At 41.3% G+C, this 72,089-nt stretch overlaps 2 protein-coding genes across 3 annotated transcripts; both read right to left on the bottom strand.

Moving 5' to 3' along the window:
* Positions 1-25,946: 25,946 nt before the first annotated feature.
* Positions 25,947-32,902, bottom strand: CHRNA9 (cholinergic receptor nicotinic alpha 9 subunit). Its single transcript, XM_042469095.1, has 5 exons — positions 32,539-32,902; positions 31,098-31,243; positions 29,060-29,214; positions 27,816-28,348; positions 25,947-26,769 (listed from the first exon to the last, which is right to left on the bottom strand). The coding sequence occupies exons 1-5, from the start codon at positions 32,597-32,599 to the stop codon at positions 26,201-26,203; spliced, it is 1,464 nt and encodes a 487-aa protein (XP_042325029.1). The 5' UTR covers positions 32,600-32,902; the 3' UTR covers positions 25,947-26,200.
* A 7,578-nt stretch (positions 32,903-40,480) lies between these two features.
* On the bottom strand, positions 40,481-67,404 carry RHOH (ras homolog family member H). Of its 2 annotated transcripts, XM_042466623.1 has the most exons (4): positions 67,124-67,404; positions 53,271-53,348; positions 46,291-46,346; positions 40,481-43,815 (listed from the first exon to the last, which is right to left on the bottom strand). In XM_042466623.1, the coding sequence occupies exon 4, from the start codon at positions 43,638-43,640 to the stop codon at positions 43,065-43,067; it is 576 nt and encodes a 191-aa protein (XP_042322557.1). In that variant the 5' UTR covers positions 43,641-43,815; positions 46,291-46,346; positions 53,271-53,348; positions 67,124-67,404; the 3' UTR covers positions 40,481-43,064. The 2 variants fall into 2 exon arrangements, with proteins under 2 accessions (XP_042322557.1, XP_042322558.1); XM_042466624.1 differs by lacking the exons at positions 53,271-53,348; positions 67,124-67,404 and adding an exon at positions 48,184-48,315.
* Positions 67,405-72,089: the final 4,685 nt, after the last annotated feature.

The raw sequence follows: 72,089 nt of genomic DNA, 5'->3' as shown, positions 1-72,089 counted from the left end.
AGATATGGCGGTAGGAGAGTGGATTCACGTTACAGGGGAAGGCGAGATCGATGCTTAATATCTATCTCTCCTTCCAGCCACTCTCCTAACCGAAGAGATCTGAGGGTCAATCCAACCGTACCACAAACCCTGTCTCTGCTCCTGTGCAATGCCAGGTCCATTAAAAACAAGACCCACATCATACACGACCTGCTGGAGGATAACAACTGTCACCTGGCTTGCATTACTGAGACCTGGCTTGGGCCTGAAGGGGAAGCTGTGTGGGCTCAGGCCCTCCCTGCCGGGTACTCAGTTAAGACCAGTCCAGGTTAGGTTATTGCCTTGATCCATAAGACCACCCTTTCCTTATCCAGGAACCATGTCCGGCAGACTACCTATATCGAGTGTATCTACCTGACCCTGAAGGCCAGAGACAGTCTGGGGATTCTGTTGGTTTATCGGCCACCCCGTGCGCTAACAGACTCTCTGGCCGAGCTGACACAGCTGGTCTCGGAGCTGATATTGGAGTCTCCCAGGCTTCTTGTCCTGGGGGACCTCAATGTCCCCTTCGTGACCAGCCAAATTCCAACAGGTGCGGCTCGTGAGTTCATGGATACCATGGCTGCCATGAGCCTGTCTCAATTAGTCACAGGGCCAATGCATTCTGCTGGTAATACGCTCGATATGGTTTTCTGCACGGACATGGAAAGTCCGTGGGCGGAGGTTACTAATATCTCTGCCTTGTCATGGACGGACCATTTCCTGGTAGAGGCGAAGATCAAGGTATCTACCCAACTCCCCCCCGGGGGTGGCGGATCTATTAGAATGGTCCACCCTCGAAGGCTGATGGAACCCATAAGGTTCCAGGAAGCCCTAGAGGGGTATATGGTTGGATGTGACAGTGATTCTGTTGATGCCCTGACAAACATCTGGGACACTGATCTCTCCAGGGCTATACACAGTATCGCTCCCAAGCGCCCTCTCAGGCCTGCTTCCAAAAAGAAGCCCTGGTATAGGGAAGATCTTCGGGCAAGGAAGCGGGCTCTGCGACGACTAGAGCGCAAATGGCGGAGACACCAGCGCTTAGCCGACAAGGCACTCCTAGCTTCCCTCTTGAAGGACTATGGAGTGGCGATAGACGCAACAAAGAACTCGTTCTATGCTGCGCGTATCGCGTCTGCGGAGTCGCGTCCAGCAGAGCTGTTCAGGGTAGTGAGGGAACTTACGCAGCTTCCCTCCTCCCTGAACCCTATTTTGGAACCATCCAAGGCCTGCTGTGACCAATTTAATAACTTCTTCGCGGATAAAACCTCTCGGATAAGGGCTGATCTCGACGCCATTGTTGGGTCAGAAACCAGTGTAGAGGTCTCCAGAGCTTCCGTGGACTCAATTAGACTGGATCACTTTGAGTCTGTAAGTACCGAGGATGTGGACAAGATCCTTAGAAGTGTTAGGAGGACGACCTGCTCTCTTGATTCCTGTCCCTCATGGCTAGCGGCTCAGGGGGGATCGGTGGTAACCACTTTGTTGCGCCGAATAATAAATACATCATTCAGGGATGGGCAATTTCCATCCAATTTGAAAACGGCTATTGTAAAACCATTATTAAAGAAGCCCTCCCTTGACCCTCTGATGCATAGTAATTATCGGCCGGTATCGCTACTGCCATTTTTAGGGAAGGTGATCGAGAGGGCAGTTGCCATCCAGCTTCAATTGATCTTGGATGATACTGATTTTCTGGACCCATTTCAAACTGGCTTCCGGGCGGGCTACGGGGTTGAGACTGCCATGGTCGCCTTGGTCGATGATCTCCGTCTGGGCATGGACAGGGGTAGCATGTCCCTGTTAGTGCTCTTAAACATCTCAGTGGTTTTCGATACCATTGACCATGGTATCCTTCTGGGACGCCTGAGAGAGCTGGGAATCGGGGGCACTGCGCTCCAGTGGTTCCGTTCCTACCTCTCGGGTTGGTCCCAGATGGTGCAGCTGGGGGATGTGTGCTCCGATAGGAGGGCACTTACATCTGGTGTCCCTCAGGGAGCCATTCTGTCCCCCATGCTATTTAACATTTACATGAAACCGCTGGGAGAGATCATCCGGAGACACGGGGCGCTGTGTTATCAGTACGCTGATGACACCCAGATAGTCTTCTCTGTGCCTCCGACTGTTGCAGTGACCAGGGATGGCATCTCTCCTCTGGATGCCTGTCTGGAGTCGGTAATGGGCTGGATGAGGGAAAACAGACTCAGTTTGAATCCAGAGAAAAGGGAAGTGCTCGTGATAGGCTCGCCTGGCCTGGGAATGGTTGTTTGTCCACCTCTCCTGAACAGGATCATGCTCCCCGTGAAGGACTCAGTTCACAGTCTGGGGGTGCTTCTGGACTCGTTGCTCCATCTTACATCTCAGGTGGATGCGACGGTCAGGAGCACTTGTTATCAGCTTAGGCTGATACGCCAGCTGCGACCCTACCTGGGCCGGGGGGACCATAAAACAGTGATACATGCTCTGGTAACCTCTCGTTTGGATTTCTGTAATGCGCTCTACATGGGACGACCCTTGTACCATACTTGGAAGCTTCAATTGGTTCAAAACATGGCAGCTAGACTGGTCACCGGCTTCTCCAGGACCAGTCACATAACACCTATTCTGAAAGATCTCCATTGGCTGCCTATTCGCTTCCGGGCACAACACAAGGTGTTGGTTATTACCTATAAAGCCCTATATGGCTTGGGCCCAGGGTACTTGGAGGACCGCCTCTCCCCATACATTCCGCCCCGCACACTCAGATCTGTTGGGAAGCAATTGTTACGAGTCCCAGAGGTAAGATATTCTACCACCACTCAGAGGGCCTTCTCTACCTCGGCCCCCAATCTCTGGAACTCGCTTCCGGACGAGCTCCGCTCGGCCACCTCCCTGAACCAGTTTAAAAAGGGGCTTAAAACCTTTCTGTTCCAGTGGGCCTACCCCTAACATTCCAATGTAACCCCCTTCTCTCTCCTCATTGTTTTTGTAAATCTGTGCTAGTTGGATAATTCTTACCTGTATTTAATAGTTCTTATACAGTATTTTGTAATTCTTGTATTTTTAATTTTATTGTTTATTGATTGTATTGTGCTTCTCACTGTTGTAACCCGCCTTGATCCCAGGAAAGGCGGGTTAAAAATAAAGTTTGTATTATTATTATTTTATTTCTCTAAAGTACACTCCAAGTCCAGTTCCCGAAATACATCACTGTAAAATGGGCTTAGAATTTCCCAGGTCTCTTATAATTACTTAGTATTATTTCCAATGTAATAATACTAAGTCTTTGTAATGTCACCCATGATCATTCTTTTTCTCAACACAACAAAACAAACACACCACTTGCTTACATAGTCGTCAGCAGTCAAAAGACACTGAGAAAAGAATCAAAATCACATGAAAGGTGTTTGTATTAATGAAGCCAGAAGGAAATAATAGGATATAAGGAAACTGGAAAAACCTGTAAGATGATTGTTTAACAAAGAAAAGTAACAATGGTCAGCTTTGTTGAGCCTGCGATTTCATTCTAGAAACCTAAGGAGCAGAGCACATAAGTATGGAGGACAAACTGAGTTTAACAGAAACCCAGGGAATTATCTCATCGTAAGAAAGGTCACATGAACACGACATGGAAACCAATATAATAAAGACATCTGGAATTCTGGGAAATGTAGTTCTAAGAGGGAGACTTGGAATCTCCCACAGACAATTCTCAGCAATTTTGCAAACTCTAATTCCCAAGATTATCTGGGGGAAATGGGGTTTAGTCTAAGCCTTTTTTTCCCTCCCTACTACACAAGAAGCCAGAGAGCTGGTACCAAGGAAATGCTTCTCCTCAATCCATCTGGCACCATATTTCATTTTGCATGTAGGATTTGGCAACACTGTAGTCCTGACTGTAAGAATAGGAGAAATTGGAGCTTTTCTGGCTCTAGCTTGTGTTGGAAAGAATCACCACTAGTCTGTGGTGAGGGCAAATGCTGATATTCATCGCTATATCGGCAACACCCAGAAAAGACCCAATTTACTATTCTTCCATGTAAGGATTTTTGCTGATGTACTTCTTATTCAGCTACTCGGTCGTCTCCCTTGCTGATCATAGAATCATAGAACTGGAAGAGACCACAAGGGCCATCCAGCCCAACCCCCTGCCATGCAGGAAATCTAAGTCAAAGCATCTCCGACAGATGGCCATCCAGCCTCTGTTTAAAGACCTCTAAGGAAGGAAGCTCCACTTCACTCCAAGGGAGTGTCGAACAGCCCTTACTGTCAGGAAGTTCCTCCTAATGTTGAGGTGGAATCTCTTTTGTAGCTTGCATCCATTGCTCTGGGTCCTAGTCTCTGGAGCAGCAGAAAACAAGCTAGCTCCCTCCTCAATATGACATCCAAGTATTTAAACAGGGCTATCATATCTCCCCTTAACCTTCTCTTCTCCAAGCTAAACATCCCCAGCTCCCTGAGGCATTCCTCATAGGACATGGTTTCCAGACCCTTCACCATTTTGGTCACTCTCCTAAACTGATCTTGGGCACTGGGATGGCACACATAGCAACATGCAACCTGAGACTATTTTGTCAGGAGAGGCTTAGGACTTAATTGTGGAGTATGACCATGGGACAGTGCCACCTGGTATCTGACCTCAGTCATGCCTCAGAGAACACTCTAGACCAAAGTGGGAAAATGTAGACACTAGGAGACTGCGGGACACGGTGCTCAGTGGTTAAGACACTGACTGACGATTGCATGATTGGCAGGTTGGCAGTTCGAGGTCCAAGCACCACATGATGGAGTCAGCTCTAGTCACTAGTCCCAGCTTCTGCCAGCCTAGCAGTTCAAATGCATGTAAAAGTGCAAGTAGATAAATAGGTACCACTTTGGTAGGAAGATAACAATGTTCTGTGCAGTCATGCTGGCCACATGATCACAGAGTCGTCTTTGACAATGCTGGCTCTTCGGCTTAGTAATGGAGATAATACTGCCCCCTCCAGTTAGACACAACTAGACAATCTTGTCAAGGGAAAACCTTTAGGAGGCTGAATTAGACCTCCAAGAGACCTTGGAGAGCCATACAGTATCTCCTGGCACATACCCCATAGGAAAGAAAGAAAGAAAGAAAGAAAGAAAGAAAGAAAGGGAATAAGTGAAGCAAATGGCCTTCAAACATCCTCTAGGACAGTGGTTCCCAACCTTTGTTGGGCCGTGACCCCCTTGCGGCCAGAAGTCCCGCACCTTCTTCCAGCTGATGGCCTCCCTGATTGGTTGGGACTACAACTCCCACAACTACACAGCTAGCATAGCAGGTGGTCATGCTGGCTGGGGGAATTCAATCCCAATATAAGAATTATATAGGGAACTAGCTAGAAATAAAAGCCTCTGGTGAGACAGGCCATATAACTATGTGGTTACATTACTTTTTGGGATCTACATCATCCAGAATCCACTTGACTCTTGTAGTCTCACTATTGTAGCCCACACAAAATAATTCAGTGGTCTGCTTCGGTATAAAGCAGCATCACAAAATCCTACCTAAATTAATTGCTGAGATTTAATCTTTGCAAAATTAACATAAGTAAATTCATTAAATGAGTTAATTCGTTTTCAGATTTAAAAATTAGAATTCATGAAGCCATTAAGTTCAGTGGGTTTAAGTGCTGGATTGTGGCCATAAGAGATTAACAAGTAGAGTTTTGTCAGGTTTATCACTAGGTGCCCTAGAGCTTTTCCACTTTTCCACCTTTCATTCATTTGCTTTTTTCCCTAAGCAATATCTTCTGAGAACAATTTTATCTACATAGAGCAAATTGCTTAATTGCATGTTATTAAAAGAAGATATTCTAGTTCTGGTACCAAGCAAAATGTTTCAAAGTTCACTGTAGAAAAAGTTTAAAATCTTATCTGTGATCTGTAGGACAATTTGAAGTATAGTTTCATTCCAATGCTTAATAGTTCATCAGATTTTGAAGTGTAGCAAAGAATCGGGTTTTAATATTTTCAGAACTACAAAGAACATTCCTTCCCTTAATACAACATAGGATCTGAAGAGCTACTTGTCATATAAGCCCAGCAGAATTTAGTTTCCCCATCCGTCCTCACATGCTACATCACAAACTGCTTTTTAAATCTATTTATTTGGCAGCTTAGAGAGCCAGCATGGCATAGTGGTTTGAGCGTTGGACTGCAACTCTAAAGACCAGGGTTCAATTCTCAGCTCAACCATGAAATCCCACTGGGTAACCTTAGGCAAATCACACTCTCTCAGCCTCAAGGGAAGGTAATGGCAAACCTCCTCTGAACTTATCTTGCCAAGAAAACTCCACAAGTCAGAAGCGACTTGAAGGCATACAATAACAACAACAAATTTGGAAGCACGCCTTAGGACTATTCAACTTTTTATAGTTTTACTATCCCTTTATTATCTATGATGGGATAGGGAAGCTATGGCCTTCCAGATATTGTTGGACTAGGGTGGACCATACCCTGCAATGTTTTACAGATGAAAACCAGGATCTGTGTTTCCAAACCACTGAGTGTGATCAAAATGACAAAAGTTATTGAGGAAGAACACACAACCTAGACGAGGGTGCAGCAGTTTACCTTTGGCAGAGTGTCATAAGAAGGGCAAAATTCTGTCCTCTCCTCTCCAACTTGCAAAGTTAATGAGTAAAAATTACTTTTGCACTTTGAACTCAGTTTGCAGCAACTGAAGTAAGCTGAGGACACAAAGGGGAAGTGGGAGGAGGAGGAGAGAAACTGGGACATTTCTGGGCAGCTGGAAACGTGGGATGACTGAGTATTTATGAACACTTTCTCGGCCAAATTGGGACACTTGGAGGGTATGGTGGCTATGGGGGGGGGGGGGGGGGGGGTGAGGCTCCTGTAGTTTTAACAGTAGTGGGGGAATTTCAACAGGTGAAACTTGTCACGCAAGTTTCTCTGGCTGAAATTCCCTCTTGCACACACTACTAAAGATACAGGGACGCTCCCTCTTTTTTTATACAGTCTTCCTAGATTCCGTCTCCTCTCATTTCTGCCCTTTGACCATGTTAGCTAGGGCTGATGGGATGTACAATCCAGCTATGTCTGTGGGGCCATGTTTCGTTCCCCAAATTTCTAGCATTAGAGTAACTTAAAGCTTTAGTTGAGCATTTAGAAATACAGTTTAGACATACAAGGAAAAATACATCTTCCCCCCTCCCTTTCTCTTCCTTTACCCTGAATTTACTTCAATGGTGCAAAATGAAATCAGAATGCTAAAGAAATAGGCATTCAGCTTAGTAAGGGGAAAGGAGAGAAGATGGTGGAACTCGGGAAAAAGCAAATGCAGTGGTACCCCGGGATACGAAATGACCGCGTTACGAAATTTCCGGGATACGAAAAAATTAGATAGGAAAAAACTGTTCCGGGTTACGTTTTTTTTTTCAGCTTACGAAAAAAATTTTGGTGCTTTTCGGCGCTTTTTCGCACGAAATCGCGGCTTTCCAGCGCTAGCGGCTATGGCTTTTTCGGGTTGCGAAATCTTTCGGGTTACGAACGGCGCCGCGGAACGAATTAAATTCGTAACCCGGGGTACCACTGCTGCAAGCTTTCCTATTGTATCTGTTCTTCCTCCTTATTAATGTTTGCCATCTTTGCCACACTCAAATGTTGTTTGGCCACACAGGTCCCATGAATAAAATGTTGGAAGGTTTTACCTTGTTGATGTGTGTGCCTTTAACTTGTTTCTGTTTTCTTGGCAAGATTTGTTCAGATGTTTGCCCACTGCATTCCCCTGAGGCTGAAAGAGTGTGACTTGCCCAAGGTCACCCAGTGGGTTTCACGGCTGAGTAGGGAATTAAACCTTGGTCTCCAGAGTCATAGTCCAACACTCAAACCACTATGCTCTGCTGGCTCTCTTAATTTATACTATACTGACTTGTAAACTGTTTCTAGAGGCTTAGAGTCTCTGCTCTAAATCCCATTGTTAGTCCCAACTGAAACAGATTTACTGATGTGTTGACTCACCGTTTTCCATGACAGATTAAATAGATCTGCATGTAAATCTTAGCTTGGTTCCTCCTCAAATTATCCAAAACAAAATTATCCTCAGTACATATTGGTGACATTGTTTTTCTATTGGTATCAGTTAAATTGCGACTATTTTCAAGACAAATTTTTGCACATTTTTGTAAATGTGCCAATTTTTAAATGCTAAGCATTGTCTTCATGGACTGTTAAAAAGACTTCAGAGGTATTCTAGTAAAAGCCTTTCAAGTGTATTTTGAATTTGTAGGCTCACTTTCCATTTATCGCAAGGCCTAAACGCCCTAAAGGCACCAGATCCCATCTGATCTTGGAAGCTAAGCTGGGTCAGACCTAGTTAGTACTTAAATGGGAGACTGCCTGGTGCTATAGGCTATATTTCAGAAGAAGGAAATGCCAAAATCACTTCTGAGTATCCCTTGCCTAAGAAAACCCTGTGAAAAATTCATGGGGTTGCCATAAATCAACAGGTGACTTGAAGACACATACAAACACACACATGCCTTTCCATATCAAAGAACTACCAGTACTGAGTGGCTTGGCCACTAAATACCAGAACTTAATTAAGTTACTTTTTGGGCTTCAATTTCCTGAACCTCTAGCCAGCATCAGCAGCTTTGCTGCTGCATGGATTTTTCTGGGATTTGTAGTCTCTGATTTAGTATAGAGGCAAATGCAGACACAATTAATATAACTTTAAAAGTACTGTACAGTACTACTAGACCTCTCACAATAGTGTGGAGGACTATGACTAAAGTTCATCTGCACTTCAGAAATAATGTTGTTTGATGCTGCTTTAACTGCCATGGTTCAGTGCTATGGGATTCTGGGATTTGTTGTTTTGTGAACTATTTAGCCTTCTCTGTCAGGGAGCCCTGGTGCCAAAACAAACAATGAATCCCAGCGTTCCATAGCACTGACACATGGCAGTTAAAGCAGAATGTTGAAGCAAACTGCATTATTTCTGCAGTGCAGATGCAGCTGAAGTGATTGGTCTGGATGAAACGTCCAGAAACTAAGTATTGATGGACAACTACAGGGATCTTGATCTGCACTTGGATTGGACACAGTCTTTCAAAGAGAGGACACATTTGAATAGAGAATTATCCTCTGTCAGGTAGGACACATGAACCTTCTGGGATTGAAGCCCTTTCACACAATGCAATTATAGCCCTGTGATTCCTCCTTAACTGTCATGGCTGCATCCTATGAAATCCTTGAGACTGTAGTTTGGTGAGGCATTGGAGCGCTCTGGCTGAAGATTCTCAATATCTCTTCCTAAAGTACAAATCCCAGGATTTCCTAGGAAGGTGGCAAATAATGGACTCATGGTGCTAAAACTGTGTAGTTTTAGGACCCGTGGTTTAGTAACTGTTTCCAAACATGAGGTTTGCTTGATGAGACAGTAAAACAAGAAACAGACCCAGTATCTACCTAATCAGTTGTGTAATGAGAAGGAAGGGAAATAAAAGAAGTGCATTATGCCAAGAAAAAAGTAGGGAGTAAGGAGTAGCCTGAGATTAGTATAATAATTGAATGCTTAGACAGAACTTCCCCTCTTCCAAGTACCTTACAACTATTTACATATTAAATGTAATGTGGTACTATCTTTATCACCTTATCTGTTTAACTTGTATGATGAATATATGATATGTAAAGCAGGATTAGCTCCAGAGGAAGGAGGCATGAAAACTGGAGGAAGAAACACAAACAATTTAGCATGGGCAGATGACACTATACTACTGGCAGAAAATAGCAAAGACTTGGAATGATGACTGAAGAAAGTCAAGGAAGAAATTGCAAAGGCAGGTTTACAGTTGAATATTATGAAAACACATATAATGACTACAGATGGTTTACATAGTTTTAAGGCAGATGATGAAGACACTGAAATAGTTCAAGATTTGTCATAACTTGGCTCAGTCATTAATCAGAATAGACTACAAGAAATCAGAAGAAAACTAGGGAGGGCAACTGTAAGAGAACCAAACAAGAACCTGATTGAGCCATGATAGTTACAGTGCCATGGAACTGCATAGTGTATATGTACTATGTCTTAGGCAAGACAATACATTCTAAAACCTTAGCTATGTCTCTGTAATTATTCCGCCCTATATTTTGTTTATATAGCCATATAGTTGTTCACTACTTCCAGTACCTTTCATAGTTCCTGAAAACAGGGAGAATGCTTTTAGCCTAGAACAGGGGTCATAATTTTGCAGCTCTCCAAATGTTATTGGAGTGCAACTCCCAGCATTCCTTACCATTGGTTATGCTAGCTAGGGATGCTGAGGTTGCAGTGGGGGTTGTGTGACTCTTACTCTCTACCAACCTTTCACCTGAATAGGGTACACAACTGTGTGTGAAAGGGGAAGGGTCTGTCCATAATGGCCTTTATGCCCCATACCATCCACTGTTGAAGAGGAATGTTTGCAGAGATTGGAATGGACCCCTTTGTACCTGCTGCAGGGCCCTGAGAAAGAAGAGCTCCCAGTGGCTGAGAGTGTTCAGGTGATCTTGTGTAGAAGAGGAAAAGGACAAAAGCACCAACTGATGGTTTGGTTAAGGACTCGGTGACTTCAAGTGGCCTTGGTCAAGTCCGTGTTGTCGGGGAAGTAGTCACAGCCCCAGCATCATTTGTTCCATGGAGGTATGTGGGAAAGAGAGCCTTGTTCCTCCAAATTGTTCTTCACTCCTAATCTAGGTCATAACCCAGGAGTGAAAACTGTGTGGTCCTGCAGATATTGTTGGACTGCATTTATCAGCAATATAACCAATGGGGAGGAATGCTACAAGCTGCCATCAAATAGCAACTGGAGGGCCATATAATTCTCATGGCTGCCATAGTCTCAAACAGTTTGAAGGATGCTTTGTTTTCAGTATATTACAGTTGCAATCCTGTAGACACATACTTGTGAATAAACCATATTGAATCTATTGAGACTTACCTCTAATGAAGAAAGTGCAAAGGCAGGTTTACTGCTGAACATAAAGGAAACAAACAAACAAGACCACGGAGGAGCTACCTAAATACAACCTAGGTAATGAAGAAATCAAAGTAGCTAATGACTTCCCATACCTTGGCTCAAACATTGAACAGAATGGAGGCTGCAGTCAAAAAATAAGAAGACTAGGAATGGAAAGGATAGCTGTGAAAGAACGATGCAAGATCCTAAAGTGGAAAGATATAAAATGAAGCACAAAAGTTTGAATTGCCCATCACCATATATGGACGTGATGGAACTGGGCAGTGAAGAAAGCTGATCGAAAGAAAATCAACTCATTTGAGATGTGGCACTGGAGACGAGTGTTGAGGATCCCATGGACAGCCAAAAGGACAAACAAAGGGGTCTGGACCAGATCAAGCCTGAACTCTCCCTAGAAGCAAAGATGATGAAACTGAGGCTGTTGTACTTTGGTCATATCATGAGATGGCATGACTGACTAGAAAAGACAATAATACTAGGGAAGGTAGAGGGGAGCAGAAAGGGAAGAAGACTGCATGCCAGATGGGTGGACTCAACCAGAGGGGTCATAGGCATAATTTTGCAGTACCTATGCAAAGCAGTGGATGATAGCAGGGCCTGGAGATGTCTCATCCACAGGGCTGCCATGAATTAAAACAGCAACAATAAATGTATAGGATAATTCTGCTAATTCTGAACTGGAGTATGGCCCTTGGATGACTGACTTTACATCTTTCCCTTAATCCATGAATTGTTTTTCTCTCCCTTTCTGCCTTTCTTCAGCCTTTGGCAACTGGTTAACCACTGAGCCAAGCTGAGGAATCTTTAGACTTTGGACTCTCAGGGCAATTTATTCTTGCTTCCTCTATTAAACCTCTACTTCATAATCAGCCTTAGACCTCTGGTGCCTTAGATCTGGGAATGTATCCATGTGCTTCTGAACTATATATTTTTTTCAAAGAGCAAAGCAGCCCTCTGGGATAATTTAGCTCAATGTAGACCTCTCACAGAATGCTTTAAAATGGCACATGGGAAACATGAATGCTAGACTGCATTACAGAAATACTAAATTCTTAAGAATATAATTCCGTTTTTGTATTTTTATGTTCCTTCTGGTACATACTTTCTGTTCACTCCTTCCATTGTTGTGGTATAACCATGCATTTGTATCTGCCACACCAACCACAGTTAGAAATATTGTAATTTATATATAAAGTCAATGTAACACAAAAAATGGGGTACATTACCTTTATGCAATGTCAGGGAGCAGTAAGAAGAGGTATTTGGACTTCTCAGCTAGAGAGATCCAGTGCCTCACCAATCTACAAAGTTCAGAATTCCACAGAATGCAACCAGGGCAGTTAAAATGAAATCATAGTACTATAACTCTGTGGTGTGAAAGGTTCCTCTGTCTTTGGAAGAATGAATGCAACAATAGTGCAATGAACAGTTAACTTTCTGCTGTCCTTTCTGCATCATCCAAGTCAGCTGCCTGAGGCATTTGTCTCACCCTGAATAATAGTTAGGCAGACCCACAGAGAATATTCTAGGAACTTGGTTCTTCGCTCTATTCTGTTGTTGTTGTGTGCCTTCAAGTCATTTCCGACTTATGGTGATCCTAAGGCAAAACTATCAAGTGGTTTTTTTGGCAGAATTTCTTCAAATGGCGGGGGGTTGCCTTTGCCTTTCTCTAAGGCTAAGAGAATGTAACTTGTCCAAGATCACCTAGGCGGGGTACAGACCGCCGCTTTGCAGCGGTCTGCCGCCGCCGCCGGTAGGTCCGCGGGGGAGCCGGAGCCTTCAGACGGCGCGGCTCCCGCGCGGACCGAAAAAGAAGCTCCAAAATGGAGCTTCTTTTTGAGTCGCGTTTGTGACGTAGCGAGGCGCCAGGGGCACACTTGCTACGTCATAAAGGCTGCGACACGTACGGACGCTCAGCGTCCGATACGTAAAGATGGCGGCGCCCGTATGAACAGGGCGCCGCCATCTTGTACGTATTCAATACGTACTAGGGTTAGGGGAGTGCGGAAGCACCGCCCCTTCCTAACCCTAGTACGTATTGTATACGTACTATTTGGCGGTCTGTAACCCGCCCTAGTGGCTTTCCATGGCCAGCTTTACAGACTGTTTTATACACTCCTCTGGGAAGGATGGAATATACCAAGAAGTAAAGATGAGGAAACAACCATTGCCTGACAGGTCTGTATCTTTAACAGTGACATGAGACCCAGAAACGTAATGGGTCAAACCTATCCTGACAGAAACATCTTATGTCTAACTGGAGGCTTTCATAAACACTATTTCTGAGCATAGAAAAGTTATTTTTGGATTATGGTTCCCCAAATCCCACAGCCAGCATGGTTATGGCCATGCTGCTGGGGATTCTGGGAAAATATAATCCAGAAAGTATCCTCCCCCACCTCTACAGATGTTTCCTTCTGCGCCTAAAAATGTGTCAAAACTATCTTGGAAAAGAAGCAGTGAGCCACAACAACACAAGCTTAGTGGAATAGCAATAGCAAGTACATTTCTATACCGCTTATCAGTGCACTTAAACACTCCCTAAGTGGTTTACAATGTGTAAGTTGATTGCCCCCAACAAGCTGGGTACAGTACTCATTTTAGTGACCTACGGAAGGATGCAAGCCTGAGTCGAGCCTGAGCCCTTCACTGGTATTGAACTCACAACCTTATGGTTTTTGAGTGAGTGGCTACAGTACAGGCATTTAACCAATACACCACCAGGAAATTAAAAACACAACAAAAACAACTCTTAACAGTATACAATTTCTTTAAAACATCACATTATTATTGTTATTGTTATTGTTATTATTGTGTGCCTTCAAGTTATTCCTGACTTATAGCTACCCTAGGTGTTTTCTGGGGCTAAGAGTGTGTTTCTATAGTGGGGTTTTCTGGGGCTGAGAGTGTGTGACTCACCCAAGGTCACTTGGTGGCTTTCCATGGTGAAGCTAGGAATCAAAAGCTGATCTCCAGAGTCATAGTCCAACGTTCAAACCACTACACCACGCTGGCTCTATTTTCTGTTTACTTTGATATAATTTCCCCTTTTTCCAAACAGCAATTTATCGGCACAATTAAGTGTTGCAAAGTCAACACAGAAACTTGTCATCAAGTTTGCCTTTCTGTTGACTTGGTTTCTTAGCAGTAGTACCACTTGATATGTTATGATATCATTTTAAGCAATGTTAAAATTAGCATTTTAAAAAAAGTATAACCCTCTTACTTTTATTTATACTTTTAACAGTTTCACCTTCTATCCCAGTACTGAGGAAAGGTACTTTCTTGGACTACAACTTCCAGAATTGCCTTATCAGCATAGCACTGGCATGGGTTTCTGTGAGTTGTGGTCCAAAACGTAATCTTTCCAAGCTCTGCATTGGGCACAGAAAAAAAGATTTAAAAAATTATAAGATTGCAGGGTTTGGTGTTTTTTTCTTTATGCCCACGTAGCAGGAGGAAGCATTTTCTATTGCAATCCCTAAACTCAGCTCCCCTCTTAGGACCTCATTCAATTTTACATGTTTCTAATATTTCCAAGGTGAAGGAGACCTGGTTTGATTCCATAAAGGAGGTTCTAGAAAGGCACATTTCTGCAAAAGAAACAGAACAAGTGCAAGGGCAGCCTGTTGTACGTTGTACAATGTTCTGTTTGTTTTGGCAGCCTTTTCTGTGTGGGGCTGACACTGGGCAGGGTTTTCACAGCCTTGATTCTAGCAACCGCAAGCAACCTGTTACCAAGTTCGCCTTTCTGCTGACGTGGTTTCTTGGCTTCTACTAGGCCGCGTGACTTACTCTGCGGTGTTTATCAGACGAGCTCTTAAAGAGGTACTATTCCAGTGTGACTCCTCTAGCTGCCTCCTGTTGCATGCTGGGATTGGCAGTTTTAAGGAGGGGTATTTAGAATTCTCAGGCAGAGAAGTTCAGCTCCTTAAAACTGCCAATCCCAGCATGCAACAGGAGGCTGCTAGAGGAGTCACACTGGAATAGTAGCTCTTTAAGAGCATAGTGTGATAAACATCTGCCTTTCCCCAATGCAGGAGGGGCTGTGCCTTCTCACCTGTGACTGGCAGAAGGATTTTAAAAAGTCCATCACCTACTGAAAGGATCAGTATGAAGCTGCTACTTCTTGGAACAAAAATACTTTGAGGTTGTGCATGTTTGGAGATTGTCACCATCACAATTAGGACAGGAAAACAACCTTCATGGTTCTTCTTCATTCCTCACCTGGAATTCTAAGACTTAGAATAGTTCTGATGTACTGGAAGAATTTTGTATAGCAGGAAGTGAAACTCACAATACAAAGTGGGTACAAGGAACTGGATCGTAACCAATTCAAACCTGCATTTTTATCCTGACATGGGTTTACTCTCATTTGTTAAGAGATCAAGGTGTGTCTCTGTGTCAGTTTATGGTTGTTTTGTGAGCAACTACAATTTACTAAATACCTCAAGGTACCAGATCCCCCTTTGATCTTGGAAGTTAAACAGGGTCAGCCCTGGTTAGTACTTGAATGGGAGACTGTTGCTGAATACCAGGTGCTATGGGCTATATTTCAGAGGAAGAAACTGGTAAAACCACTTCTGAGTATTCCTTGGCTAAAAAAAACCCTATGCAATTCATGGGGACACGATAGTCACCATGCGACTTGAAGACACAAACAATTCTGGCATATTTTTTGGCCAGCTGAGAAAAGTGAAAAGGCATTCATAAATAATTTTCAGATTCTTTTCCTCAACCAAATGCTCAGACAAAACAAGCATTATTTTAAAAATGTATTTGGCATCTTTATCCACTACCATACCTTTTTGCTATTTCAATTGGGCAGGGACAGTTCTGATCCTATCTTCCCATTTTTTCAACTGCTTTTAAAATGTCCCTGTTTCTCTCTCCTCCTCCCAGTTTCCTCCTTTGTCCTTTGCTTACTTTACTTGCTGCAAACTGAGTTCAAAGTACAAAAGTAATCTGAACTCAATTTAGTCCAGTCTGGGGAAGGGAAGGAATCATGTCCTTTCCAGGAGGTTCAGGAAAATGCAAACTGAAGCAGCATCTCCTGGCTTTGGGGTTCTTCCTTATTATTAAAGTTTGTAATCCCTACCACACTTTGATGTTGCCTTGCTACATTTCTCCCACTTTTCATCTCCTTTTCCCTCACTTTGATTTGATGTTCTTTTGTTGCCTGTTTTATTGAATCATTTCCTATATTGCTATGTATTTTATATGTATTATCCTACTAGAGAGGCCCCTTCCCTACCACCACTCCCTTCCCCTTTTGTGTCGTGTCTTTTTAGATTGTAAGCCTGAGGGCAGGGAACCGTCCAATTAAAAAGATTGCATGTACAGCGCTGTGTAAATTTACAGCGCTTTATAAATAAAGGTTAATAGTAATAATAATAATAATAACAACAACAACAACAACAACAACAACTTTTCAGGATACCAGTTTGGGAAAGGCTGCTTTAACAACTGAAAGGAGAAAAGGAGTTAATTGGGTTATGGGTTTGCTATACTATGAGTGGTTCCAAATGAGGCTATTATACCAGTCCCCTACCTTATTCATGGCATTTTATAGGGCATCAGGCCACATTGTCTGCCATACACAAGTTCCCTTGTTTTACCACTGCTTCCTCCATCTTTGTAACCATGGAAAATCCAGCAAGAAGACTAGACAAGTGCATCTACGCTATAGACCTGATGCAGTCTTACACCACTTTAATAGGCATGGCTTCATTTTACGGAATCCTGGGATTTATACTTTTTTGAGTCACCCACATATTTTGGCGGAGAGGTCTAAAGACCCTGTAAAACTACAACGTACAGGATTCCATAGGATGGTGCTACAGCACTAAAAGTGGTATCAAACTACATTATTTCTACAGTGCAGATGCACTCAAAGACAGTGCCTTTTGAAAGTTTATGTGAAGTCTTGGGTTGAGGTGGACTTCACATAACCTTATTAGCTCTTTAAAATACTGAAGGTTAATCTTTGCTTTAGCAAACCTGTGAGAGGAAAACATCCCAACATAGCATAAAAAGATCAAATTTACAAGAGCATCCAATGTAATAGAAGAAAGGATACCATCCAATCCAGAGAGGCCACAGAGAAACTGTAAAAGGCCAGAAGAACCCAGACAAGTGTCTGAAAATGATCCCAATATTTACCATTTAAAGCTGCCATGTTGCAGATAACAATGGAGTTTATCAGACAAGGGAAATTGGAAGCATAATCCAATGGCAATCTGAATGCAATCATGGGGTTTAACACTATTACGTGATAGACCACCACACACAAATTCGGGCAATGGGAAGTCAGTCCGAGCGCAATCATGGGGTTTCACGTTATTGTGTGATAAACTGCCACACACAAATTCGGGCAATGGCATGCTATTTTGGGGCAGTGGGGAGCCAGTTCGAATGCAATGAGCATTCAGTAATTTCACTAAACTAGCAACCTTACGTGAATGAGTTCTGGCCCCACTTCCTTTTCATTCGAAATTAAGAGAAATTCCTCACGTGTGATAAACTCAAATGACTGTTCTGCCCAGCTCCTGCAAACTCATATTCATTGTCTCTTTAATAGAGTCCATCTATTTAGCATATGGCTTTCCTCTCTTTCTACTTCCCTCCACCTTTCCTAGCAATATTGTCTTTTCCAATGATTCATGCCTTCTCATGATGTGTCCAAAGTATGACAGCCTCAGTTTTGCCATCTTGGCTTCCAGGGAGATTTCTGGCTTGATAGGGCCAATTTGTTTGTCTTTTGGGCTGTGCACAGGATCCTCAGCAGTCCTCTCCAGCATCACATCAAAAATGAATTGATTTTCCTCCTATCTTCTTTCTTAACTGTCCAGCTCTTACAACATAGATGGTAATAGCGAATACAATGGCCTGTATGACACTAACTTTTGTGCTGACTTGTACATCTTTGTGTTTTAGGATTATTATTATTATTATTAACCTTTATTTATAAAGCGCTGTAAATTTACACAGCGCTGTACATACAATCTTTTTAATTAGACGGTTCCCTGCCCTCAGGCTTACAATCTCTTCTCTAGTTTTTTCCTAGTTGCTCTTCCCATTCTGAATCATCTTATAATTTCCTGATTGAAGTCTCAATTCCTATCAGTGTTCGATCTCAGTTATGAGAACTCTTTTACTATTTTTATTTCCTCATTGTCTAGTTCAAATTTGTGTAAGTTCTCCATGGTCATCTTTTCTTTTCTTTTCTTTTCTTTATGCTCAACAGTAAGTCTGCCTTTGCACTTTCTTCTGTGATTTTCCTTAATAGTTGTAAGAGGTCTGTGAGGTTTTCTGCTAGTATTATGCTAGTATATCAACAATCAGATTGTTGATATTCCTACCTCCTGTTTTCATTCCTCATGCTTCTGTGTCCAAGCCTGCTTTTCTTACAATATGTTTTGCATATAAGTTGAACAATTAGGGCGATAAGATACAGTCTTATCTGATCCATTTGCCAACTAGGAACCATTCTGTTTCTCCATTTTCTATTCTGACAGTAGCCTCTTGTCCTGAATATTGGCCTGTTACAGGCTGCCAAAATAAAGCTGCTTCGGGCCTCTTTGGAGATGTGCTATTTAAATGATGCATGGGTCCTAAGAGTCCAGAGGTCGCACCAAAGCCACACTCCATTCCTAAGCATTGGAGTGCAGCTTTGGTGCAGCTTCCAGATTCTTAGGATGCATGCATCATTTAAACAGCATACCTCCAGAGAGACCCGAAGCAGCTTTATTTTGGCAGTCTGTAACATGCCATAGATTCCTCATCAGGACTATCAGATGTGTTGGCACTCCCAAGTCTTTAAGGGTGTTTCATAGCCTTTACATGATCCATGCAGTCAAAGGCTTTGCTGCTGTCTATAAAGCACATGCTAATTTTCTTTGGGAATTCCCTGGTGTGCTCCATTAGCCATTGTATGTTTGCAGTGTGCCTCTTCCTTTTCTGAACCCTGCTTGAACCTCTGGGATTTCTCTCTGCATGTATGACTGGAGTCTATGTTGCAGACTTTTTAGCATAATTTTGCTTGTGTGGGATATTAATGCTATGGTCTTTTGTGTTTCCTTTTTTTGTGGATGGGAATGTATATTGATCATTTCCAATCTGTTGGCCATCATTTTGTCTTCTCTATCTGTTGACATATATTGGTTAGCACTAAAGTTGGCTCTGTCAATATGGATTGCAGCAGTTCAACTGGAATATCATCTGTTCCTGGTGACCTGTTTTTGCTATTTCTCTTATTGCAGTTTCCACCTCACTTCTTAGAATTTTGGGTCCATTCTCATATGGCTCTTCATTCCTTGAGTCCTTCATTTTGTTATCTATTTTATATAACTCTTCCATGTATTGCATCCAACGTCTTTTTATTTCTTCCTGGTCTTGAATTATGTTGTTTTTGTTCTACTTATTTTTGTTGTTTTTTTGTTATTTTTGTTGTACTGATGTATAATCCACATTAATTCTAAATGAATGCAGTATCCCTTTTAGGAGAACATGGTGCACAATCGCCCCCTAGTGTTCACACATGATTGAAACATGCAAACCGTACACATTGGTTTTCATTCAGTTTTGCAGGAACTCTTTTTGCTATTGAAGCACATACAGTATGCTCCAACTAACAATATATAACTGCAACATTATCAGGTATTTTCTGAGTGATAAGCTCCACTGGGTTGGTAAGGGGGGGGGGGAAGAACCCAAGGTATCCTTTGCTCTTTTGTTTCCTTTGTGCCATAAAAGCTAAAACTTTAGAAAGAGTCAACACAGATCAGCCATGCAGAAAATGGTGTATGCATGTGTGTGTTGTGTGCCGTCAAGTTGTTTCGAATTTATGGCAATACTAAGGCAAACCAGTGATGGAGGTTTCTTGGCAAGATTTGTTCAGACGAGATTTGCCATTGCTTTCCGCTGAGGCTGAGTGAGTGTGACTTGGCCAATACTTTAAAAACCAGCATGGCATAGTGGTTTGAGTGTGGGGCCAGAGTTCGATTCCCAGCTTGGCCATGGAAACCCACTGGGTGACCTTGGGCAAGTCACACTATCTCAGCCTCAGAGGATGGCAATGGCAAGCTCTCTCTCTGAAGAAACATGCCAAGAAACCCCTATGAGAGGTTCGCCTGAGGGTCACCATAAGTCAGAAACAACTTAAAGGCACACTACAACAACAAAACAAGGCTTGTGTGGTTAAGCTGAAACCATGTAATTGTTGTTTGGTGAGATAACTATGTCGTAGGAGTACTTTGTGACATTTTACCCATGAAACTAGTAAGTGGGGTGACTATCTGCTATTCTTCTCCCCCAGATTTGAATTGCACAACAGAGCAAGAAGGTACTTGTTGAGAACCAAGCTTTATCACATTTTATAGTACTGGAGTGACCAAAAATCTGCCTGGAGAGTGCAATCAACAGAAGTATGTGAGCTGAGGCCTCCAAGTGCACAATGGCCAAGTGCCCCAGCATTTGCAGAAAGTGTGGGCAACATGGAAGCTATGGTGCTGGAATCCTCAAGGCTGGCCATCACGTTGATGCAAGCAAGCTGGGAACCTCTTCTAGCAGAATTGCAGAACTTGCCATCTTGGTTGGGGGATTCTGGGACTCATAATCCCAAATCCCAATCTATTTAGAACTGTAGCAGCGATGCAGTGGGCAAACCAAGGGAATGGAAATAGTCTGCAGAGGCACTAGTGCTCTCCGTCTAAGAATCCTAAATAATGCTCTTTAAACGTCAAATCCCAGGATTCCATAGTATGTTGCCATGGGAATTATGGTGGAATCATAGCACTTTAAGTGTGTAGTGTCAAAGAGCCCAAAGTAAAGCAAAAACTCTTCATTCTAATTTATGGTTTTAAACTTCTTGCCTGAAGGGGGAGCCATCTGTGTTCCTGAAAACCAGAACACCTGCTGAAGTAATAAGATGGAAGCACTGGGCTCTTCAGACATGTTAGGGGAATTTGCAGGTTCAAATATGTTGCTGTATCTCTTTATTAAACAATATTAGAGTTAAAGATGGCAGATGGAAAAGAACAGATGGCTTTCTGAAACACTACTACAAACGTACTGGCAAAATAATAACTAGTGTGCTTTAGAAGTTTCTCAAATTAGTATATAACAGGTTGGGACTCATGCTGCCAAGTTTGCTGCTTTTTAAGGTAGGACTCTACCATCTTCAATAGGTAGAAATTCAGTAGGTTCACTGCTTCCCACCATTGTAACTCCATGACAGGGACAGGTGTTCCCTCTTGAGCTTCAAGCATGTCACAAGTCCCACCCAAACATCATGAAAACCTGACTCATCAAACAGTCTGCATCTTTTATTTTCCACTGCAATTCTACTACATATGAACTAGGGAGTTTATCACACGTGGGGAATATCAGGGGTTTAAACAGTAATTTTCCTGGGAAAGTCGCATGTTTGTGGTGAAGATTTTCACACATTTTCACACATTAAATAACCAGCAACAAATCATTCACAGGATTTCCCCATGAATGATTCATTGCTGGTTACTCCCTGGTTGTTCCTGGGATAAGTCCTCTTTAATTGCAACATCATGTGAAAATCTTCACCACGATCATGCGGCGGGGAAAATAACTATTTAAATCCCCAATTTCCCCTTATTTTTCCCATGTGATAAAGTCCTAGGATTAGCACACTGGGTCTCAACAGAGGAAAAGAGGGGCAGTCGACAGGGAGGCTAGTTCACAGGACCAAGTAGAACTAGCATTTCTTTCCACCACCATCATGCACCTCTTTTTGCTATAAAGATTGGCCTGGTACCAGTGGCTTGTTATGCTGTTACAAGACCCTTTAGCACTACATAAACAAGTCACACTTTCTTAGCCCCAGAGGATAGCAATGGCAAACCCTCTCTGAAGAAACTTGCCAAGAAACCCCCAAGATAGGTTCACCTTAGGGTCACCATAAGTCAGAAATAACTTGAAGGCACACAACAGCAGCAGCAAACCACTTTAACCACCATGGCAACATCCAACGGAATCCTGGGACCTGTAGTTTGGTGAGACACTACAACTTTTTAGCTGAGAATTCTAAATGCCCCTCCCTAAATGGCAAACCCCAGGATTCTATAGGATGTAGCCATGGCAGTTAAAGTGGAATCATAACACTTTTGTTATGTTGTGTGGAAAAGCAAGCATATAGCTTGAGTATAAGCACTTTTAGTCAGATCACTTTTTATTCTGTTAGCATGTTGTTGTTGTTTGTCCCAAAAACAGACTATGGGTGGATTAATTCAATCAAAGGAGCCATTGATGCCCTGAGTTTGCAAGACCACAGCAAGGCAGTTGATGAGTCAGACATTTAGAAGTCTCTCATTCATAGAGTTACCATAACCCAAAGTGATAACTTTGGCTTAACAATGACAAATGTTTGTCTTGCTGTACTTGCAGTAGAAGAGACAGTGTGGTATAGTGATTTGGGTGTTGGACCACCACTGTGGGATACCAGGGTTCCAATCCCCACTAAACCATGGTAATCTCCTGGATGATCTTAGGCACATCACACATTCTGAGACTTGGAGATGGCTAATGAAAAAGCCCCTCTGAACAAATCTTGCTGAGGAAAAACTCTGTGATATGTTTTCCTTACAGTTGTTTTAAGTTGGAAATAACTCAGCCAGCATGGCATAGTGCTTTCAGTGTGGACTATAATGCTGGAGACCAGGGTTTGATTCCCCGCTGAGCCATGAAACCCACTCGGTGACCTTAGGAAAGTCACACTCTCTCAGCCTCAGAGGATGGCAATAGCAAAGCCCCTCTGAAGAAACGTGCCAAGAAAATCCCATGATAGGTTCATCTTAGGGTTGTCATAAGTTAGAAATGACTACAAACACAACTACAAACACAACAACATCTACAATAAAGGCAGTGGAAGTATACTTTTTCCACTTTACCAGTGTAGACTTTGGTATGAAAGGGTGGAGGTACTGATCCATTCTATCGATGTACAGAAACAACAATTGGCCATTCTTTCAGATTAACATAGAATAGATGGGTATATTGTAAAGAAGATGGCTTCAAAAGTATCAACGTGTTTTCTTTCTGCTCCCACTGCTGATATCACATACCGTTCATACTGTTGCAAGCTTTATGTTCCTTTGTAGATTTGCGAAGTGAACATTTTCCTCAACTCCTTGTAACTGATGAATTTGCACTCAAGGTGGCCCTCAGGTGTATGCTGCCTTAACATTAGACCTGGCCTTTGAAGCTTGCATTATATATGAGCATCCTGATAAGATTGCATCTTTAATTAGCCTACACAAAAGGCAAAACCTGCCATTAAGAATTCTATGTATCATTTATATGATCATCAAGATCACCTTCCTCCCATAAATTTTGTGGGGGAAGGAATAATCACATAGATATAGCTAATCCATGATGTCTTAAATTGCAGTTTCACCAGAGTGCTTCCCATTAGCTCTAACAATTATGAAAATGAGTTTTGTTCAGTGACCTTTTGACTGGGATCCCTTTTCGGTGTCGCCCTGCCTTTGTCTGTCTAGTGTATCAGGATTTCCAAAACAACCACTGGTACTTCTCTTGGCACAACTTAATGCTATTCATTTCCAAAAGCTTGGAAAATATACTGTTTACACTACAGCCTCCAGAATCCTGGATCCAGCATGGGCACTGTATATGCTGGGTGGGGGAATTCTGGAACTGTAGTCTTGAAATAATGGCTGGCATACTATATTGCAGTTACAGATTTATAACCTAGAGTTACAGATCCATAACTGCCCCACATTAAATGAGGCCATGTAGATATGACCATGGCACTATTGCCACAACTGTATTTCTCACCCACCCATCCACTTTAACAGCTAGCAGCCAGATTGCACTAAGGAGATCTGTTCAGCTGCCAAATGGGATGAAGTAGGGTGAGATTTCCTCACCAGTGAGTGAAGCTGTGACAATCTGAAACAGGACTCTTGTTGAAATTTCTTGGTGCAATCTCACTCCTGGGCAGGAAATGGCTGGAATTGTCATCCTCTTCTGTCACAATTGGCAACTGAATAACCCATGCATCTGAATCCAGTTACTATTCCACTATAACCTGCAAGTTCCAGCTTTGAGCCAGACAAATTGAACATAGCTCAGAGCCATGAACTGAATACAAAATAGATCAGAGGTAGACAGTCAGCCCTCTGTATCCACTTATTCCTTAGCCATGGATTCTACCATCCACAGTTTTAAAATATAATACAGGGAGACCTCAGCATCCGTGGACTTGCCATCTGTGGATTTTACCATCCATTGACGGCAAACCCGCATTGTCCCCAATGGCGGCACATGCACACAGCCATGCCACCACTGGGGACAACTGCACTGAAGCCCCCCCCCCCCCCCCCCCCCCTTTCATTCCTTCCTTCCTTCTGAGGCTTCTGCTCCAGGCTTGGTTTCAGGGATGCTTCAGAGGTGGAGGCTGGAACCCTGTCAACCAGAGGGAACCCTGTCAACCAGAGGGAGCCAGAGCTGGGCCCAGGTCTTGGGTCTCAAACCCGCCCCTCAGTCCCAACACCTGGGACGGAACCGCCAAGCTCTGAGACCTAAGACCCAGGCCCAGCTCCAGCTCCCTCTGGCTGACAGGGCTCCAACCTCTGCCTCTAAACCATCCCTATAAGCCAAGCTCAGGGCAGAAGCCTTGGAGAGGGAGAGAGGGAGGAATTCAGTGCATTTGTCCGTAATGGTAGTACAGCCATGTGGCTGCATTGCCATTAGGGACAATGGGACTTGAGCATCTGTGGATTTAGGTATCTGTGGGGGAGGTGGAGTCTGGAATGGATGCCTCATGGATAACAAGGGCTGACTGTGTGTATGTACACACACACACACACACACACACACACATGTATATATTCCAAAAAGTCTTGATTTTATCATTGTATATGAGAGACACTATTTCTATAACCTTGTATTTAATAGGACTTGAGCATCCACAGAATTTGGTATCCACAGGGAGTCCTGGAACCAAGCCGCAGCGGATACCAAGGGCCCACTGTATTATATCAATACATGAAAATGTTCTCAGCAAATTTGGCACTTCTGCCACCTCATTTGTTAGTACAAGTGAACACTGCCCATTTCTGGTGCACCCCTAATCCCAAACTAGAGCAATGTTGAATTCTATTCCAGCAGGTGAATTTTTTATTCCTAATGAGTTTTCCGTTTTAATGCTGTACATTTTTTTAATCTATGCTTTTAAATTAATGTTTTATATGGTTTTTAATTCTTTAGATGGTTTAATATTTTAATCTTAAACTTCTTTTGATGTTTTAGCTATCTGTGCATATCTCATTTTTCTGCAAGCCACCTTGAGTCCCAATCTTGGGGGAAATATGTGATATAAATAAAATGATTGATTGGTCGATTAATGTGGAGAAAAAAGGGAGAAAGCTAGAAGAAAAAAGGTGAAGAAAGGGGAGGAGGAAATGTGGAAAAGTGACAGAGAAAGCACATGCCAAAACTAATTAGGTAAACATTTTAAAAAGAGTCCCAATTTGTTCAGAAGGGTCCTTTTCACTTGGATACAGCCCTAAATGTGCACATTCAGATAGATTCAGCCCAAGACATTTTGCCACCTGAGGCAAGACAGCAGATAGTGCCTCCTCTCCTGCTCCAATCATGAAGCAGTTTCCAAAGCCATCCACTTTATTTTGTGACTTGCAATAGCACTTTGTCTTCCCCAATAAAAATACCAGCAATAAGAAACAAATTTCTGTCTTATCAGAGCACCCAAAATCTGCTGCTGTGAGCTTTTATTTTGCCTAACCAGAGGACTAGCCCTTCCTTAAAATGTAGAAACCTGACTCTTGAAGGCATCTTTGTATAGACCAAGCCCTGAATGTTCTCAAATGTGGCACCTTAAACATTAAGGAGATTTGGAAATCAAAAACAAAGCTGCTTAATAAAGGCGTCATTTATTGAGGAGAGTTAAAACATATATTTGAAAGCGTTTACAAAAGAGAAACACGACACTGATGAGAGAGAATGGAAATGCTATTTTTTGAACATCCAGGTCCCAGAATCTTCCCACCCAATGCGAGTTGCTAAACTGGTTGGGGGATTCTGGGAGCTGTAATCCCCTCAAAGTAATTTCCCCAAGCTCTCACTAAAGTTTGCAGTAAAACATTGGGCAGTCCAGTTAGAGCCCTGGTATATACGGCTCACTAATGAGCTTTGCCAATAACTAAAACACTCATGAAAAATACCATGATAAAAAAAATCCACATGAAGAATCGATCCATGACTTTGGCTACTTTTTTCCACTCCACTCCTTTTGCGTGATTTGCTTTGTGACGTCTCACACAGCTAGCAATGTACTCAATATTCTTAATCAGTATCCTGTAACAGGAACAGCAGCTCACAATATCCCTGGTATTTTCTCCTTGGGGTCCATAGCCATTGCTCATGTCTTCTGGAAACTTCTTTTTCAGGGTGCTCACGTGGTTTCTAATCTTAGTCAGTGGTTGCCTTGCCCCTTCATATTGTCTTGGCTCTTTGGGACAGGCATTGATTTTTTTCAAGCTTGAACCTTGCTCTTTCATACTCTGTGAACTTGTGCAACTTTCACCAACATCATACACAAAGAAGATCTTGGACATGTAGTCTAAAATCACTACCCTGGCCCACTGAGGGACAGGTTTGGCTCCTGATCCGCAGTAATGGATATTCATGATTATGATTGTCAGTGCTGTGGAGGCTGTGATCATTGTCATAGTAGCGATGTAATATTTACCTGCAATATTTTTTTTTAAAAAATCACAGTGATTCAAACAGAAGGTATATTAATCTGCAAAAGAAAAAAATCACATCACAACAGACATAAGCAAAAACAGGTAGGCCAGAATCCTTTGGGCAGTTAAAAATGCATAAGCAGATCAATGTCACAGCCTTTTTCTGCCAAAATGTAGGTGTTTGGGGAGCAGTGGTGTCACCCTCCTTTAGGGTGTCACTTGGTGCATTCTGCACCGCCTGTACCCTCCAGTGATGCCAATGATTAGGAACAGCTCCTGAAGTCCCATTGTCCCTAATGGTGGCACAGCCGCATGCATACACCAGCATTGGGAACAATGGGACTTGAGGTCATGCAGATTTTGGTACCCATGGGATGGGGGTCTGGAACAGATCCTTCAGGGATACCAAGGTCCCATTGTATATTCAGAAAAAGTTGACAAAGATAGTAAGATCCTGGAGACTATAGAATTATTGCACTTTGATTCCACTTCAGCTGCCATCACTACATCCTATGACATTCTGGGATCTGAAGGGTGGTGGAATCAGCTATGTTTATCCCAGAGAAAAGATATTTAAAGAGCCCTCAGATAGTACTCTTCAAAGAGCTCAAGAGCTATCATAGAGAAAGGAAGTGATTTTCTTTTCTGTTTATTCAAGAAGAAAGGACCCAAACCTGTGGATTCAAACAACTGGAAAGGGAATTTCAGTTAAATATCAGGGTGGAAATATGTTCATTATGTGTACTGTTTGATGATGAAATAGATTGCCTCAGAAGCTGGATGACTCTCTTTAATTTGAGGTTCGGAAACACAGGCTGCATGGCTCAAGGGACGCTGCAGCAGAGGCCTAGATGAGTTTGAGGTTCCTTCTAAATCTACAATGTTAACCAGCTTAAGTAATAAATAAATATATTTCTACCAAATTTGCCTTTGAATTATAACAAAGGAATTGCATTCCAGGATCTAGCTTCCTCCTTAGACTCCTCAAAAGCCTTCCTAGATCAATGCTGCTGTTTGTAAAACATTGTATAAGTGTGTGACTACTTACCGATCAAGGGTACATTTTCAGAAGGTGGCATGCTTTCAGCAACCATGAGCTGAAACACAGTTAGGGCCAGCAGAACAGTAACTCCGAGAGATACTTTTTCTCCAGAGTCAGCAGGAAGGTAGAATCCCAATGGAGCCAGAAAAGAGATCAACAGGCAAGGAAGCAGCAGGTTAAATATGTAGAAAGTTGACTTCCTTTTCAAAATCAGGGTGAATGTAACATCTGGATAAGGCTCTGAGCAACAGCCATAGGTTATCACATTCCTGACAGCTGGCATGCCATGAATCTCCCATTCCACATCTTCTATAAAGTCTGAGAGATCACCGCTGTCTAAAGAATTGAATATATCTACTTGATTACCATTGTAAGTCCAAGAACCAAAGGTAAGATTACACTGCTGGCTATCGAAGGGAAAGTAAGACACATCTACCACACATGAACTTTTGGTTATAGCTGGTGAATCCCAAGTAATTTTTCCATCATACCTCAAAACGATATTTGTATTCACTGGCTCAGAGAAGTCATCATCAGCCCTAAAAAGAAGAAAAAGAAACCATCCGCACAAGAAAACAAACTAGATAACCAAGGACTGAGGCATGCACCCTTTAAAAAGCTTTTGATAAATGGATTACATAACGCAAATGTAAAATCTTCATTGGTCAGAATTACAAATTACAGGATTACAAGTGTGCCACCTCCATCCTCTTCCATTTTGATAAGGCTCCAACATTAAAATGGAGATTTTCTTTATGTAAGACAAGGATGCAGAACATTTCACTTTTAATACTGGAACTTTGTCAAAACGGAAGAGGATGCAGGTGGCACCTTTGTAATTCTACCCAATTCTTCCCAATGTTTTGGACTCCCATCTTCTCCATCCAGCAGGTCCAGTGGTCAGGAATGATGAAAGTTAGAGTCCAACAACATCCAGAGGATCATAAGTTCCCATCTAAGAGGATTCACTCCTCCTTGGGCAGCATTTATGTTGCCATTTGTTTCCGTGCTGCAGTTAGTATTGATTAACTCTTCCAATATTCCCTTTCCTCCAAAGATTATGAAAGGTTCATGAAAATTAGTTGAGGGACGCCCATCAGTGTTATCCTAATTTCTTGCAGAGTTTAGAAAAACTACTTATTTAAAAAAAATAACTGGGATATTCTGGGAGTTATAGCCCAAATAGTAACCTTTCCAAGCTTGGATTTCTTGTCTGAACATTTGTCACTTTTTCTTGTCCTCAGACTTACTTGTTATAAAGAACAATATCTGGTCTCCACACAAGATTGCTGGGAATCCGAATAGAATCCAACCCATCATATTGGTCTTTGTCCCATTTCAGATAGGCATCATACCAAGTTTGTCGAATCCACAGGTAAGCTGTCAGAATTTGGTTTCTCTCATCCTGAGACATGACAAAAAGATAGTATAAACTTAGGTATAGAATTCTACCAACTTGGAGCCATGGTGCATCACATACCAACAGTGGCTTTTGCAATGTTTCAGACAAAGTCTTTTCCAGTTTACTGGAAGATTCAGGGGATTGAACCTGAGAATTTTTACACACCAAGCATGCGCATAACCATCCAGACATGGCCTTTTTTCATTAATGCATCTGTGATCAACAGAAGGAGCCTTTTACTATATATGGTGTAGACTGAAAAGTGAATTTCATGTTCTGGTACAGCATTCAGTGTTAATTCATAGAAAATCTGCCATGATTATCAGCTCTTTAATGTCATTGTGCAGATGTTTATTGTGAGTGTTGACCATTCAGTGGGCTTCCATGGCTTAGCAGGGATTTGAACCGTGGTGTCCAGAATCATAGTCTAATGCTCAAAGCACTAAACTATGCTGGGTTTCTGATATAGATCCGCAGGGTGAGGCAGGAAATACAAATAAATTATTGTTATTGTTATTATTATTATTATTATTATTATTATTATTATTATTATATACTATATATTGTTTAAATTAAGTGCTTCAGGACTTTTAATCAATTGTGATCTTGTTTTAAATGAGTTCTTGTCTTTTCTGTAACTTTGTAAACTGCCTTGATCCTTTGGAAAGGCGGTATATAAATAAAATTTATTATTATTATTACTATTATACAAACAGCAAAGAGTCTAATTAATTGATTATATTGTTTAATCTTTTAAGTTTATTATAATGTGAGCTTTCATAGATTTTAGTGCACTTCAAATGCATGAAGATTTATCCAGAATGTTAGGAATAAATGAAGAACACATGCCAGTTGACTCTTTCCCACTTCTAAGTATTAAAGTCAGGGGGGAATGAAATTTGGTAGGTACTGATGGTGAGACAATTGCTTGGATGGCATATTTACTGAGGAGTTGCAGCCATTCCTAGTTCTCTATAACTTGGACCCGCAATCAAGCATACATTTGCTAATGCATTTCTTATATGCTGAGATAACATTTTTGTGCGTTCCTTAAGACACATTAAGACACTTAGGGACATTAACTCAATAATAGTTTTTATATGTAAGCTTATGTTAACTGAACCTGACTTGGATAATTCAATTCAACACATTTTAGGCATGATTCAGTCCCTTCCTCCTTATACATACACTGTTTTTGAAGGTGCACTAGAGAGAAAGAGAATATCCAAATCTCAGAGACTGACATGAGAAGGAACCCCACAATCAGCCTCATTGATACAGTTTTACAAAGATTAGATTATTATTATTATTACAGCTCCTAGCATCCCTCCAATTCTGGAAGCTATAGTCTAAGACAGTGGTTCTCAACCTTCCTAATTCTTTGACCTTTAAATACAGTTCCTCATGTTGTGGTGACTCCCAACCGGTGTCTCGGTTCCTAAGACCATCAGAAATATGTGTTTTCTGAAGGTCTTTGGCAATCCCTGTGAAAGGATTGTTCGACCCCCAAAGGGGTAGTGACCCACAGGTTGAGAACCACTGGTCTAAGAAGTGGCATTTCTGAACTCTGGACTTGATATTTACACTTGTTCCAAATCACACCACAGGAGACACTGATACGTCTCTTTTACCTCTGTGTATCTGGCTGTGTGAAGGAGAGAGAAAGAGAGAATGAAAGGGGGAAACTGAGGAGCTGAAGCCTAATAGAATCAATATCATTGGCAAAATATATTAACTCAACAATTTCTTGTCTACATAAAAAAATAATTGTATAAAATGTCTATGTATCAATTGTGATTCAGATCTAGCAAACAAGATGGGAGTCTTCCTAGTTGTTAAAATATCTTTTCTGTACTTACAGGGAATATTATGCTTGTTACACTTACCATATCTTTTATTTGGGAAAGTGTGATCTGAAGGGTGACGTTCAGAACTGTGTCTGTATCTTCCACTGGTCTGAGAGCATTCGAATAGTCTTGAAAAAGTTCATTAAAGAGCAGTTGCGCATATTTGCCTTGTGCTGCATTAGCACCTATGCAAAACAAATTGATTTAGTTTTTATGTATTTCAAAAGGGTGAATTAATTGTATCTTTATTTAAATTTCTGTATTATTGCAAGAATATGATATTCAGTAGGCAAGCTGTTTTAGTCTTCTGCAGCATAAACAACAATACATATTAACAACAAAAAGGATATTTTAACTCCCTAAGGACAACACATTTATTAGGGAATAACCATCTTTTGCTGGAATTTACTTAGACACATTGGTACAAATATAAATACAAAGCCAAGCAGGAAAGAATGGTGAACTATGAAGTCAAACAACAACAAAATGCAGTTTAGTGAAAATTCAATTAAAGGTGGGGGGTTTTTGTGGGGGGGGGGGGGTGGGCTATGAGGCCGTGTTCTAGAAGAGTTTATTCCTGATGTTTTGCCAGCAGCTGTGACTGGCATCTTCAGAGATCTTCTCTGAAGATGCCAGCCACAGATGCTGGTGAAACATCAGGAATAAACTCTTCTAGAACACGGCCTCCTAGCCCGAAAAAAAACCTATGGATGCCGGCTGTGAAAGCATTCAACTTCACATTCAATTAAAGCTTAAATGGATGCAAAACAAGTATACTGACTATTCATAAAAGCAGTAAACAGTGATAACACAAACATGCTAGAATTGATAACTGAATAAATACATGGGCATCATTGTCCTTAACTGTGAGCAAATTAATAGGATCAGACTGTGTTAGTTCTAATTTGGATATTTTCCTTTAAAATTTCGCTGCAGAAAAATGTAGGAAAATGGCACGTTTCAGAAGCTTGCAACACTTACTGGTAATGTTTTGTAATTAAAAGATGTCTAGATGAACTGATTAAAATATTTGCAATAATAAAGGTCTTCAAAAAGACAGGATTGGATGAAATGCATTAAAGAGTATTAAGGAAGTCTGGGGTGACAGCTTATTAAGCACATAACTACATTACACATTGAAACCAATTTAAATCTCATTTCTCTCTTTATGATCCTAGACAACTGATCCTGAGAGCTCTTAGTGCATTTCCAAATATCAATATTCATTAAATAAAGAAACCATACTGATTAAACTGTCAGTGCTAACCTTCAGTACATAGAACATTGGTTTTGTGGAACTAGCACTCCCAGAATCCCTGGCTGAGGGATGCTGGGAGTGGTAGTTCTTAAAAGTCAACTTTCCCATGCTTGTTAAATTCTGTTCTAAGCCTATATCCTGTCTGGAAATTCCACAGCCATACATTTCTCCCCCTGAAGCCCACTTTCATATATCCTGCTATAGAGAAGGAAAGTATCTTACCAGAAAGCATTCCTACTGTGAAAATGAAGGTGAGATAGGAGATAGCTAAGCTTGTGTTCATTGTAGTGAAAGCTGTTCTCCTGGGTGTTGTGGGGAGGTGTTTAAACTGATCTGCGGAAGAAAATATTCATCTTCTTGCCAAGCCACGATGAATGAATGCAGCAAAGAGAATAAAAAAGAGAATAAATTGTGATCTCAGCTTTAGCTAGTCTCTCTTATCCTCCGGAGTGCCAGCTGTTCTCACCCACTCTCTGTGTTTTCTTCATCTATCTGGGCCCTTGCAGGTCTGGTAATCTGAGAAGTCTCTGCCTCAGTGAAGAGGTGAAGGGATGTCATGAGGAAACCATTCTTCTCAACTTCATTCAAGACCTCAATGATCATGTTTCCTCTCTCTGTGAATAGAATCAACAAGCTAGAATTAATTCCAAAGCGGCTCTCTTGTGTTTTCCTTCTGGCCCCATCCATTTATTGGAGGAATGAGATTGACTGATTCCTTCCCTGAAGCAAAAACAGTTGCAAGGGGAAATCAGTAGGGAAATGCCTGCTTATAGCTCAATATTTTGTTTCAGCCACCAGTACTTTTGTCCGCTCTTCCCACCCTTTGTGTCTTATCTTCTTCTCCCTTGGTAAACTTTAAATAAGTAGCTGATACAAAATTCCAGGCTAATATTGCAGTTTATTGGAGAAATGGTACTATTTACGATATCCTGTCCACACCCCTCAACTGTCCCAGTTGCACAGAGACAGTCCAGATTGTCTTTCATTCCACTTGTTTAGCTGCTTTTTAAAATGTCCCAGTTTCTCTCTTCGCCTCCCACTTTCCCACTTTGTTCTCAACTTCCTTCACTCTTTGCAAATTGAGTTTAAAGTGCAACAGTAGTTTGCACTTTGTTTCCTTGGTGGGGGGAGGAGGAGAGGAAGAGTAGAATCTTACCTTTCCCAGTAGGCTTTGGCAAAAGCAAACATCTCCAGCCTCTTCTGGCTTATGTGTTGTTCCTTACTAACACCTGACCTCTTATAGGAAATTTTAAGATAAAATCTACTCTGGTTATAACGATAAGTTTTTGGATGTTTCTGGTTGTTCAGATGATGTTTTAATTTAAAATTATATTGTTAGTGTTTTATTATCTGTATTTTTATACTTGTATTTTACTATTTTATTGATGTAATCCCGCCTCGATCTGCAAGGAGAGGTGGGAAATATAAATAAAAATTATAAAAATTATTAATTAATAACTTTTGCCATATTGACCCCATTCTGATATGTTTCCCAGTTTTCATTTGTGGCATATTGAAAGGTATGCAAAATAGCTGCGTATGCTAAAGAACAGTCACTGGAGATTATCGCACAGGGTAAAGGAGGGATGCCCACATCCTTATTCCATCCTAAAGGCATCCCTAAGGCCAATCGTGCAAAGATTATCATATGATGTCTGTCTTTATTCCATCCTTCTGTCATTCTTATTGCAATAAAATTATCAGATGACAGCACGCTTATGCCATCCTTCTCCCTTCACTGAAGAGGCATGGCCCTGTCAATTTGTATTAACAGAAACTCCCATTAATACAATGACAGGGCCACTGATGGGAGAAGGATGGAATAAGGGAAACATGATAAGGACAGGGTAACGATGGGACTGATCCCTCCTTTACCCTGTGTGATAATCTCCACTAAGAGGTCAATGCACAGGTTAGGGACTATGTAGGGGCCATGAAAGTCCACCAATCTCCACTTACCAGGAAGTAGCCACTGTGATTGATGGGGGTCAATGCTTCCCTGTCAATCAGAAAATAACTGGCTGACAGTCCCACCACCATTCCTTTATGTGAGAGATTTCTGGCACATGGGAGAATTGAAATAGGGGTCCCCCTTCTGCCTGTCACACCAGAAATCACTCACTAGAGGGAGTGTGAATGTCAATTGACAGAGGAAGGGACCTCTGCCAATTGCAGGGACTGCTTCTTGGTAAGTTGTGATGGGGGCCGGTTGGTATGTGATTCACTGTATAGCACCACATCTATGATGTTTATTCAGACATAAATCCCCAACAGGATTCTGGCCACACTTTAGATCTCAGGAGATCCAGCAATCAGACAAGGGATAAAAACAGGACTGTAGTGATAGGGGGTGGCAAACTGGGATATTACCACCACATAGGAATCCTCCCTCCCCAATAAAATTTTCCTACAAATGTCTAGCATTACAGTAGAGCATTTAGACATGCAAAGAAAAAGATGTCAAAGGCGGGATATAGACCGCCATATAGTACGTATTCTATACGTACTAGGGTTAGGAAGGGGCGGTGCTTCTGCACCCCCCTAACCCTAGTATGTATAGAATACGTACAACATGGTGGCGCCCCTTCCAGACGTGTCGCATAGCGTCCAGACGTGTCGCGACGCCTATGACGTCGCGAATGCGCCAGCGGCGCCTCGCAACGTCATGAAGGCGCCGTAAAAAGAAGCTCCAAAATGGAGCTTCTTTTTTGCTCCGCATGGGAGCCGCGCGGTTTGGCTGCTGCGGCTCCCACGCGGAGCAAATGGCGCCGGCGGGAGACCGCCTCAAAGCGGCGGTCTGTATCCCGCCAAAGAATCCTGCAAAAGAAACTCACTAAAAGTGTGGATGTGTACAAGGAAACCTTTCTATGCATGTACTTTGTATGTTGCAGGACTCATCTCTGGTGCATCTGCAGCTGTGTATGAAATTTTGTTTTAAATTTGGTCACATGCTGACACCATCCAGGTCTCCAGAGCTTCATCGCAGAAAAGCCAATTTAGTGGCTGGTTTCTGAAAGTAAGATATTTCAAGGCATTTCAAGTGGATGAGATATCTACAAGTTTGTAGAGGAATCACAGCTCATTAGACTTTATTCACATTTTAGATCATTATAGTGGGATGACTTGTACAATATACATACATTGATGTCTTAGTGGCTATTGTTTAATTTCCACAACTACTTTGCATGTGGAAAATATTATCTTTTAAATATATTTGCTTTTTTGGAAGTTTCATAACTTACTTTGTCATTAAAATGCCGTAAATGAGGATTGTCATTACCTACGAAACACAAACACCTCTTCTATAGTGAGTGACACCGAAACCCTTCTGTCCCCCCCCCCCAATTATTTTGTTGCACCTCAGAATAAAGGCCATATTCTTTATCTCTCTCTTTCTCTTTCATGCTGCGTACCTTCTCTTGTGCTCTAGGGCACCACCCGCCCCATATCTGAGCATTGTATAGGTATTGAAATAACAAACTACTTCTGTGCTGCAGAAAAGATTGCTTACATGTGTTTTTTCTTGGCTGAAATATTTCCATAGGAATAACTGGCTTTAATCAACCATCCCATTTCAATCTAAGTTAACAAGCAGTGGAGGAATGAGAATTTGTCTTTTCAACAAAATGTATCATGAAACCCTTTTAATTTTCTTCGGGTGGGCAGGTGTTTCCGGAATAAAAAGAAAAACATCTCCGTGGTTAGACTTCCTTCCGTTAGTGTATGCACCGTCACGTTCAGCAGACAGCTGCTGTTGCACTGAGACCGAACCACAACATTTAGGGCTTGTTTAAAAAATTCTGTGCAGGGAGTATGTGTAATATCATTATCCTAGATATCATTTCTAATCTTGTTAGGAAGTAATTAATGTCCCAAATAGATTGCCAGCAGCATGTCAAAGCACATTGTCCCATTTGCTCCTCTGGCTCTTCAGGCCTTTTTATCAGCTTGCAAAAATTCAGCAGTTCAAGTTCTCCTGGCATGGAGATAACAAGTCAGAAAAGGTACACATTTCTGCATGGCCATAATTAAAGACACATGATTAGCACAAATACTTAAAAAGGCAACTCTTGTTATATAAAAAAAGAGCTGATATTCAGTATTGCTGTTTCAGAGTTGTAACCTAGCAATGCAGACTTGTAACTGGCCTGCATTTAGAAAAGACTTTATCACACGAATCCTTTTCTCACCATGATTGTGGATTTGGGAGCAGTCCTTATCACTTGTGTAGTCAGTTGTGGGATTGGGGCTGTTGCAGTCATGGATGTTCCCATACTCCCTTTCTGAGACTCCTCCTTAACCTCGACTATTCCTATTCCTCTACACAACATGCCTTTTGCTTTTTTAATTTTACAGTAATTTCTTTTTGTTGACACAATTTAGCAATTAGGGCAATGTGATTTAGTAGGGAGGGGTGAAAAGGAAAGGAAAGAATGTGTAAATAGAAGAAAACCAGCTGGCTTCGGACTAGCAAGGAGAAGGGGGGGAGAGGGAGAGAGAAGACTGAAATCAAATGACTGCCCAGATCCATAATTGCACTGGGACCTTATTGCACAGGAGGTCTAATGCTGCAGCAGTACAACTGGTAGCTATTGCTTGGCTTTGGCCAACAATGAAAAGGTGTGCTACAGCCACAAGTGGACTAGAGACCAACTACAGGTCAGTCACAATCTTGTCTGATAAGGTTTAGCCATAGACACTACTATTCCACTTTTAAACCCTCATGCCAACAATTCTACTTTTCTACCCTCATGTGATAATCTGCTTTGACTACATAATCTTACTGCAAACCTACAGAAATACCACCCCAGTCCACCTTAAGAGCCAACCACAAAGTGGAAGGGGTCTATTTGGCTTCTAATCTAGCATCTGGCTGTTAAGAGAGGGCTGGGGCAGAGAGGATCGGGCCAGTCGATATTAGTTGTACAGTTGTAACTAAGGCCCCATTCCCACTTACAGATAAATCGGTATGCAGCATGGTTCCCACTACATTTGCCCTGATCGCATTTTTCTCCTCCAAAATAATCCACTTGTGGTTCACACTGGGGCATTAATTCAAAATGGATCTGCTCCAGCCAAATGAAGGGCAAATTTAAATTGATTCCAATCTGCATGTGGTTCACACTTGCGCAGATTCGAGTTATTGAAAAGAAGCAGAACAAAATCAGTGTCAAAAAGATGTGGATTGAATGGGTCTATCCCATGATGCCCCTCTCGGAATTGCTTCAGCAATTCGGATTAAGTGGGAACCAGGGTCGTTTGAACCTGTTCAAACCGATTCATGATCTGGTTTAAAAGGTAGTGGGAATGAGGCCTAGGTAGCCGATCTAGGATTCCACCAAACATTTGTACTCTGTCTTGGTATATGTAAGATTTCATGCTGTCCAACATTTCACAGATGAAAACTGGGATGCAGATAGGCTATGATAGGCCCCATACAGACTGCCAAAATAAAGCTGTTCGGGTCACTTTGGAGGTATGCTGTTTAAATGATGCACGTGTCCTAAGAGTCTGGAAGCTGCGCCAAAGCCACGATCCAGTCCTAAGGACTTGAGCACAGCTTTGGTACAGCTTCCAGACTCTTAGGACACGTGCATCATTTAAACAGCATACCTCCAAAGTGACTTGAAGTAGCTTTATTTTGGCCTGTCTGTATGAGGCCATAGTTTGCTTTTGCCTGAGTCAGAGAGAAGGGCCAGATTCTGCCCTTCCTTTCCTCTCCTCCCTGCCGAGTTGAGTGCAAACTGCTTATGCACTTTAAATTCAGTTTGCAGCAACTGAAGTAAGCCAAGGTCAAAGCGGGGAGGCGAGGGAAATGGGGACATTTTTAAAACAGTTGAAAAAGTATGAGGACAGTGGATTAATAGGGATCATACCTGTCAAATCAAGAGAACTGGAGCGTAGGGTGCCAGGTACTTGGAATATCTGACCATCCCTAAGCAAAGAAGGGCTTTCATGCTGGCAAGGTTAAATATCCTTCCATCTGTGGTTCTGGAAGAAAGATACAAAAAAGTACCTTACCATTGTCAGTTTTGTCCTTGTGGCCTTGAGGAAGTCGAATCAATCAGTCATGTCCATCTCTGTTGCCCCCTTTCTATAGAGACCCATGCTTTTTAGATAACTCCTATCATTAAACAACTACCTGGAAGAGAGAATAAATTCTATGTCGAATATCTTTTAGCAGACTGCAATGAATACGTAACCAGCAGAATTGCTAAATCCTTGCAGCTGCTATTACTCTCCATATAAGATATCTGAAACAGATACAGTAAACCTTGTAAAATTAACTACAGCTGCCATTATTACTGCAAATATTATGTGACTTGTATGGAATTTTATCTGTTTTTATAAATTGTTTGACGATGCCGTCTACATGAATATGGATGGGATATACCTTTTTATATTTTTTATTATTTTCTTGCTATTGACACTTAAATGACTATGCCAAAGAAACCCTTTTGTAATATTTCTATAAACCCTTTAAATTATATATATATATATACACACACACACATATTGTACACACACATATATACATACTTTATATAAGATTCCATTATATTCATCAGATGAAGGGAACTTTAATTTACAGCAGAATGTATTGTGAAAAATGTGCCAGCTTTGAAGATAGATAACAACTCCTTTTTGTTCAAAACAACATATTTACTCAAGTGATTGGGCTGAATTTGTCCTCATCTATGTAACACTCTGCATACCTTCAAGTTAATTCCCTTAATGTCAAGTATCAGCAATCAGACCAGCCTGGATAAAAGCAATTGGGAAGGGAATCATTACAAGGGAACGATCCATCCATGGGTTAGGTAAACCCAGTCGGACACATTTATCTCTGGGTCAAATAATACAATTCCAGTGCCTTTGTCTTGATGGGTGTTAACAGTCACTAACTCCAGCTTAATCCAATCTACATTTATTTGGAAGTAATGTCTGCTGTATAATTAGTTCAGCAGAAGAGGTCTGCCTTACTGTAATGCTTTTTGCTTGATTGTATTGTTTCATTATAATGATGCGTTTTGGTACTGAGAGCCAGTGTGGTGTAGTGGTTTGACTATGACTCTGGAGACCAGGGTGCAAATCCCTGCTCAGCCATGGAAACCCACTGGATGACTTGGGTAAGCCGCTCTCTCTCATCCTAAAGGAAGACAAATCTTGTCAAGAAAACCCAGTGATAGATTTGCCTTAGGGTCACCATAAATTGCAAGCGACTTGAAAGTACAGTGTAGATGCACCCTCAGTAAGTTTCATGGCAGAGAGGAGACATGAACCTACGTTACCCTGGTCCTACTCAGATACTAACTAACCACCACAACAGAACCAAGATATTCTGTGGTTTGGGGAGCCCAGTTCCAACCTAATCTCATTGCACCTCTGTATTTTCTAAGCAGAGGGGATAGATGAAGAAGCATAACCTCCATGTACCTTCTCTGCCCTTTAATCTGCTAAATCTTATGCTGGTTGTCATGCCTGACCAACCAGGAATGAGGCAAATAAATGCCCAGGAGAAAAAAGCGCTTCTTTCCTCCAAATATAACAATACAGAGAAAGCTTCCTGGAACTGCAAACCGGCAGCAATGCTTGTTTGCTGCTAAGTAAAGTAACATTTTAAAAGTCAGACACCTGATTGGTTGAATACAAGTCCTTGAGCCAGGCAATATTAACTCTGACCTCCAGCCATAATTTTTTACATATCAGCTTAATGTGTGTGTGTGAGCCTTCAAGTCACCTGTTATCTTATATACGACCTTAGCAGGATTTTCTTAGGCAAAGCTCCTGCACTGTTTACTGAATTGTTGGTAATGCTCATCTCCATTGTTGCTGTTGTGTGCCTTCAAGTTGTTTCCAACTTATAGCAACCTTAAGGAAAATTTATCATGGAGTTTTCTTGGCAAGATTTGTTCAGAGGAGTGCTTGCCTTTACCTCTCTCTGAGGCTGAGAGTGACTTGCCCAAGGCCAAGCAAGAATTTGAACCCTAATCTCAAGCTCTGTAGTCCAGTGCTCAGACCACTACCCCATTTTGAAAAGATACAAGATTGAGCCAAATCATTTTCCTCTTTGCCAGTTGGCAACCCTAGGCAACTCCTTAAGAAACAAAAAGAAGCCATTTACAACAAATAATCTTTATTATTAAAGAACAATTCCAAGGAAACTAGGGTTCAAAAACAATGGTGTACACACAATTTTAGTGCTAATTTTAAAATATCATTAATATTAACATTAAAATCAGAAGGCTGCGGTTCATAACCCTCCTATTCCCACTGAAATCATCAGCAATTTTATATGGTGTTTTAAAGCTCCCAGTTTGCACAGGAAATGACATTTATGAACATCTTTTTTTTTTTCATCTTTTCCACTAGGGTGCTTAATTTAATCATAGTCTTGACTGAACACGTCAAAGTAGGACACAGTTTCCATTCTGCCCCCTCAGAATTCTGTCCTTTTGGTATGACAGTCTTTATCTTCAAAACTGCAGATAGTTAATCTTGCGAGTACACCGGTCTTGTAATACACCGGTAGTTCAACCACCACCACTAACAAAAAAAACCACAATTTATGATAAGACACTGGAAGGGTTTCAGGATCTTCTGGTCACATGTCTAGATAGCAGCTTCCTGCCTTCTTTTTCTATCACTTGTGATACTAACCCAGATACAAAGGAAGACAACAGAGATCAGAGAAGATGTTTTGCACTCTCGGTGTAATGCCTGTGACAGATAGTACTGAACTGAGCTGAAAAACATCCAGGCTGACTACTATGCCTTGAACACCAGCAAAATAATTCATATTCAGTGCAAAGTATTTCGCCCAGATTTCACACTGTATAAGCCACAGTGGCTCATAAAAATCCAGACTCAGATTGTATTGATAGACACACATTTCCCCTGGCTAAATGCAAATTGGTACAAAAGGGCATTTCTTTCCATGTACTTTTTTCTTCTTCCCAGCATGCATCAACCAATAGCTTTCCTTATTTTTCTGTAAATCCTGCCCCATCCAATCCCCTTCATGCCCCAGTGAATAAGGGGCTGTACATAAGAAGCATGCCGTGGCCCCAATCTGGCCTTTCTAGGGAGTGAAAAGGAGCTGCAAAAAGCAGCTCCTTTTTTGCACCCTAATAAGGGCACAATAGTAGTGCCACCCTGGCTATACAACACTTCTTCTGCACTGCATTGTGCGGACGTAGCACTGGAGAAGTGCCATGACACCACACACCATGTGGAGCAGCGGATGGCATCATAGTGCCCTGGGGGCGGATTCGGGGCATGCGTCATGTGAATATGACACTCCATCTCCATTACCAGGCCGGCCTTAATGGCCAGTCTGAAGAGCCCCTAAGTAAGGGAACTTTAAATGCCTCTTGACATAAGCAGCTTATTTTTCCTTTCTTTTTCTTCTTTGGTTCTATGAACACTGATCTTATTTCGATTAAGGATTCAAAGTGGAAAGGAAAGAATTAAGATGGGTGTTTACAGAATAAACTCTCTTTTGTCAGTGTGACGTTTGACCTGAAGAAGCTTTATTTTGGCCCGTCTGTTTGGGTCCATAGTCAGTGACCAGAGATTAGGGAAACTGAAGTGTCAAAGCTTGAACCATTGGCAATGTTACTGAGGAAGTCATGGAGTTGAAATCTAAAGTTAATATTTCCAAGCTCTGGAATTATAGATATAAAGACATGCAACATAAGAAAAATTTGCTTTCAGCTTCATGGTTATGAGCTTCCAGAGGTATGATGGTGACCACTGCTGGAAACATATTCAGTTAGATGGATGAAATCTTGTCTGATTAGGGATGGGATGACTAATATATGGATTTTGGAAGTGTGAAGATAACAAATGGTTGTTTGGTGTGAACTGATTTCCATTCAGAACTGTTATCTAGTACACCTCTCTGTTATCTGTTGTACCTCTCTAATAAATTAGATGGAACATAAGAACTGGTAAAGACTTTAGCTATGAACAATTCCAGCTGTTAAACATCATGGATACATTTATTTGACTAGTCTACAGGGAAGCTAATGATTTTCCCAGTTATCCTTAAATCAAGAATTTCCATTAAGCGGAGTCAAATCTCACCACGGAAGCCTAAACAGCTTTTACAAATATAAATTACAACTACTCACTTTTAAATTCACACATCCAGGTTTTACATACAAGTTCAGTTTTCTTTTGACTCTGGCTTTGGACTCAGTATTCCTCTACAAAACCATGTATTTAACTATCATTTCCTCTCACCAGGGGGTTCTATGATCTTTGGAGGCTGTTGTCAATAACCACATTCTCAGCATTCTCAGCAAACCACAATTCTCATAATACTATGGGAGAAACCATGGCAGTTACACTGAAAAGAAACTGCTTTACATCTCTGAGATTATTTTATCAATTAGATGATAAAATCTTCTTAGATGGAGAAAGTAAACTTTGGTATTTCACTCAAAGCAACACAACTTCCATTATTAAATAAAAAAGCTCCAAAATTTTCCATCATAATAATCGTGACTATGCAGCCATTCTTAAATATTCAAGTTTGGTTTTCCATCGGTTTATACAACTGGGAGTAAAATGGCACCAGTGCCATTAGGTAGAGAGTTCCACTCAGATCCTCATGTAGAGAGGTTCTCATCCCAACAGGGAGTGGCCTGCACCCACTATGAATGTGATACTGTTTTTCATCTGCTGCACTAAAAGCATTTTGGCAAGGAATATCTCAGTTTTGTGTTGATGGATACGGAGACTTAAAATACTTTGCACTCATTAACAGAGAAAAACTTTCTCCTGGCTCGTTTTTTCGCTTGATTCACTGCAGTCCGGACAGCACACTCAAAAACCTGCTGCACTCCCCTGTTGTTGAGAGATGAGCACTCCACGTAGCCTTTGGCTCGAATGTCTTTGGCCAGTCGCTTGCCATGCACTGGACTGATACAGCCTGCACTATGAGGTCCCATTTCCCTCTGGTCAGTCTGGGTAGCCACCACTAAAATTGGGATTCGGGGCAAGTGGGTCCGGATCTCTGTGACCCATTTGTTTCTCAAGCTGAGGAAGGAATTGCGGTTGGCCACTGAGTAGCACATTAAGACTACATCTGCCTGTTGATAGGAAAGGGGGCGAATGCCTTTGAAGGAATCATTGCCAGCAGTGTCCCAAAGACCTAAGCTAATCTGGACGCCATCTAGGAAAACGTCGACCCCTGTGTTTTCATAAACTGTTGGCCGGTATGTCTCTGGAAAAGTCTCCGAGGTAAATCTTAGAAGCAGAGCTGTTTTCCCAACGGCAGCATCTCCGACCAAAACGCATTTGACTGAGTCCAACATTTTTTCTAAGTCTAAAATGGAGCCCGGAGGAACAGTCCCAGGAGGGCTATTATTGTTAACACCATTCAGTTGGGAGCCATAATGTTTTCTGTGGCATGTCTTGGTGCTGAACTCAAGGACTCAAAATTTCTTGCGCCCCACACTCTTCAGTGCTTCAATTAGTCCAGCTAGTTTCCTACAACAGTAAGAGAATAGATTTTAGTGGCAAGTAAAAAAGAAATTATTTCTTGTTATTACAGATCCTACTCTCTCCCTTCAAAATCCTCAGAAGAGCCTACATGGCTTTCCCTAGGTCCCATAGCTTTTTAATCCTTACAAAAAACCTTAGGACAAGAGGGACAAACATATGGCCTTCCACATGTTGGACTGCAACTACCATCAGCTGTAGCCAGCATAGCCAATGGTAAAAGATGATACAAACCTCAAGCCAACAACCTCCAGAGAGCATTAAGGTCCCCACTTTTGTTTTAGAAAATGCCACTTGTTTAAAACTGATTCTAAAACCCAAGAAGAATCAAATATTAATAAACCAATATTAGCCACCAACAGAAAAGCTTGAGCAACAAAATACACCTAGGAATTGCAGCATAGGAGAGATAACTCCAGGCTGGAGGGAGGAATATTTCACCTTCCAGCTGGTTTGAACATATTTCCCTCATTCCTCACTGCTGATTATGTTGGACAGGACTGGCAAGGAGTTACAGCTCAACAATATCTGAAAAGCTACATATCGCCCATCTAGTGAAAGTTATGCAGTAGTTTGGATCAGTGCTACACAAAATGGTGGTCCTTGAACCAGTGCTGATTCCTAAGCCATTGGCTGCTGGTTCCTAGTAAGTTACCAGGAAAGGAAGAAACAGTTGTACCCAATGGGCACAAATATAGGGTTGGTCCCTATCACACTGGGGGGAAATAGTTGCCGGTCCACCATATCAGGGAAGCACTGGTTTAGATTGTGAGGATGGTCTTGTTAAGCTTCGTGACTGCAAGCAATTTGAATCTGACTCTCTCTGATCTAAACCCAAAATTAACTATTATGCCACACCACCTTTCTAGATGTACTTTTGTGTAGTAGTTGCAAGTGTTTCCAATTCTTTTTCTTTAATTAGGATTACACTTCTAATGGGTGGGAGTGGGAATTCTGGCAGCATATACAGTATCAATGTATCAATGATATGTTCAATCAGTGAAATTAGTTACTACTAAGTTAGTTGTAACAACCTTCTTCAAACCCTGTATTCAAGGCCCTTATCAGATGAGTGTGGAACTGGGGGGTCTTCTGCACTGGGCGATTCGAATTCGCGTTATTTCGCAAAGTACTGTCATACCTGGGAGTCCTTCAGCATTGGCAGGATTCAAATTGGCCAATCTGCATTCGCGCGAAGTGCATTCAGTGCAGAATGTTTTGTCACACCGGTGCTCAACATGAGGATTGGCCGATTCGTATCGGCCGCCTCGCACATGCTCAGTGGTGCCCTGCATGGGTTGCGACCTTAAACGCTTCCGGGGTGAAAGGGGAGGTCCCGTCATGACAGCCCGGTAAACAGCTGGAGAGCCAGCTCATGCACATTAACAATTGCAATACAACGTGCCCATTACTGTTTCCTCTCTACATTCCTGCTTGGTTTTAATGTTACCATGACCTTCCCTTGCAACAAATTAGCAATGCCCGGTTCTACGTGTGTGTGTGTGAGTGTGTGAGTATGTATTCTGGGGGGGGAGGAGCAGTTCCAGCGGCTGTCAAAGAGGCTGGATGGCCATCTAAGTAAATGGGGATGCTTTGATTAAGAGTTCCTCCTCCTCCTCCCGGCTTGGGATCCAGCCTGGGCTGCATCCCAGGCAGGGAACAGGCGTGGGGCCGCTAGAATCGCGGCGATCGCCGCCGTTCCAACGGCCTCCTCCTCCTCCTCCCGGCTTGAGAGGCAGCAGTCAAACAGATCCCGTCATTATCCCATCATTAACCTGTCGTTAAAGTGACATTGGCCGGCATTTTGCATTAACGGAAGTATGTGTTAATGGAATGCTACTTTAATGACAGATTAATGGCAGGCTCAGCACTACGATTTGAAAGCTTTTCACATCATCACAGTCACGGATGAGTTAAGGACAGGGTAAGGATGGGGGAGCGATCCCATCTCTATCAAGTCCCTGTGTGAAAACCTCCACTGTTGTCATTGGTCATTCTAAAATTTGTAGTTTTGTGGGATATTTAGCCTTCTCTGTCAGAGAGCTATGGTACCACAACAAACTACAGATTCCAGGACTCTGTAGGATGGAGCCATGGCAATTAAAGCAGCATCTAACTGATTATTTTTGCAGTCAAGAGACGTAGATCCATCAAGTAGTACAACATGCAGGCTATGGAATATGAAACACTAGGAATTTATTTATCTGTGTGCCAAGCATGAGTGCATGCATGTGCACATGCCCGCACATCTGGGAAACAATTGCAAAGCATTTAGCAGCCATGGAATTTTCCATTTTCCTAGACTATGGGAAAAAAATACTTTTTTGGACTATAAGTCCCAGACTGACCATCATTCTGTAATCTGTAGCTAAAAAGAATTGACTTTCCCTAGATTTGTGTTTTTCCCTTGCCTTCAATAGGAGGACTGTACCTTTCATGTTCAGTGAAGAAGGTGAATCTTACCTCCTGGGTGTTTGCCTCCAACATAAATTTTGTTGCCTTCTGATGTGGAGATCAACCTGGGGACAAGAAGTAGAACACCTCAACCCAAAGTCATTTCATTTTCTCCATATGTCTGATGAAGAAAGCTATTGACAAAAGAACTTCTACTCATGTGTTGTTGCTAGAAATTAACCTAAATGATCCTGAGAAACAGATTTTTTGGATCTTATAAAGAGCTTCAATCTAATCCACCCTGGTGACTTTCATTCTGACTTCTTCTCAGCAGTACTTATAAGGCAGTTATTGCATGAGAAACCATTTCCTGGAAGACAATACTTGCAACATGAATGATGCAGAGTAGTCTGGAGAGAGAGTGAGAAAAAGACCTATCTTGGCCTTCAAGCGCTCCTGAAGGGCTTCCCCAAGTGACACTGATACTTCTCTAAATGTATGGCCTTTCACCATTGCATCAGAGCTAGAAAGGGCTTTATAGGCCAGGCACTTTAAAATATGGGCATCCTGGAACACATTATGGTTTCTTATGCATCCTTTTTTTGGTTGAGATTGCTGCAGGGTCAGTCCAATACATTTTACAGTTTGAGGCAACAGCCAAGATGGCACCCCTTCTTTTTCATATTCAGAAGCCAACTGGATTGGTTGAACTTGGTTCAACAGAAGCAATGGAATAGGGTCCTTTAATTAAATGTGCCAGACTAGCTTACAAGTGGAGGACAGACCTAAAGAGAGGGAAAAGGCAAGTCAGGCTTGGGAGGAATAGATGAAGGGCCGCCACTGTTGTTCTCAGCTTCTGCCATAGCTCAAATGATTGCTGTATATACTCATATATAAGCCTACAAATTTTATTCAAAAAATCAGCCCCAAAAACCTGGGTCGGCATATCCATGGATCAACATAAGTACTGTACCTAAACTTTTATGAAAAAAGGAACCATCCTTTTCTGTAAGTGGCAAAAGGTAAGAACGTAGTCCATCCTAGGAGAACCTAAAAGAAGCACTGGCCTGCTCTATTCTGCTGCAGCACCACTTCTGACCTTTTTGAATGCTGGGGGGGGGGGTGGAATGGTGGAGATGTTTCTCCTCAAAGAAGCCCTAAGAAAGTAAAGAGGGTCAGTGTTTCTTTTAGGTTCTCCCAGGATGGACTAAACTCTCACCTTTCTCCATTCTACTCAAAGAGAGTGGTTCCTTTTTTGACATGAGTTAGCACTGCACCTTAAACCTAGCCTTTACATCGTTTCTGACATGTGCGCATTTTACTAGTTCTGCCAGCACCTGATTGCCTTCCCTACATTTCACACAGCCATTATTTACTGTACTTCCCTCTTTATCCATCCAGCCTTTAGGGTGAGAACAAACAGTTATCCATGCTGGAATTTTGTACATTCGTTGGCATTGTTTTCCTTTCCTTCATCCTTTATCCCTTTGTTACATGCCTCTACGTTTTGCCCTTGCCTTATCCACAGGTCATATCAAAACCCATAATTTTGGCTCCAAAACCTGCCTTTGACTTCTATACATGGTCAACTTATACACAAGTATATCTATGTTGCTATGCCACCTGATAGAGAGCAGGCTTTAAGGGTGTGAAGGGGGGGAATGGATGTGAAAGGTAGGCTGGGTTTCAGAATGCATTTTAAAAGGGTTTATTATACAAATTAGTTCAACACTTTTCAGCAAGGAAATATTTGTACGGCCCCTTTCTGGGGTTGTTTTTTAAAGGGGGGATCAGACGTACACATGCATTAATAATTATAAGCAAGGCAATAATTATAACCTAAAGGGGTAAAAAACCAGTGTATGTATACATGCCTCATATTAATTTGCATCTAGAATAAAGCAAAGAATAATTTACTGAGTCAGATATATGCATGTAAAACAATACTTTCTAGATACTTACAAACTAGTTTGAAAATCAGTCTGGAGGGATTTCAAAAAATGTTTGGCTCCACAACTTGCACCTGGCAACTGATAATTCTGAGAACAGGAGGTGAATCATTGTACTGTGGCATTCTCTCTCTCTCTCTCTCTCTCTCTCTCAAGGTTATTCACATCTCCTTGGTAGCAAGGGACGTAGGGATTGTTTGAAGCCTGAACTGTAAAGCAGATTGGGGTTAACTCCAGAACTTCCAAATGTTAGATAATACTTTTTCCATAATGACATAAAATCTGGTTGAGAAAAGAAATGGGCTGAGGATCCAAACTGTAGTGCTGAAGTCTATTGCTTTGGAGATCAAGTCTTCACTCCATAAGTGTGTGTTGCTAAATTAATATAATTAAGACAGCCTTGATACACACAGTGAGAAGAAATGCAATAGTACATATTCAGAGGAAAACTATGGCAAACCTCCTTTGAATAATCTAAACAAAAAAAACTATGATAAGCCCTATCATGAGTCCAAGTTCGTGCAAAGGCATGTAACAACACAAAACAATGCTTTGCTTCTAACTCTGAGAACTAATACATACCAAAGTCTTGATTTCATAGGCCAAAAGGTCCTTTCTCTCATTCTGGAGTCATCTTGTTCTGATGACACCTGGCCCAAACCCTGGCTCTGGTTTGAGCTATCTGGACCACATCCAGAATGTCCAATGCCAAAACCAGGGGGGAAAAAAACCCAAAAACTTATATTCCACTGAGTCATGGCAGTTAAAGTGGTGTCAAACTGAATTGTTTCTGCAGCCTTAGTATCTCTTTCATAGGAGGTTTATTGGATGTTTCTAGTTCCTTCTGCTTTTGAAAGGGAGGGAGGCCAGCAAGGAGCCTACCAAACTCCCTAAGATAAGATAAGACATGAGTTAGAAGTGACTCCTAAGTTTGTTTGCCTTAGAAACAGAATATACACTATGTTCTATATCACATGAACCCTGGGCAGAAATGGGATTTAAAGTAGAAAAAAAACACAAACGTGGGATGTTTTTCAGACTATGTTTCTTACAAAGAGCAATAATGAGAAAATAAAAGGGAATGGAAAGTTGACAGAAATGATACCTTTTTAACTTTTAGGAACTTCCCAAAAATAAAAAGATGTCAATTTTGTCAACTTTCCATTCGCTTTATTTTCGTGTTGTTGCTCTTTGGGACAAACACATTTGTTTTTTCTACTTTTAAAATCCCATTTCTGCATGGGATTCGTCAAGTGTGATAAGTTCCTAGGAGTGACTGGCAAGGAACAACATTTGAGTGAATAAATGAGAATCTCTCCATTCATGTTATTTTGACACAGGAGTGGGAGAAAACATTTGCATAGGGAAGATTAATATACCAGTTTTATGAACTAACAGAGATTTGGGCATTCTCCTAAGTGAGACAATAGGGGACTCCTATGGAGGGTCAACTATTAAAAGTTTCAGCCTATAAAACCCAGATTCATTAAGCACGACTCACTTGTTAACTATCCTCTCAACACTGAGGGATACAGGGATTTGTTAAAGCTGAGGGCACATAACTAGTGAGTATTGCCTCCCGCTCAAGATGATAAGTAGTAGTAGGCCCCCTTTCCCCCCAATTTAGGATTCAAGGTGATTTATGAGTTACATGCAGGAAGACAAGTTGAAGCCACTTGGGGAAGGAGCAGAGAAAAAAGTGGAGGCTTCCCCATTGGGTATACTGCTGGCAGTGTCAGCAATAACATTGTGATCTTCATTTAGTAGCTATGCACTCCAGTAATCTGATAATCTGTTAAGGGATAGAGTAAGCATGAAATTGCAAAAGTGGAGTTAAATTGAAGCTTTGCCAAAACTTTATCATGACTTGTTTATCTTACTCTAAACAGTAATGATTTCACATATATCATGCTCACTGCACACCAGCCCCTGTGACTTGATTATGATTACTTGGGTCAACTGACATGCTCAGCATCCCAGGGTGCAGTTCCACTGCAAAATTAAAGCAGTTTGATACCACTTTAACTACATGATTCTTATTCTAGCATGATTATTAATCAGGAAGAACACACAAGCTAGAAGATTCTACAGAAGTTTGCTTTTGACTGAGCCTACTGGGAAGGGTGAGATTATGTCCACTCCTCTCCTCTCCTCTTTGCTGACTTCATTCAATGGAAACTACTTTTGTATTTTGAACTCAATTTGCAGGAAATGAATTAAGCAGAGGACAAAGGAGGAAAGAGGGATGGGTAGTGGGAAACTGGGACATTTAAAAAGCAGCTGAAAAAGTAGAATGACAAAGAATTAATTGGGAATGTCACTGGCAAATAGGGATAGTTGGATGGTACCGTCTTTAAGCAGTCACCAGACCGAATTTTCATTTGAATGAATTTAGCACAATTCATTTGCATATTTTACACCCTTTTTTATATATGTAGCATTTTGTTGTTGCTGTTGTCGTTAATGAGTTTTCTTTTCAAAACCCACTCTGGGAAGGATTGTATACAAAGCATTTTCTCTATGACTCAGTTTAACCCCTTCCCCATTATCATTATTTTAAAAATCAGTTTGTCCTCAAATAGTTTTGCAGCCCCAATGACTTGTCAAAAAGATGCACCCTAGAATCATTTGCTACATTGCTGAGATAGCCTGGGTACATCACTCAGAATGCCCAAGGCTGTAATAATAATCAGTTCAAGAATTGCAATAAGGCTCTTTAACCCTCTTTGCAAAGAACCTTGGCATAAACAGCTCCCTCAAGCAATCCCTTGAGTTGTCTAGATAGTCAGACTCAATAATAGTGAGCTGCCTGTGTTCCTACTCAGATAGATGTGTAGCAGTGCAAGATTCACCACAAGAGCCTATTGTCAGAATGTTTTCCTGGGACTGTGGAAAACAAGGTTTTGGTTCCCAAAGAGCTATGAAATTCACCGGTTGACCTTAATCTGTCATTCTTTCTTCACATGGCCTATCTCACAGGGGAGTGTGAGGATAACATGGAAAAGAGAGTTATATCCATCACTTTAAGCTCATTGGTGGAAACCTAGAATCCAACATCATTACCAACCATTACAGCTTTGTGAAACAGCTCACATTTTGTGATTCTGGATTAAGTACATTTTTTCTTGTGCCAGATAACAGTTCATCTGCATGCAAAGACAGCTGTTTCCACATGCAGAAAGATGTTCTCAAAATTGCAACCTTTGTCCTAACTACTAATTTCTTAACAGAATAATTAATGTACAAGGCTGTCCCAAGACACTGGGCTGCCTGAGGCAAAGGACACAAAGCTCCCCCTGCCTTTCAGATACAAAATTGCCTAGAATAATAAGCAAATCTTACTTTGGGCCGGTACACACCGGCGGTGAAACGCCGCCTCTCATTGCTGTGCAGCATTGCCGCAGCAACCAAATTGCAGGGCAGCTTCAAACTGCAAATTTTTAATCCTACCCTGAAGTGGGATTCTTTTTAAAGGCATCATATGATATGTTATACATATTAGAACAAAATCTTCCCTTCTTTTCTCCTCCTTAAAAAAAAGTTATAGCACTATAGTGCATCAGTTAATTGACACTTTTGCACTATAACTCTTTTTTTAAAATTCAGAGAGAAGAAAACTTGCCTTTTAGATCATAAGACTGCCTCATCAAACCACATTCAGTTTTTAGACAATCCTTGAAAAGTACAGAACCAAGAAATCACTGCAAAAAGCACCTCACCCTCAGAACAGAACTTATGGATGAGGAGACCTCAACAATGAGCAAAACCCAAGGAGCTATATTTCAAGAACTCATGTGTCTTTAGATAAATCTAGAAGAGCCCTTAGATGACACTGAGGAGTACAGAGAGATGCAGGGGAAGGTCTGTTTTCTTCTGCAAGATATTCACTAGAGCAACTGAGTCATTTTCTGCCTCAGAACTGGACTAGATTGTACAAGATCCAAATATTTATTCAGGGAGACATGAACCTAGGTTGCCACAATGTGATCAAACACCTAGTATAACAGATTTGTGAATTATATGGCCCTCCAGATGTTGCTGAACTGCACTTCCTGGCAGTCCTAGCTGACATAGCCTATAGGGAGGAATGCTGGATATTGTAATCCAACAACATCTGGAAAGACACAAGACTCCCACCTCTTTTAATAACAATGCAATGTTAGAAATATGGATAGCACATTTTTAAATTTCGGACAGTGGTTTGAGTGCTGGACTACGATTCTGAGAAACAAAAGGTTAAAATCCCCGCTCAGCCATGGAAACTCACTTGGGCAAGTCTTACAGGCAATAACAAACCTCTGAGTAAATCCTGTCACAAAAATCCAAGTCTCTCTAACTCAGACTTGACTGGAAGATACATAACAGCAATCACAACATAGAACTATTTCTGAACAAAGAATGCACTGTTGTTCCCTATAGCACATCTGAAATATGATTCTTAATTAAAGAGGTATTTATAGCATCTGCTGCCCAGCTAGACTAGGGATGGACAACTTCACTGGGTCCAGGGGCCAATTCTATGTTCCTCAGACCTTCCGGGGATTGTGTAGACTGTGGGAGTGGGGGAGGGATGAACAAAAGTGGCTGGACATCTACTCATTTTGGCAGATTGGTATTTTTTGATAGTGCATGTGGCCCCTGCAACCTACTGGAAAGTTAATTTGCTGCTTCCCCATGCTTCCAGGAAAGCAGTTCACACACCCTCTTTTTTTGGCCAGAAAAAGTTAGTTTCAGAGATACACTGTGCCTGTCCCTGAGTCGATGATCTTAATCTGACAGGATGAGAATTCACATCTCCAAACTACATATCTGCAATAGGACTCTGGCACAATGATTTAGATCAAAGCAACTGCATGGAGACAAGAGTTCAATCTCCCCTTCCTCAGCATTGCTTCATGTACCAAATTCAAACCACTCCCTCACAGCAACTTTTAATTAAAAATTGAAACATCAGCTACAGGACTGCTGATCCTGCAGTCTTAAAGAGCAACTAAATTATTGTACAACTATCTCTTTAGCCACAAATTTAGTTAATCCGTTATAAAATATGAGAGTGTGCAATCCGTTATAAAATGTGAGAGTAATTTAAATTATTCTTACCTTCCTCCTCTACACATATCTTCTTGTATAAATGATTCTGATCAAAAGTGCTTCCGTGGAATACTTATCCTCCATGCACTGAAAAAGAAAGCCAAATAGGAAACTATTATAATGAATTAAATGCTATACAGTATTTTATTGAAAAATGAAAACATAATGTAAGGGGCTCATGCAAGAAGGGATGGCAGACCATTCTTGATTACAACAACCATTAGATTCTCTTCTCTGCTGAGTAAAACTACTCTCTTCCTTTCTTAGCATTTTTTTCCTGCCAGTTTAAAACTGGCCAAACTCATAAATACTGTCTGCCATCAGGATAAGTTTTACCAGCTAATCTTCTGATTTTTGGGTTGTTTTGTAAGGTACCTCCTGCTCAAAAGTGGCAGCTCTATTTTATTGCTTTGAACACAGCTTCCAGTCTGCCAACCATCAGTTGTCAGAATGCAGCAAGTTTTGAGGAAACTGCCAATAAATAATAACATGGGAAAAAATACAGTGTGGTACTAGTCGCTACATAATGGGGAAGAATGCCAGTCTGCCACAATAGATAGCTTGAGAAACACTGGGTTAGTAAAAAACACACACAGGGAATTGATCCAAAATGGCCCAATGGAAGAACTAATAAGAGGCAAAACCAGAATGACAGACAAAGCCCTAGAAGCATTCATGTATGTCTGATCACTGCTGAATATTTTCACATGACAACAGTGTACATATGTGGTCATTTTCTACCACTTATTACTGTGTGTGCGCTTTCTAAATGCAAGCATGATTTCATTATGGGAATGACACCTAGAATATTTCAGAAAAAGATCAGATGGAAACTATAGCTGTAAATATATACAGTATATACAGTAGTCACATTTAGGAAATTGTTTGAGTTGGCTTCAGACTGGGCTAACAATTATTTAGTACCTACTGGTTTTAGAAAAGCCTAAGGTCAAGTACCTTAATATGCATCCTCAGATTTTTGAAGATATGGAATACAAGACACAATTTACAGAGAAGTTAATCTTTGATTTTCATAGCCCTGAAACTCAGAGGGTGAGCTTTCTATAGATTTTTCTACTCCTTACTAACAGGAGAAGGAACAATTCTATGGTAAATGGTTTCTCTAGTCAGGAATTATGTGCTTTAGAGCTATGCCATAATGTCACCGCACTAGATGACTCTAGATTGTTCAGATTGTGACCATGCAGATGGACGCAGGCTGATTATGTGGCATAGTATGCAACAAAGACAGGCATTCAACACAGATTAGGTAACCAATAAAGTACATCCAAAATGCCACCAACCTTTAGAAAAGTAATTAGTTTTACATATAATATGTGTTTAGAATCTGTTGCCCAAAAGTATCTGTGAGAGTAAGGGAGGGCTGCTCAACCTAAGGCTGGAAACACACATTTGACATCATGGCTATGAACAGCTGGGAGCCACAATGATTCCCAGTTGCCTGATGTGTATATTTCTTGGTGGACCCTGAAAAAAATAGTCTTTGCAGAGCAGATCTGGACTGAAAGACATATTTCTATCAAAGAAACTAGAATCTCGACAATCAGCTGTTTGGTAGGGGGAAAGTTACTTGCTGGGAGACAGCCCTCCTTTCCCTACTAAACAGCTAGTTGGCAGAATTAAGAATCTTCAAAGAATTATATATATATATCTCCAGATCTTCCAGGTTCTGTGCTGGTTGGGGAGTCTGGGAACTGCAGTCCAAAAAGTGACTTTTCCCAAGCTTTTCAAATTTATAAAATAGGTGACAGATGTACAACCCCAGATTGATGTTTTGGTCATAGGAACTGCAGGGAGAAATGTTCAATCTAGTTATGGATATACTTGGACATCTGATTTCATGTTCATGTAGCTCCTAGCTAGACTGAAGCAAAAATATATTAAGTAGCCTGTATAATTGCCTTTTCCATATAGGAGAGCTAATGTGGCATAGTGGTCTGAGTGTTGGACTATGCCTCTGGAGACCAGTGTTCAATTTCCAGCTTGGCCATGAAACGTACGGGCTGGCCTTGGGCAAGCCACTCTCTATCAGAGATAGGCAATGATAAACATCCTCTGAATAAATCTTGCCAAGAACAACCCATGATAGATCAACCTTAGTGTCGCCATAAGTTGGAAATGACTTGAAGACACAACAACAACAACATGTTCTGTTACACCAGTGTAAGGCATGTCTTAGAGTGATGAACAGCAGAAGTAGGTGATGGGCAGAAAAAGCCATCACCTGAGAAAGAGTTCCCAGCAGCTCCAAACAGCTCAGGAGCTGGCAGGGCTGCTTTCTCTTTAGAAAACAAACAAGATTAGGATATCAATACTGTGTATGTGCTTGCCTGCATGCATGCATCCATGCATATGTCCAAGTATAACAATATTAAAAGACACAATCTAGTAAATAATCAATTGTTCCCATTTTTAAAGTATACAGGCCAAACTTATAAATAACAGCACAAGTAAATGCCTATAAGGTATAAAACAATAGTTGGAGGGAAATGGATGGTCACAGGTCATGGTAGGTCTTCATTCAGGTGGTATGAAGTAAATTCAGATGGCATGAAGAGGCATTTTTATTTTGTAAGAATTTATATTGATGTGTTAGACTTGAGCTGGAGGTGGGGGGGGGGATGAAAGAACTTAATTGGTCACTAAGGTAGTTTGTTGTGTGCCTTCAAGTTCTTTCCAGCTTATGGTGACCCTAAGGCAAACCTATCACAGGGTTTTCTGCGGCTGAGAGTGTGTGAAGTTTACCGCATTAAAGTTGGAACAGCCCTTAAGCATTCTTAAAGGGACCATTCCTGGAACGGGAGGCAGTGGGGAATGCTGTATATCGCACAGTGGGAACGCCACCACCACTGCTGAGCATTCCCATTCCATTCTGGAAGTGTTCCAGAGGGCCGATTTTCGAGAAAGCTTGAGAAAGCATTCCTGAAAATCGGCCCTGGGGAACGCTCCCAGAACGGAAGGGGAACGCTTGGCGGCGGCAGCATTCCCGCTGTGCGATATACAGCATTCGCTGCCACCTCCCGTTCCAGGAACAGATCCTTTAAGAACGCTTAAGGGCCGGTCCAATTTTAATGTGGTCAACTCCTGTGTCTTACCCACTGTCACCCAGTGGATTTCCATGGTCAAGCAGGGAACTGATCCCTGATCTCCAGAGTTATATAAGTTAAAGAACTGTTCAGAATCGTTCTTCAAAAATCGGCTGCTGTGGGACGGATGGGGAATGGATTGGGGACTCCCAGCAGCATCGACGGCATTCTCCCATGTGATAACATGCGTTTTTCCCCATTCCATTCCCTTTCCCATTCCACTCCATTCCCATTCTCCAAGCCTCATGCAATAAACTCCATAGTCCAACACTCAAACCACTACACCACACAGGTGCTCCACAGAGGTAGATCACAGGACAAAAGTCAACTGGTCTCTACTTGAATGAAGACCTTTGTCCATCTACTTTTCTTCAACTGTTGATTTATACCTTATGGACCTTCACTCATTGCAGCTTGTTTATAAGTTGGATTGTGATTATATAATAGTGTTATGATGTCTTTTTTGTTACACATGCACGCACACATACAATATTTATATCCTGACTTTGTTTTTATTGTTTGTGTGAGTTAGGTCTTCTGTCCCGTTCTTTTGTTCAGCTTTCTCTGTAGAGAGAGATTACTTCTTATGCTTCCCCCAGCCCCACCACTGCAGGGCCCATGGCCATTTCACCCTTGTTACTGCACCACCTCCACCGGTGTAATTGTTGTCTTTACATGCTTTATAAAATACAAGAAGTTAGGAAACAAAATAAAGATAGAGTTAATCATGCACACAGAGAAAAATACTGTATTCACTTGCCTGTTTATTGGATGGACTTTTAGGGAAGGGAGCTTTGTTTAAACATTGGTTAGTTTATTTAATGAATTTGTTGTTGTGTGCCAGCCACCGGATGATCCTGGACAAGTCTGTACTTTGAAGGGAAGCAGGAATCAGTAAACTCAAATCCAATCTGTGGTTAAACATCTTTACTTACTGGTTACAGTTATATAACTACCCTGGTGGATTGACCCAGTTAATATTGGTAGACAACTATAAATCTTCTTCGGAAACAGCTATCCATGAGAAACTGAGCATTTTTGGATTTTCCAGTAACACCATTCTAAGGTTAGGATTAGATCAGGTAAAATCAGGTGTGAAGCAAAGGATTCTGGATATAGAAGGTCAGACAGATTTTGCTGCGTTTTCCAATTACATATTTGCAAACAACCAAATGCTGGCTTCTAATCCGACTACATACTTATGTTACAGTACCTAAATTTAAGAAAACTTTATCATTAGCTTGAGTTGATTTTCTCCCAACAACAGTACTGGAAGGGAAATGAATTCCGATTCTGTCCTTGTGATACTGGTGCCATAAAAACTACAGTTCATGTATTTTAATTCCAATTTTATAAGGCCATTCACCACCAACTGAATACCCCGCTTTTAATTAAATTTCTGGGATACTGATGTTTTTGATTTGTGTTATTTGTTGGATAGTCAGAACGAGACTGTTATACTTAAAGTAGCAAACTTTTTCTACATTGTGTGTAAGATACATCTTCAAACGGTTAATAATCAGAGGTTAAACTTGCTCCTTGTTTTAATTATTGTACTCATTATTGATATATTGGTCAATGAATGAAATAAATGGTTATCGTTTAAAAAAAGAACAAGCTTTTGTTAACATTCAGCATTTTAAAATGAATTTGAATGGAAAAAGAAAGGATACGCTACGCTTTCACTCATTTAAATCAATGGATTGATTATAAAAAGGAGGTAGATCACAAATTCCTATAAACTCAACTTGTTTGTGAGAAGCTAATAAAACATAAAAGTTTAAAAATCCAGGCTTCTAAGTTTAATTCCAAAAAATATAGCTAATGTTATCATCTTTGTTGGCATGCTTTTAATTTTAAGGATTTAAAAAATGAGAATGTACAGGTTATAATCTAGCAAAAATTTAGGTGTAGTCACATCTATTGTTAATAGACCATCCACTTGTAATACATCATTGTGTCAAATGTCTCTCCTCTTCAGATTACTGTACACCTGGAGAGTAGAGGACATTTTTGCAAACTATATTCTGTGTGGCATGTTTTTTTCCCCCTTGAGTTGTGTGATTTCATGTAGTTAAGATGCAGAGACACACACAATAAAGGACTATATATTTCTGATATATAAAATATAACACCAATTTTCTTTTACAGATGTGTACAGAGTTTTATTATTATTAATTATTATGATTTGGGACTTAAAGCAGCTTACAATGTAAAGGAAAAATATAATTAAAACACACAAAAAATGAATATTAAAATAGAATTAAATTTATAGTATTAAAACATAGTATCAAGTTAAATTAATTAAATGCAATTAATATATATTTAAAAAAACGATTACAACTGTTTAGTTTAAAACAATACAGCACCACCTGTTTTTTTTTAAAGCTCTTTGTTTTAAAAACCTGAAGGTTTAGCCTTTTTAGAGGGCATTCAACCTCCCCGGGAAGCGAGGCATCCAATAAGAAGGCCCTCTCTCAAATCTTCACTAAGTGTGCTTGTGACAGTAGTTGGACTGAGAGAAGGGCATCTCCTGATAATCTCAGGCTTGTGTAGGAAGATACGGTCCATCAGATAGTGTGAACCAGAGGCATAGTTGGTTTTATAGGTCATGACCAGCACTTTGCATTATGCCCAGAAACAAACTGGCAGCCAGTGAAGCTATTTCAACAAGGATATATATTTATACATACATTTAACTTTAACACAGCCCAGTTGCACACATTCAGCTGAATAAAGCACATATATAAATATCCCATCAAATCTTGGAAGCTCAATATGGTCAGTCTTGGTTAATATTTGGATAGGAGACCACCAAAATTACAAATTGCTGCAGGCTATATTTCAGAGGAAGGAATGAGCAAAGCTACGTCTGAGTATTCCTTGCCTAAGATAACCATATAAAATTCATGAGGTCACCATATGTCAACAGGCGATTTGAAGATGCACACACACATATATATGAAAGGGTGGATCAATACTTAATCATACTTATTCATCCATAGAGTAGAATGACTGAATTGGACTTAAGTTAGTTATTGGCTGGAATTGTGCTGGTTTATATCTCTATGTTCTTATGGAAGGAGGTATGCCATTGTGCAATGACTCCCTTCAACAACTTAATTCGTTGGTTCTGCTACAACTATTTAGTGGCCAGGGGAAGGCAGGAAAGACCAGGCAGTGACCAACTGTATTTCTTCAGCTGCAAATACAGGGGAAAAAATCATCCTCCTTCCTAGATGTTGCTTGACTGTCCCTCACTGGACATTAAAATGACCATGGAGTATGTTCTCACAGTTGCCCTGTAGATTGTACTGATGCAGAGAAGGGGAGAAGACAGATGTTTACATCCTGCTAATCTGATGTAGAATCTCAACCACTGATTTCAGTTGATTCGCTCTAACCCCAAAGAGAGAATATCATGAACTGGCAGTTGATTTGGATTACTTGAATGTTTTATGTTTGGGGCTGCCTTAGAAAATAGTCCAAAAACATCAGCCCAGATTGTTAACTGAGACTGAATGATATGATCAAATTAATCCAGTTGTTTTCCATCTAATTCAACGGTGTGGTTTGAACCTTTTATACCCCTAAATGACTTGGGTTCAGGTTACTTGATGGGGCTGCATCAAGATTCATGTAAAATGTCTCAGTTTTAAAAATGCCTATTAACCCAAATGAGTTAGTACAACATATTACTTACATTGCAGCTTTACAACCACCTGCAGGGATTTTGAAAAGAATGTTTCCAAAGGTTATGCCTGTCAACTGAGAAGTAGAAGGCAGAGCATTATACTATTCCATTTTTTTTCATGGTGTACCAAGGACACCCTTATCATGCAGTTCTACAACAAGGTGGAAATTCAGGGGAACTTCTTGAGAATTAAAAGAAATGCACAAGGAAGAATTTTTTTTTTATGAATCAGCTATAGGACAGGGGATATCCTTAACAACAGCCTGTCTTTAACAACAGTTTTAACAGAGTTTCACAGATAACACCACTGATCTTTTCAAAAAAGAGGAAAGAAAAAAACAGGAAAGAAAAATTAATTCCAGAATAAATTGCAGTTTGACTTATGATAACATAACCTAAAAATTGCAGAGCAGTATCAGAAAATATTGACAAATCTTATAGGTCATATCATATATACTCGTGTACAAGTTGACCTCATGTATAAGTCGAGGGAAGGTTTCAGGGTCAAAATCCTGGATTTTGATATGACCTGTGGATAAGACGAGGGTAAAACTCGGAAAGATGGAAAGGGGAAAATCCCTCCTTCTCCTTCTCTGGACCTCTCCCAACCTATTCCCAGGTGCTGGAGGAGAAGTTTAAGATCGGATTGAGAAAGGAAGCAAGTAGATTTAAATGGAGAGTTGTTTCCATAGGATTGCAAAATGGACTAAAGATAGAAGCAAGTGATTTTAAATGGAGAGGTTTTTTCATAGGAAGCAAGGTCTTGCCAAAGGGACTGAAGAGATGTTTTTAAATGGAGAGGTGTTTTTTTTAATAGCAAGCCAGGTCTTGCAAAACAAAGCAGAGAGAGAAACAAGTGGATTTAAATGGGGAGTTTTTTTTCCATAGGAATCCAGTTCCTGCAAAACGGAGCAGAGAGAGAAGTAAGTAGATTTAAATGGTGAGCTTTTCTGATAGGAAGCAAAGACTTGCAAAGCGGACTTGAGGGGGAAGGAATTAGTGTCAATGGAGATTGTGGTATCAGGCTTGCTTGCTTTAGGACCTTTCTAAGCACAGCTGATGTACAGACCCTTATATAAGTCTACCCAAAATTTTAGGAGCAAATTTGGGGCATAAATTTCTCGACTTATAGTTGAGTACATACAGTACATGGGTGGCAGGAAAAGCCCTTTGTTTCTTTTAAGAGGACTCATAGTACTTTTGATTTATTAATAAGAAATGATTTCAGAAGACATCAACATGTGCATCCCAACATTCTACCATCAGCAACAGCCTTGCAAGGCTGTCCACCCATGTGGACATTGTACATATTGTTAGTATACTTTAAATATAACAACATTTACAAATCATAATGAAAAAAACATACACCCTAAAACAATTTTCAGCTTGTAGCACCCCATATGTGATTTATGCCATTGGATGCAACAAATTATATAGAGAAAAACATCTAGAGCTTTAAAAATCCATATAGGGGAATATTTTAGCAATATTAGGAACAGAAGATCAGGTGCCCCTTTGGTTGACCACTTTCTGTAACATGGTCACTCCTTTAAGGATATGCCTTTTTGGGTGCTGGAGAATATTTTTTTCTCAGAATGAGAGGGCCCTGGTTAAAAAAGAAATGGATTGGCTATTGAGACTTGCCATATTAGTCCCCCATGGTCTAAATGTGAACTGAAGCTGCATCCACATTGCAGAAATAATCCAGGTTGACATCACATTAACTGCCATGGCTTAATGCTATGGAATCCTTGGACCTGTAGTTTATTTTGAAACCAGAGCTCTCTGACAGAGAAGTCTAAATGCCTCACAAAACTACAATTTCCAGAATTCCATAGTATTGAGACATGGCAGTTAAAGCATTGTCAAATGGCATTAATTCTGCCATGTGGACGTCGCCAGAAAGTATATCCGTCTTCTTTATAATTTGGGTTTTCACATATTCCCTAAATTTCCACTCTGCTGTAGAATTGCTGTGATAAGGGTGGCCTTGGTTAAAAATGGAACAGTGTAATGGCCTGCCTCCTACTTCTCAGATTATTAATTGCCAAGCATAACTTTGGTAACACTCTTTTTGGAATCCCTGCAGATAGTTTTAAAGTTGCATTGTAAGTAATATTCTGTACTACCATATTTGGGTTAACAGGCATTTTAAAAATTGATAAATCTGCCATGCATATTAATGGAAGATATATGTAAACAAAATTGATATGGCAAATTGTAACTTGTATCCTGTTATAATTTCAATTGTCCCTTTTCTTTCTTTTATCTTCTCATAGTCCCTGAAGAAGGCTGTTAGATATTCCTAGGCCAGAATGCATTGGACTAACTGCAAGAGTAAAACCATCTTTTTCAATACGCTTAGGGTTGCCATATCCCGCCCCCCGGCGGGACAGTCCCGGTTTGGGCGGTGCCGTCCCGGTCCCGGTCCGGTTTGGCGCCCAAAACCGGGACGGCCCTGCCACCGTGGCCACCGCGGCCCCGCGGTGGCTCCAAGGCCTTGCTGAGGCCTGGGAGGCTCTCCGCGGTTGGAGCTCCAGCCGCGGAGATGCTCCCTCCCGGGCCCCAGCGAGCCTTTGAGGCTCCTCCGCGGTCGGAGCTCGGCCGCGGGGCCTCCAGGCCTCCGTGAGGCCAGGGAGGAGGGGGGCCGCTTCCCACCGCGGCCATCGCCGCAATGAGGGCGGCCCCCGCCTCCTTCCCGGCCTGGGAGCCGGCTGAGGCTTCTCCTCAGGCGGGGAGGAGGAGGAGGCCGCTTCCCCCCGCGGCGATCGCCGCGATGAGGAACAGCCTCCGCCTCTTTCCCGGCCTGGGAGCCGGCCTAGGCTCCCTCTCAGGCCGGGAGGAGGGGGAGGAAGCCCGGCACCGGGCAATCGCCGCAATGCCAAGCTTTCCCCCGCCCTTCCCGGCCTGAGAGCCGGCCTAGCTTCCTCCCAGGCCGGGAGGAGGGGGAGGCTGCTTGGCACCGTGGCAATCGCCGCATGCCAAGCTTCCCCCCGCCCTTCCAGCCTGAGAGCCGGCCTAGGCTTCCTCTCAGGCCGGGGAGGGGGGAGGGCTTGGCACCGTGGCAATCGCCGCGATGCCAAGCTTCCCCCCGCCCTTCCGGGCCTGAGAGCCGGCCTAGGCTTCTCTCAGGCCGGGAGGAGGGGGAGGCTGCTGGCACCGCGGCAATCGACGCGATGCCAAGCGGCCCCCGTTTCCTTCGCTGGGAGCCGGCCTTGGCGTCCTCCGAAGCCGGGATTAGGAGGAGGAGGACAGGGTTTGAAAATGTAGGCCTTTTTTTTTTTAATTTCCTAGCCAGATTTAAAAAAAAAAGTCCTACATTTTCAACTGGTCCTACATTTGTCCCGGTCCTCCATTATGGCAACCCTAAATACGCTGGGACTTGCTTTTAGATCTTTGCACATAATTTTTTCTCTGTTGCTTTTGAAATTATTTTGTTTTTATCTTGAGTATGTTTTTGTTGTTAATTTTTCATATCATAGACTATAAAATAAAAATATCTGTATGCTCCCAGAAAACTATGGTACCTGTATTGGGCATTTGAAAACAAATGTAACAAATCAGTGTTTTAAACCCTGGGTATAATTGTGGCCTTTTCCTGTAGACCAGGGGCAGGGAAAATGTGCCTCCTTGGATATTATTAGACTACAAGATCCATCACAGCTGAATAGCAATCTCAGAGATATTTGTTCCTACTCTTTTTCTCAAAGAAAGCAAATTAAGAAGATATTCAGAATTATATAGACATGTACTCTGATACATGGTTGACCATGATATCAGCCATGGTATTCTCCTGGGCTGCCTCGCTTGGATGGGATTTAGGAGATGGGATGTCATTGTCCTGACCCAGTTCCACCCTTCATGGATGATTGCGGGAAGGATTTTCAGACAATGTCACGCTTATCTGGACATTATCCCATTTGGAAAGCACAAGTGACGGTGATCACATGAAAGATTTTCATATCATGTCGTGCTGATCCTGTCATTGTCCGGTAATTGAAGTGGCATTACCCGGCATTTTGTATCAACGGGAGTTCGTGTTAATGCAATGCTGGATCAGAACGACATTATGCTCTGTCACCGCTCCAAAAACTTAGAATGACCTGCCGGAAGAGATTTGCCAGTTATCCTCACTTGAGGCTTTTAAAAAGGCGACAAAAACCTTTCCCTTCCGACAGGCCTTCCCCGATTGATAATGTCCAGAACCAATTGAATCCCCCTTTTATTATTTTTATTATTTGTGATTTGTTTTTAACTTTGATGTATTGTTATGTACTTTTTAAACATTTTTTTTACTGTTTAATTTTACAGTTGGGAGGGAGGGTTGGGTCGGGGTTTTGTGGGGCTTGGTTTTTTTATTGTTGTATATTGTGTTTTCTTTGTTTTTACCTGCCTCGATTCTCAATCGGAAGAGGCAAGATGTAAATAAATATTTTTATTATTATTATCATCATCATCATCATCATCATCATCATCATCATGCCATCACTGTCATGGACGGGATAAGGACAGGAGAGTGATCCCATCCCTATCCCATCTGTTGTGTGATAATCTCTATTGAGGCACTGTTTTAAAGTGGCTCCCCTCCTTTCTGGAGGGGCCACTGGCTGTGGGGTACCTCTATTTTGTCCTCTATACTATTTAACATATACATGAAACCACTGGAAGAGGTCATCTGAAGTTTTGGAGTACAGTGCCATCAATATGTGCATGATCCCTAATTCTACTACTGTACTCCTTTCTAGCTCAATCCAAGGGGGCAGTCTTAGTCCTAAAGCAGTATCTGTCATCAGTAATGGACTGGATGAGGGGCCATTTAATCCAAACAGAGGTGATCCTAGTCAGTCAAAAGGCAGATCTGGGAATAGGATTCAGCCTAAATTTGAGGGGGTTATACTCCAGTTTAGCAGTTTAGATGTATGCCTAGATTCCAGTTTGAACCTGGAAGGCCCAGGTTTCTACAGTAGCCAGGAGTGCTTTTGCACATTTAAAGCTTGTGTACCAATTGTGTCTGTTCCTTAAAACATTGGATCTTGCCGTGGTGAAACACACCTTAGTTACATCTCATTTGAACTACTGTAATGTGCTGTACATGGGGCTGCTTTTGAAGAGTGTTTGGAAACCTCAGCTGGTCCAAAGAGCTGCCCCCAGACTTTTAACTTAGGCAGGTTATATAAACCATACTATCTCATTAAAATGGGATAATAAAAGTGTGGCTGGACTGTATCCTAAGCAATTGGATCATGCAATTTCATACAGACACTCATCTTATCATTGGTTATTTCTAAAGGTAAATCAAATAATAATTAGTCAAATGAGAAGAAAGTTCATAACTTACATAATATGACAGGAAATATTACAGTGGGCCCTTGGTGTCCACTGGGGTTTGGTTCCAAGACTCCTCACCCCCACCCCATGGATATCAAAATCCATGGATGCTCAAGTCCTATTAAATATACTGGTGTAGTAAAATGGTGTCCCCTATATGAAATACCAAGGTCCAAGTTTGCTTTGGGAAATTTATATATTTTTTGAATATTTTCAAGCCATAGATGCTTGAGTCCAAAGAATCCATGGATATCAAGCATCGACTGTATTTGTGATTGACTTTAAAATAATACTAATAAGTTACATGACATAATAACCCAGCCTTTGTTACATTTATCAACCCAGCCTGTGACTTTTGCTTCTCCGGTTCCACTATCCTAAACCATCTGAACATGCCTTGTTGACTTCATTTTTGCTCCTTGGATGTCCCTTAGCCTTGGTCTGTTCTTCCCATCTCAAAATTCCAACCTGCCAACTTTATTCTTTCAAATCCCTCCTCAAAACCCACCATGTCCATAAAGCCTTTGTCTGAGCCCTTTCACCCTCATTGTCTTCAACTGAAAACAGATGTGTGTGTGATTTAAGGGATTGCTTACCCCACAATCCAGCTTCACCCATAGCTTCTTTACCTCTTACCTATTGCCTGGAGCAAATTTTAGATTGGAAACTTTTCAACACAGAAAGAAACCTCTAGTTTTGCTGTTACTTCCTGTAGTACCATGAATGTGGCATGTCACAGTTCCTATAAAAATAAATATTAGCAAAAACACAAACAACCGAAGTCAAAAGTATGGCTAAAAACCACACACTTCAGCCCTAGTTTTAGCATTCTTCTGCCATAGGTTCTGGTAGTTGTTAAGTATAGAAAAGCCACCAAGTGCTATCAGACCAATAGAGGTTCCCACAGAAGATCAGACAATAGGCTGTCCATACAGCCTTCTCTGTATGGACAATCGAACATTCAAGACGTTAGATCCCACAACCACAGCCTTCAAGAAAAGATGCTTCAAATGAAAGAATTCTGAGCCCAGATATTTGTTTTGACTAGTAGAACTGAATGCAAACTACAATCCTTCCATGCACACACAAATTCACTTCTGGGGATGCTTCCTTCTATTCAGCAGAATAATCTGTCGAGAGTGACACCTGAGGACACCCCAGTAGATCTACCGCTAGTAAATTCAGTTCTAAAATTTGGTCACCTCTGGCCTAAAAAGCACCACACATTCACACAATCACATGTATGCTCTGATTTACTGCACCAGGTATTGGAAGCATTGCAAACACTGATCTCAGCAATGTGTGACCTACAGAATTCTGATAAATTCCCACCTGCCTCCTGAGTTTACAAGCACAAAGCTACTTGTGTAGCACTTTGGGCCACATGAACACCTGTGTATAACAGTTCTCATGTAAGGAGTGGAAAACCCCTGTGTACACTACAGAAACTAAAAGAGTACAACCAAGTAAAAGCATTTATAGCCCAGCAACAGATGCTGGCAAAATGTCAGGAATAAACTCTTCATAGCCTGAAAAACCCACAAAAAATATGGATGCTGGCCATGAAAGCCTTCGACTTTACAAAAGCTTTTATGTTTGAAATCTCACTGATTTTAAAAGGTGCATTTATGTTTGCTTGTACCTGTTGGAAGAGAATCAGTGAAAGGTGTTTTTATTTTGACCAGATGTTCAAAGAAAGGGAGCAAAGGAGAAGGACAGGCAGAACAACTTACCAGATGAAGGCTGCTAAACAAGGTCCCTTGTCGGCTTTGGCAACAAAATCTTTTCATCGGAAGATGATGACGATTTTTTTTAGAAGTTTTTCTTCCCAGCTGCAATTTCACAGCAGACTACCATCTTCAGTCTTACAGAGAAAAAACAAACCATATGAAGCCACCAAGTTTTCACATGAACCCCGAGGGAATCCAGTTGCTTCAACTGCCTGGATGGTCAGAGCAGAAGAAACAGCAGCTTTGGAAGTGAAGAAGAAAAGATCAGGGAACAGTGGTGTACGAGTCAGTTTCCTGAAGGCTTCTCTGCTCTGTCTGTGTGGGTTTCATTGTGGGCTGCCTCATCATGATCAAGACAACCTGAGGATGTCAAGCATGAAGTGAGGAGGAGGTGCCTGGCCTGTGGCAGCTTGCTTTTCCTTGCCAGCACTGTTACCATTACCACCTCCTCCAAACCTTAATGCTTTTCTCAGCGTGAAATGCAAGCACAGGCCAATCTACCATTATCTCTACCCTCCCTGTGCAAGTGAGGAAGCCTTCTCATCTGCTTTTGAAGTAATTTTTCAAGTTCTGTTTCAAAGAACAAAAGGATGATGCAGTGGGTCATTTGCACCCGTGATGGAAGACATCTGCACAGTGCTTGGGACTCATAGCAAGGGCTTTTAAATCAGTCTGCTTATGGTGGCTTTCTTCTTAGCAAAAAGGAGTGGGAGTCATGCATCTCATGGGCCACATGCATCCCCAAAACTGGTTTTGTGTCCTGCAATGCTCCCAATATTTTTTGCTATTCTCTCCCACACGGCAACTATACCCAAAAGACCCAGAGAAATCATTCTCCTCTAGAATAATGTTGTCTCCTCCCCCATGTTTTTCCCTTAATGGAAATATGTTTTTTTAAGTACTATAACTGATCTTCAGGTCCCTTCTCAATTTGTATGTCTCTTCTCAGCAGGTCTGAAAAAATAAGGGTGGAAACTGGCCCTCAAAAGTTGTCCACTCTGTTACAGAAAATTGCCATGAATTGGTGAGTGCCCTAGAGAGACTTGGTTTGGGGATACTTTGTTGCTGCTGTTGTTATGTGCCTCCAAGTCAACTCTGATTTATGATGATCCTATAATATGTTTTTTTCAGTTTCTATTATTTCTTTTAAAACATACACCCATTCTAGAATACATCATACAACTCACAAAGGAACTAAAAATTAATAACAACAATAATAAAGCAAAAAATAACACCCTAACGATATCAATATCACTGAAACGATCAACACGATAGTAAAGCACAGGCATTAAGGGCTAATAGTAACATACTTATTAGAAAAGGTGGAAGAACATCAGTGTTGTCACCTGATCCCTAAAAGCCAAAGAACCACAGGCCTAAATTCAATAGCTAGGCCCAATGAGAATAGGTGTGTCTTCTTTTCGTTGGACTAGAAATTGGAATTAGGTCATAGACATTTGTTTGGACTAAAAATTGGAATTAGGCCACAGACACCATCTCTTCCTGGGAAGAGGATTCTGAATATCCAGGATATTCAGCAGTTAACAGCAATACTCTGTTGGAGATAGACAACTTCAGGGGGATTGTGGGCCACTTTCTACCAACTGGACCAGCCCCTTCCAGCCATGTGAACTGATAGAGGTCCCTGAGTCTTCTCATCATCTGTGTCTCTTCCAAAGGCAAAGAAACATGGAGAAGAGCCTATGACATATATTTAAAAAGTACAGTGGGACCTCTGGATTTTGGTTCCAGGACCCCTTGTTGATACCAAAATCTATGGCTGCTCAAGTCCCATTAAATACAAGGCATAGTAAAATATAAATGGCAAAATCAAGGTTTGCTTTTGGAGAGGTAAAGAAGGCAGTAGGGGCTTTCTATCTTGGAAATCTGTTGGGCTATCAAAGAAAATTATATATATATATATATATATATATATATATATATATATATATATAATTTTCTTTGATAGCCCAACAGATTTCCAAGATAGAAAGCCCCTACTGCCTTTCTGGAGTTTCAAGAGTTGTGTCTGTTACAAGTGCACTTAGATACTCTTGAAACTCCAGAAAGGCAGTAGGGGCTTTGTACTTCAGGAATCTGTTGGGTTATCAAATTAACGAATAGATCTGACAGCCCCACATAGTGGAAACCTGGTCCCTATGGGAGAGTATAATGCTGTCTAGAAAAAGCTCTTGCCTTCCATCCAGTTCCCATGAACAATGTACCAACAGTACACCTGTTCTCTCAAATAAGTCCATTAGCTCTCATGCTAAAGTAGTGTTTCTGTCTCCTTGAAATGGGAATGATCCCTGGGTGGGGAGAAAAGAACAAGAGCTGAGAAATACCCAGTTCAGAAAACATAATCACCAAGCAGATGAGGATGAAAAAAGTTTTTGAATGTCCAAATGGACTCTCCGTATGATTTTCAGCACCAAGGAAGGGCTGAATGCTTCAAAACCAGCTACTAGAGAACACAGGAGAATTGTTGTACCAGGGGGTTCTTTTTTGGATGACAGGCCACTATGGGAAACAGTGTGTTGGATTTGAGAAGACTAATATAACACAGCTTTTCTTAGTGTAATGCTTCTTTTTCAAAATGGAGGCTACCCTGTCAATATAAGGGTTAACCCAGATGTGACTTCATAAGATCTGTGGATCATGAGATCCAGTTTTCTTCCAGATGAGGGAATAGTTTAGTATGTATGAAAGGGAGAGTTACTCTTCCTCTATTTTCCTTATTTAGCCTCCTAAAAAAAGCAAACAAAACAGAACAAAAAACATATAGGTCTCCTAGTATCTGCATATTTTCCTCCTTGAGGGAAATAGCAAATTGGACAGAGGGAGCATCTAAATAGGGAACATGTTGGCTTCATCCTTTCTTCTATTGTTGTGCCTTAATCTGTGTGTCTATTTTTAGATTTAAAAATTACTAATAACTTCCCATTGAACTTCTGATCATTGCTTTTGTCATCATGGTCAAGCTGATTCATCTTGAATAGGGATGAGCCAATCTGTCAGTTACATTTCCTTCTGCATTTTGTTTTCTTCTTGTTGGTGTGTGCATTCAACTAATTTCCAGTTTACTGTGACTTTAATACAACCCTATGATGGGGTTTTCCTGATACAATCTATTCAGAAGAGGTTTGCCTTTGCCTTCTCCTGATGCTGAGAGAGTGTGTGAGTTGTCCAAGATTATCCTGTGTGTTTTTGAACAAAATGGGGATTTGAACAAAGCCATTAGTTTTTGGAAGGCATTTATAGTCTAAGTAGCCACCTAATTTTGCCAAATTCTTATAAAAATGAACTGGAATAAAATTGGTTTTCAATCTAGACTTGAACATGTCACTATGACTATATACATATATGTCTTCTACCCATATTTAAAATATATGTTAATATATATTAAACATATTTAAATACTGTATATATGAAATGTTTTAGGCAATTGAGTGAATTCCTGGGCAGTTCCAGCCAAAGTGTTGTGTTTTTACTGTGCTCTTCTTATGCTTTTATGGTTGAAAACTGATACTGTGCTCCAGGCAAGACATTTAATTGCCTGAGACAAAAAAGTGAACATGTTTCCATATCTCCCATAGAATACTACCCCAGGCCAGCCAAACTGTTTTCATACCTGAGCCAGACAATGTTTTTTACAGTAAAAATAAGTCATAATGACTGTTAGTTCTTAATAAAGAACTAATAATTACTGACAACTGCTTGTAGTGGATGCCTCATTCTGCGCAATGGTTGGGCTAACCCCAAACTTCTGTTTTCCACTACATTTTTAGCCAGAGAAGAGAAAAGAAACCAGCAAATTATGCAAAACAACTTCTCTCTGCTTGCCTTTACATGGAACTGTTTGTGTGCCACAGGCACAATGTGGGTATGGCCAGCTTTGCAATGTCAACACTGACCGAAATTAAATAACAGTTTTAGAGGAGAGAAGGCCTTGGGCCTTGGTATTCCATGTGCATTTAACAACTTGGCTCAAAAAATGTTTGTTTATTTGGTCATTGATATATTTTTAATGTATTTATTTAATGTAGATCTTGCTTCTCTACTAATATGGGAGCCAAGGTCACTTACAATAGAAGTTAAAGCCAACTATAGTTAAACAATGGATAATGCAAAAGTTTAAAAGCAGTTAAATAAACAACCATGTCGAAACACTAATTTAAAACAGTTAAAATTTATTTAAAACATAATGATGATAAAAAAAAAGAGCACACCCCTATTAAAATTCCTTCTGTTTTATTTTTATTTGTATTCTCATTGTTATTGGCATGCTTTTTTTTATAATAACATTTACATCTAGACAGTTGGTGACACCAATTCATGTTTGAAAGACACTCCTCAAGGTATTGCTCCTATTTAGAAATAAAATTCAGCACTGCAATTCAGCATTTGTTTAAAACTAGCCAAAACCTGACATGGATTAGTTGCCCTTGTTACAGGCAAGGATATTCAACTGACAACTTTGGGGCAAAACAGACCGACAATAAGAGCCGACTTGGGGGTGGCGTGGGGGCATGGCAAACGCATGCCATTCACCCTGACTCTGCCCCAATCTGGCTTCATGCCATCTGCCGGCCCAGACAGCAGACAGCATGGGAACACTCCTGTGGCACAGCGATCAGATGCCGCACACCGCAGGAACAGAAAAGAGCCTCAGCAGTGGCAAAAAGGGCGCCCTTTCCCTGGCACTGGGAAAAGGCCATATCAGGGCTGCAGTGTGCGGTTGCCGTGGCCCCGATGTGGCGCACAAAGGGGTAGTGTGATATTGTCCCTTTAGGGCTGTCTGCTTTTGGCCTTTGTGACTTGTGAACACACTTTTTAAGTAAAGCATGTAACTTAATATAACCTATAGTGTTAGATCTATGAGAGTCAGTGGGTGTATGAGCTTTGCTGGGACTTGGCTGGCAAGTTGAAAATGCGCTGCTGCTCCTGTTTTCTTTCATTGGACAGGTTG

Source organism: Sceloporus undulatus, chromosome 5 (assembly GCF_019175285.1).
Source record: "Sceloporus undulatus isolate JIND9_A2432 ecotype Alabama chromosome 5, SceUnd_v1.1, whole genome shotgun sequence".
Lineage (NCBI taxonomy): Eukaryota > Metazoa > Chordata > Lepidosauria > Squamata > Phrynosomatidae > Sceloporus > Sceloporus undulatus.
This window is presented reverse-complemented; position numbering and strand designations above follow the sequence as displayed.

Bases quoted from the DNA above. Each gene is read 5' to 3' on its own strand.
- RHOH (XM_042466623.1), bottom strand. From the start codon at position 43,640: ATGTTGGACTCAGTCAAATGCGTTTTGGTCGGAGATGCTGCCGTTGGG.
- CHRNA9 (XM_042469095.1), bottom strand. From the start codon at position 32,599: ATGAACACAAGCTTAGCTATCTCCTATCTCACCTTCATTTTCACAGTA. The intron at 29,215-31,097 runs GTAAGTGTAACA...GTCATGTCTCAG, and splicing joins TTTCCCAAATAAAAGATATG to GATGAGAGAAACCAAATTCT. The intron at 26,770-27,815 runs GTAAGTAGTCAC...AAAATATTGCAG, and splicing joins TGAAAATGTACCCTTGATCG to GTAAATATTACATCGCTACT.